This window comes from Hemiscyllium ocellatum, chromosome 4, assembly GCF_020745735.1.
Source record: "Hemiscyllium ocellatum isolate sHemOce1 chromosome 4, sHemOce1.pat.X.cur, whole genome shotgun sequence".
NCBI lineage: Eukaryota > Metazoa > Chordata > Chondrichthyes > Orectolobiformes > Hemiscylliidae > Hemiscyllium > Hemiscyllium ocellatum.
The window spans coordinates 130,565,346-130,637,434 of NC_083404.1; the positions used below are offsets into that span (position 1 = coordinate 130,565,346).

Here is a 72,089-nt window from a genome sequence, read left to right on the forward strand (position 1 = left end):
CACTTACAACTAATGAGGACAAGAGGTGATAGCAGAGCAGCAAATTGAAAAGCACAGAGCAAACCGTATATTCTTAATAGATTTGTACTTTTTGGATTTGCATACAGAAAATAACATTTTATTAAGGATGTGTACTTCATTTAATACTTTTGGGAAACTTTCAAACTATCTGCATGCTACTGCTAGGAACATGTAGAGGTGTAACTCTGCGGGAGGCTTTTGAAAATTGTAGTCTACCTTGGAGCACTGCAGGTAAGTCATTGAACTCAAATGCAAGTATGTGCGCTAATGACTCCCTATCAAGACAGTTTGGAATTTTCTCTTTCTGAGACAATGTGTGGAGGTGGACGTAAAAGTCAGAGGGACATCTGATTGGGTGTGTCAGGTTTTCTTGTGCAATTAATTCCTTCTCAGCTCATTAACTAAGTAGGCAGGAGGTTCTGAAGCCTGCTGTCATTTCTGTCCTTCAATATCCAGGTGCCATATTTAAAAGGCACCTGGGCAGAACCTCACTCTTTCCAACCCAGGAACATCATTCAACCTCTGCTCATCAATTGTCCCATCCTGGAAATGTGGGACACCAGGCAAAAAAAAACTGGCACAGTTGATTGATCCCAGGAGACAGATCTATCCAGGAGAGAAGGGAAGTTCTTTTCCCAGTGGATAGCAACAGGACTTAATTTTGACCAATGTTGGAAGCCTCTGCAATGGGAGCTACAGAGGTCAGCATCCATGATAAACTAAGAGAACCTGGTTCCAGTGCTATGGGGATAAATGATAAGCTGTGCATTGCCATGATGTGTGCCACTGACTACACTGCTTCATTATACTATGCATGTGAGTTAGCATTGTAAGGTTGCCACTACAGAGGATTATCACACTAGAGGTTGGGTGCCAGATATCTCTGATGCCTCATGTTCAATCAATGTCTTTTACTCATAATCTAGCAATATTGGTACTGTGGTGGACAGACATCTAAGACAGCCTTTTGGTTTGAGTCCCCTTTGAGTTGAGCCACACTTACCTACCCCCGTCAGGCTTGCTGGCATCAGCCAGTGTGTGGCTACCTCTCTTCAACAGGTGTGTTGATCCAGCCAGGCTGCACCTGACCATTGAACACCTGCATATTACTGAGACTCTGTGTGCTGAACAGCACAGACTGGCTTCATCTCGAGCAATGTAAGCATTTGCACAAAGAAATGGCTTGGTAATCATCGTAGAAAGTCGCAGTTTGGAAACAGGCCATTCAACCCAACAAGTCCACATCAACTTTCCAAAGACCCTATCCTTGTAACTCTGAATTTCCCATGGTTAATCCACATAATTTACAGGTTCCAGACATAATGGGCAATGTAGCAGGGCTAATGAAGGAACCATTCTCTCACTGGAGGTGAGAGAAAAATGTCTACTCCACAAGGTAGACAACTCGTATATTAGGGTCGAGTTTCTGACATTTGTTTCCTAGTTTTAAACTAACAAGATTGAACCTTTGACTATAATTCCAGCAGATGAAGTGTTATTCAGTATTTGTGACATGCTAATGAATGCAAAAAAGATTCCTGGCCATGAAACCTAACGTTCTGAGAACTCAACTGTAAAGGATCAGCCTACCATTAGGGAAAACTGAATTTTTACTTTGTGTCCAGTTAATGTTTCCCACCCACACTTCTCATAGCCCCCTTTGTGCAAGAAAAATCCCACCTTGAGGTCTAACTGAAAGAGTTTTATTCTTGGTTTTGAGAGGTTAAGCTACGGGTTTTGATTCCAAACAGTTGAGGTTCAGGTCTCTCACAGATTCCTGTATGCTCATGTCACCCTGAACCTGGGACTTGGTGGCAGGGCTTATGGGGCATCGCTAGCTAGGCCATCATTAATTGTCCATCTCTACTTCCCCTTGAGAGGGTGGTAGTTAGCTGTCTTCTTTAACTGCTGCAGGCCCTGTGTTGCAGGTAGACCCACAATGCTGTTAGGGAGGGAATTCCAAGATTTTGACCCAGCAATACTGAAGGAACAGCAGTATATTTTTCAAATCAGGATGGTGAGTGGCTTGGAGGGGAACTTAGAAGGTGCTGTCTGAGGGGTTTTGGTGAATTTCTGCAGAGTAATTTGTACATAGTGCACACTGCTACCAAAAAGCAGGCTACTTTGTGCTGGACCTACTTGCGAATGTCATGCTTGAGAGTGTGAGCCTTATGTCAGTGGTGGACAAGTTGTTGGAGGGAATCCTTAGGGACAGGACATACATGTATTTGGAAAGGCAAGGACTGATTAGGGATAGTCAATATGACTTTGTGTATGCGAAATCGTATCTCACAAACTTGACTGGGTTTTGAAGAGTTAACAGAGGATTGATGAGGGCAGAGGGGCGGACATGATCTATATGGACTTTAGTTTGACAAGGTTCCCCATGTGGACTGGTTAGCAAGGTTAGGTCTCATGGAATACAGGGAGAACTAGCCATTTGGATACAGAACTGGCTCAAAGGTAGCAGACAGAGGGTGGTGCTGGTGGGTTGTTTTTCAAACTGGAGGCCTGTGACCAGTGGAGGGCCACACGAATAGGTGCTGGGTCCACTACTTTTCGTCATTTATATAAATGATTTGGTTGTTAGAGTTAGTAAGTTTGCAGATGACATCAAAATTGGTGGTGTAGTGGACAGCAAAGAAGGTTACCTCAGATTACAACAGGATCTTGATCAGTTGGGCCAATGGGTGGAGAGGTGGCAGATGGAGTTTAAGTTAGATAAATGCAAGGTGCTGCATTTTGGGAAAGGAATCTGAGCAGGACTTATATACTTAATTGTAAGGTCCAAGGGAGTGTTGCTGAACAAAGAGACCTTGGAGTGCAGGTTCATAGCTCCTTGAAAGTGGAGTCACAGGTAGGTAGGAATGTGAAGAAGGCATTTGGTATGCTTTCCTTTACTGGTACTGATTACAGGGGTTGGGAGGTCATGTTGCAGCTGTACAGGACATTGGTTAGGCCACGTTTGGAATATTGCGTGCAGTTATGGTCTATTTCTTATCGGAAAAATGTTGTGAAACTTGAAAGAGTTCAGAAAAGATTTACAAGGATGTTGCCAGGGTTGGAGGACTGAGTTGTAGGGAGAGGTTGAATAGGTTGGGAGTCTTTTCCCTGGAGCGTCGGATGCTGAGGGGTGACCTTATCGAGGTTTATAAAATCATGAGGGGCATGGACAGGATAAATAGTCAAAGTCCCTTCCCTGGGGTTGGGGAGTCCAGAACGAGAGGGCATAAAAGGAATCTGAGGTGGTAAGTATGGAATTAGCTGCCTGCGGAAGCAGTGGAGGCTAGTATAACTGCAACATTTAAAAGGCATCTGAATGGGTATATGAACAGGATGGGTTTGGACGGATATGGGCTGGATGCTGGTAGAAGGGACTAGATTGGGTTAGGATATCTGGTCGGCATAGACGAGTTGGACTAAAGGGTCTATTTCCATGCTGTACATCTCAATGACTCTATGATGGGGCTCTTTGACAATTGACACATTGCGTGAACAATAGCAGGAGTCTGGGGGAGGTGCAGTTGAAGGTAGCAGATCATGAGATAAAATCTCTTGGCATATATTCAGCCTGTGTTGGCAACACTTCTTTCTGTTTTGTTGATGTGGCGGGTGAAAATAAAAACAGAAACACTTGCAAATGTACTGGTCCAAACTGGAAATATCTTAAATTGTACAAGACCAGTTCAGTGCATGACTAGCAATTTCCAAGTTTTACATAGAATGTAGAACATAGAAAAGTACAGCACAGAATAGGCCCTTTGGCCCACGATGTTGTGCTGAGGATTATTTCTAATGTAAAATAAAATAACCTAACCTATGCACCCCTCAATTCACTGCTGTCCATGTGCATGTCCAGCAGTCACTTAAATGTTCCTAATGACTCTGCTTCCACCACTGCTGACAATGTATTTCATGCGTTCACAACTCTCTAAGTAAAAAACTTACCTCTGATGTTTCCTGTGTACCTTCCTCCTAATATCTTAAAACTATGACCCCTGGTGTCAGTCAATCTGCCCTAGGGAAAAGTCTCTGGCTATTGACTCTATCCATGCCTCTCATTATCTTGTATACCTCGATCAGGTCACCTCTCCAGAGAGAAAAATCTGAGATTAGTCAAACTCTCTTTGTAAGACAAGCCCTCCAGTCCAGGCAGCATCCTGGTACTCCTTCTTTGCACCCTCTCTAAAACCTCCGTATCTTTCCTATAATAGGCTGAGCAATATTCCTAGTGTGGTCTCACCAGGAACTTGTAGAGCTGTAGCAAAACCTCATGGCTCTTAAACCCAATCCTCCTGTTAATGAAAGCTAAAACCATGTGTTTTCTTAACAACGCTATCCACTTGGGTGGCAACTTTGAGGGATCCATGCACTTGAACACTAAGATCCCTCTGTTCCTCCACACTGCCAAGAATCCTGTCTTTAATCCTATATTCAGCATTCAAGTTCGACCTTCCAAAATGCATCACATCACTTTTATCCAGGTTGAACTCCATTTGCCCAGCTCTGCATGCTGTGTATGTCGTGCTGCAGCCTGCAATAGCCCTTGATACTATAAACGGCACCTCCAAACTTTGTGTCATCGGCAAATCTACTAACCCACCCCTCAACCTCCTCGTTCAACTCATTTATGAAAACTACAAAGAGCAGAAACCCAAGAACAGAGCCCTGCAGAGCACCACTCACCACTGACCTCCCGGCAGAATACTATCCATCTACAACCACTCTCTGCCTTCTGTCAGCCAACCAATTGTGAATCCAGATAGCCAAATCTCCCTGTATCCCGTACCTCCTGACTTTATGAATGAACCTACCATGGGGGACCTTATCAAATGCCTTGCTGAAGTCCATATACACCACATCCACTGCCTGTCCTTCGTCGACCTGTCTCGTCACCTCCTCAAAGAACTCAATAAGATTTTTGTGAGGCATGACCTGCCCCTCACAAAGCCATGCTGACTGCCTTTAATCACACTATGCTTTTCCAAATAGTCATAAATCCTATCCCTCAGAATTCTTTCCAAAACCTTGCTGACCACAGATGTAAGACTGACTGGTGTGTAATTGCCAGGGATTTCCCTATTCCCCTTCTTGAAAAGAGGAACAATATTTGCCCCCCCCCCCTTCAATCATCTGGTATGACTCCTGTGGAGAGTGAGGAAGCAAAGATCTTCATCAGTGGCTTAGCAACCTCCTCTCTTACTTCCCAGAGCAACTAGAATAAATCTGGTCTGCCCTGGAAACTTACCAATCTTACCAATTTGTATACCTCCAGTTCAGGTGCAGCCTGTCCTTCATGTACAGGTCCCATCTGATTTACAGTTTTTGTTTGTCTTTGCGGCTGCTGCATGCAATGAAACATGATACTTCCAATGAAGCAGGTCAAGATTTCACATAGACATTCTCTCCAGTTTATATTTGATTAGAAGGGGAAAAGAAGAAGTGGGCTTGGGGAGGTGTGGGTCAGAAGACTGTGAAATACATTTAGGAAATTGGCACAGGTACCATGGCATTTACTGGGAGGCTAATGGCCCATGATGGACTTCAATCTTGCTGCTGATGGGATCTTGCTATGCACTGGTTGGCTGCTGGCTTTCTCAACAAAAAAAATGACCGCACAATGGGCTCCAATTTATTGCAAAATATAAGATCCTGGGGACTGTTGCTGAATGAAGAGATCTTGGAGTGCAGGTTCATAGCTCCTTGAAAGTAGAGTTGCAGGTAGATAGGATGGTGAAGATGATGTTTGGTATGATTTCCTTTATTGGTCAGTGCATTGAGTATAGGAGTGGGGAGGCCATATTTGGAATATTGTGTGCAGTTCTGATCTCCTTCCTATCCGAAGGATGTTGTGAAACTTGAAAGGGTTCCAAAACGATTTACAGGGATGTTGCCAGAGTTGGAGGATTTGAGCTAAGGGGAACGGCTGAATAGGCTGGGGTTGTTTTCCCTGGAGCATTGGAGGCTGAGCGGTGACAGGATAAATAGACAAAATCCTTTCTCTGTGGTGGGAGAGTCCAGAACTAGAGGGCATAGGTTTAGGGTGAGATGTGAATGATATAAAAGGGACGTAAGGTGCAACTTTCTGACGTAGAGGGTGGTATGTGTATGCAATGAGCTGCCAGATGAAGTGATGGAGGCTAGTACAATTGCAACATTTAAAAGGCATTTGGATGGTGTGAGAAACAGAGCTCACAATATAATAAATTTCAGTCCGAGTTAAATTCTGAAGCAGCGAATTTTATTTTAACGTGCTTGCAAGAAGGGGTGACTAGTAAGTAGCCACTCCGATCCAGAAATTACTCCACAATTTATACAGTTTAATTGAGTCTCTCTCAGTACTTCCCCGTTTATCTCATTGGCCTTCAATTTTTGGATCAGTGGTGCTGGAAGAGCACAGCAGTTCAGGCAGCATCCGAGGAGCAGCAAAACTTCAAACCTATCAATATTCCTTATTGTGTTCTGCCCCTGCCTAGCTGCACTCCGGCTTTGTTTACTTCTCCTCCCACTCCAAGCTGGGCGACCCTTCTAACTTGGCTCGTTTCAGTGCCTACATGAGGGCAATGTGCCGAGCTGGCAAAACTCACTGTTCTTTTGCACCGTATCCATTTGTCTGTAGCATCTTCCATTGTTTGCATGCACATTTCATTCTTGTATGCACATTTTAGCTAATGCAAAAGCAATTATGCATTTTCTTCACATCGTTTTCACTCTTGTTAACTCAGCTCTTGACTGAAGCAATTCTACACTGGTGTTAGTTCACTTACCTTGTATCAGCAATTATGGTTGCAGAAGTAACACTGCTTTACCTATATCCCACAACTGGTATATGAATAGGAAGGGTTAAATGGGATATGGGCCAAGTGCTGACAAATGGGACTAGATTGGGTTGGGATATCTGGGTGGCATAGACTAGTTGGACCAAAGGATCTCTTTCTGTGCTGTACATCTCTATGACTCTATACGTACGTCCCTGCCTCCTGGGTGATTTGCACAAGTCAACGCACACATGATCAGTCTGGCAGGAGATGCTCTTGATTGAGGAGGCAGTCGCCTTGGTAACCGTTGTCATGGGCATGAACCGGAAGCGGAGCTGGGGGAGGTCAGAGGTTGTTCGCTAATCGGAAGTCGCGTGAAGGCGGTGAAGTTGCCGTTGGAAGCTGTTGTCTCTGATTTAGTTCAGGAAGGAGGAGGAGGAGGAGGAGGCCCCGGAGACCGGGAGCCAGCGAGAGATTGACTTGCCCAGCTCTCCCGAGGAAGGATGAGTCACTCGGCCGAGGAGGATCGCGGGCCCTCGTCGGGCAGCCAGCCCGGAGGCAGCAGCAGCAGCAGCAGCGCCGGGATCGCGAAGAAACGGATACTGCAGCGGGAGGACGACAGCGGCGATGTGGATGAGGATCGGGTGGACGGGCCGAAAGTCCAGGTATGGACCGTGGGGCCGAAGGGGAAAATAGCGCGCGGCATGGCGGCGGCGGCGGCGGCGGCGGCGGCGGGGGGCGGGGGGGGAATATTCAACAGAATATTCAGTGAAGTGCAATCACACCACATCACTGCAGGGTGGGGGGAAGGGATGGACACGGCGTGCCCCACCCCCTCACTGTGGGGTGGGGGGGAGAACGGATTTGGGCAATGGAAGGGCCCTCTCTTGGGGGGGGGGGGTTGGGCAGTGGAAGGGCCCTCTCTTTGGGGCGGGGGGGGTTGGGCAGTGGAAGGGCCCTCTCTTTGGGGCGGGGGGGGTTGGGCAGTGGAAGGGCCCTCTCTTTGGGGCGGGGGGGGTTGGGCAGTGGAAGGGCCCTCTCTTTGGGGCGGGGGGGGTTGGGCAGTGGAAGGGCCCTCTCTTTGGGGCGGGGGGGGTTGGGCAGTGGAAGGGACCCCACTCTGTTGGGGGGGGAGGGGTATGGGAGGTGGAAGGGACCTCTCTGTTGGGGGGTGGGCGAAGAGGGGTATGGGAGGTGGAATAGACCTCTCTGTTGGGGGGTGGGCTTTGGGCGGTGGAAGGGTCCCCCTCACTGTAGGTGTTTCGGGGGCGCAGTGGAAAGGTCCCCTCTGCAGTGTCCCCCTCACAGTTGGGTTTGGGGAGGTGGGACTGGGCACCCTGACTGTGTGGAGAGGAGCGAGGGGGTGCCCTTCCGTTTCAAGAGGCTTCTTCCCACTGCTTTTCAATCAAGTTGGAGTAATGTGTATGTCTGACCTCCTGAGTTGTGTACTCTGTGTGGCATACATGTGTATGTACCCATCTGAGTGACATGGTGGTGCTCGTGGGGCTGTATATACTCTGGTGTTTCAGGGCTGAAGGATATGTTCTGAGTAGCTGTGTCAGGCTGGAAGGTGGCGTTGTGGGAAACATAGAGTCATAGAGATGTACAGCATGGAAACAGACCCTTCGGTCCATGCCGACCAGATATCCCAACCCAATCTAGTCCCACCTGCCAGCACCCAGCCCATATCAGTCCAAACCCTTCCTATTCATATACCCATCCAAATGCCTCTTAAATGTTGCAATTGTACCAGCCTGCACCACTTCCTCCGGCAGCTCATTCCATACACGTACCACCCTCTGTGTGAAAATGTTGCCCCTTAGGTCTCTTGTATATCTTTCCCCTCACCCTAAACCTATGCCCTCTAGTTCTGGACTCCCCAACCCCAGGGAAAAGACTTTGTCTATTTATCCTATCCATGCCCCTCATAATTTTGTAAACCTCTAGAAGGTCACCTCTCAGCCTCCGATGCTCCAGGGAAAACAGCCCCAGTCTGTTCAGCCTCTCCCTGTAGCTGGCTGTAGCTTACAACATCCTTGTAAATCTTTTCTGAACCCTTTCAAGCTTCACAACATCTTTCCGATAGGAAGGAGGCCAGAATTGCACGCAATATTCCAACAGTGGCCTAACCAATGTCCTGTACAGCCCAACATGACCTCCCAACTCCTGTACTCAATACTCTGACCAATAAAGGAAAGCATAGCAAACGCCGCCTTCACTATCCTATCTACCTGCGACTCCACTTTCAAGGAGCTATGGACCTGCACTCCAAGGTCTCTTTGTTCAGCAACACTCTCTAGGACCTTACCATTAAATGTACAAGTCCTGCTAAGATTTGCTTTCCCAAAATGCAGCACCTCGCATTTATCTGAATTAAACTCCATCTGCCACTTCTCAGTCCATCGGCCCATCTGGTCCAGATCCTGTTGTAATCTGAGGTAACCCTTTTCGCTGTCCACTACACCTCCAATTTTGGTGTCATCTGCAAACTTACTAACTGTACCTCTTATGCTCGCATCCAAATCATTTATGTAAATGACAAAAAGTAGAGGGCCCAGCACCGATCCTTGTGGCACTCCACTGGTCACAGGCCTCCAGTTTGAAAAACAACCCTCCACCACCACCAAAGGTCTTCTACCTTTGAGCCAGTTTTGTATCCAAATGGCTAGTTCTCCCTGTACTCCATGAGATCTAACCTTGCTAAACAGTCTCCCATGGGGAACCTTGTCGAATGCCTTACTGAAGTCCATATCGATCACATCTACTGCTCTGCCCTCATCAATCTTCTTTGTTACTTCTTCAAAACACTCAATCAAGTTTGTGAGACATGATTTCCCACGCACAAAGCCATGTTGACTATCCCAAATCAGCCCTTGCCTTTCCAAACACATGTACATCCTTTCCCTCAGGATTCCCTCCAACAACTTGCCCACCACTGAGGTCAGGCTCACTGGTCTATAGTTTCCTGGCTTGTCCTTATCACCCTTCTTAAATGATGGCACCACGTTTGCCAACCTCCAGTCTTCCGGCACCTCACCTGTGACTATCAATGATACAAATATCTCAGCAAGAGGCCCAGCAATCACTTCTCTAGCTTCCCACAGAGTTCTTGGGTACACCTGATCAGGTCTTGGGGATTTATCCACCTTTAACCATTTCAAGACATCCAACACTTCCTCCTCTGTAATCTGGACATTTTGCAAGATATCACCATCTGTTTCCCTACAGTCTATATCTTCCATATCCTTTTCCACAGTAAATACTGATGCAAAATATTAATTTAGTATATCCCCCATTTTCTGTGGCTCCACACAAAGGCCGCCTTGCTGATCTTTGAGGGGCCCTATTCTCTCCCTAGTTACCCTTTTGTCCTTAATATATTTGTAAAAACCCCTTTGGATTCTCCTTAATTCTATTTGCCAAAGCTATCTCATGTCCCCGTTTTGCCCTCCTGATTTCCTACTTAAGTATATTCCTACTTTCTTTATACTGTTCTAAGGATTCACTCGATCTGTCCTGTCTGTACCTGACATATGCTTCGTTCTTTTTCGTAACCAAACCCTCAATATCTTTAGTCATCCAGCATTCCCTTTCGTTACCAGCCTTCTCTTTCACCCTGACAGGAATATACTTTCTCTGGATTCTTGTTATCTCATTTCTGAAGGCGTCCCATTTTCCAGCTCTCCCTTTACCTGCGAACATCTGCCTCCAATCAGCTTTTGAAAGTACATGATTTTGGCTTCTAAAGATTTTAATTTGGGAAGGAATTCTGCTCAGAGCTGTAATATATTTTCTAATCTCTGCTGTTACACACTTCTGGACCAGGTGGGACTTGAACCTTGATCCTGGTTCAGAGGCAGTGAAATCTTGGTAAAACCTCTTTTTAAGGATACACAAGTCCTGGGCTGCCTCCATTACCAAATCCTGGCCACCTGACGCCTGGAAGAAGAACACCTCGTCTTCCACTTTGGGTCCCTCCAATCACACAGGATCAGTGTCAATTTCACCAGTTTCCTTATCTCCCCTCCCCCACCTATCCCAGAACTAACTTTCCAACAGTACCGCCTTCTTGAACTGTCCTACCTGTCTATCTTACATCCCACCTATCCCTCCACCCTCCAATCTGACTGATCACCATCAGCCCCCCACCTTCATCCACCTATTGCATTCTTAGCTACCTTCCCCCACCCCCAGCCTCTCCCATTTATCTCTTGGCAGCCCCCCACCCCCAACATACCTAATGAAGAGCTTATGCTGGAAACGTTGACTCTCCTGCCACTTGGATACTTTGTGACTGCCTGTGCTTTTCTATCTTCACGGTATTTGACTGTGATGCCTGTGGTAACTTACGTGGTTGAGAAAGTTCATGTTTCCTTACATAGTACCAACATTTGAGAGAATTAGAACAGAGAAATGAAACACTATCACTGATAAATGGTCTAACCAATGTCATTGCTGATTCAAGGTCAGAGGGATTCTGAAAGTTATTGAAAAATCTACTGTGTTTGTAGATGAGAGTTTTAGACACTGGCCCAAAAAATGAAATAAATCCCTTCTGGTTAAGAAACATAGGGCTTTTCGTGGAGTCCCAGCTTGTATAAAAGTAAGGAGATGGGAAGAAAATTCTTTCTTTATTTCTTGATCTTCACTTTACTACTTAGCTGCATCTCATGACATACAAAATACAGGGGCTTGATAGAATAGTTCTTGGGGTGATTTTTGTCTTGGGGATTTGAAAATGGGGGTCACAGCCTTGGGTTAAATGGTTAACTGTTTAGACCTGAGATCAGGAGGAACTACTTTACTCAGAGCATGATGAATCTAAGGATCCAATATTCTGGAGAGCTATGAGAGGGATGTGGATAGAATTTTGGCAAAATTGAAATGAGATCTGGTGATAGTGTAGGGAGATAGAGTTGAAGTAGAGGTTCTGTTGTGTTTATATTAAAATGTGCAAAAGCCTTTGTGGATAATGGCTCCCTTTGGCATTTTGGAAGAAGTAATAAAACAGGAATACTCAAATGGGCACAGCACCAGGAAGCTCAGAGAAACAGAAAGGAATTTAGGGTGCTTTCCTACAGTTCACTGAAAGGAGCAGAACAGGTTAGTTAAGAAGGCACTTGGGACATTTGCCTTTATCATTCTGGGTTTGTCGTATAAAGGACAGGGAGGCTATACTTGAGCTCAGCAGAACTTCAGTTAGGCTTCAACTGGAGTATGTGTGTAGTTCTGGGGTCCGCACCACAGGAGGGGTGCAATTACACTGGAGGGAGTACAGAGGAGATTTACCAGGAAAGTGCCTGTGTACGAAAAAAGGCTGGTTGTGGTTGATTTTTCTTGTAGCAGAATAGGCTACGGGGAACCTCAGATTTATAAGATTAAGGGGCATGGACAGGGTTGACAGGAAGCAGCTGTTTTAAGGTGAAGAGTGTGAGGTTTTGAGGGGATTTGAGGAAATGCGTTTTTACCTGGATGGTGGTGGTAATCTAGAATGTACTGCCTGGGAAAGATAGCAGAGGTGGAAAACCTTTTGTTTCCTAAGAAGGACTTGAATGAACACTTGAAATGACATAACATTAAAGCCTATGGTTCAGGTGCTGGAAAGTGAGATGAGTGTAGATAGGTCAGTGTAGATAGGTCAGTGTAGATTCAATCGATGGGAGGTATGGGATTGTGTTAAAATAACGATCAGAATCGGTGAGTGATAGAATTAGTCTCTTTTATTCAGTAGCACAGCACAAGTTTGAGGCTGCAATAGAATCCTGAAATACTGTTCTTGCATCCATTAAAATTCTATTACTATGGTGTTAACATTTTTTTATCTATAGAACACAAAGGTTTGAGGGGCTTCTGTCCCGAGATAGTTAAACCATGTACCTGTACTAAGTGTGAGCTGCTACTTCTGATTGAATTCAGAGTGTCTGCCTGGTCTGCTTACATAATTAAGAGGTGTTAGTCCTTTTGTCCTTTAAGTTAGTAAATGTTAGTGAAAATACTTGGCCGAGATGCTATAAATAAGTTAAATTGTATCTGTACGTAAAAGAATAAAGGATACTGGACTGATTACTGCAGCTGGGTTGTGAGATTTGCTGTTTACTATTTGCTGGTGAGAGTTTCATTCATTTGTGCAATTTCTTGGAAGTGCTGTTTCATCAATTAGTTTCTTAAAAGGATAATGGCCCAGTTAAAAGTTATTTAACAGGTCCATACTAATTGGGGAAACATTTTGGTGTTCTGTAATCAATTTAGGTCCAGGAGATGGTTGGTAAGGGCTGATTAATATTATAATATTTCATGGAAACTTGATGGCACAGTATTGTTTATGGTATTGACACCTATTCTGAGGTAGCTAGGCCTAAACACTGCTTGTAGCAAAGGCTGATAAGAATTGGTATGAAAAAGCAGTAATGATTGAAAGGATTGCTTTAAACAGAAAGGGCTGTTTTAATTTGGTCTACCTTGAGAGTAAAATATACATCAAAATGGCAGTTTTATGAATGAAACCGTATTATAGTAAATAATGGATTAGTAAAGGGTTATGACTGAGTGAACAGGAATCTGGTATTAATGAATGTAGTAAGCTGGTGAGTAAGTTTGTAAAGAAAACCTCAAACACAATATCACACAGAGGGCCTCTTCTGTGATGTATGACCTGATGATTCTGAATGCAACGATTTCATTCAGTGCAGGCATCTTACAGAAGACTTTGGGTTTCATTTTTTCAAATTTATTTCGGTGACGTTAATGACAATAGATTCTTGTGTTGTAAATACAAAACCATAAACAAAATCCCGATTTAGCTTGAATTTATAGTCATAAAGATGAACAACATGGAAACAGACCCTTTGGTCCAACTCGTCCATGCTGACCAGGTATCCTAACCTAATTTTGTTCCATTTGCCAGTACTTGCTCCATATCCCTCTTAAACCCTTCCTATTCATATACCTATCTAGGTACCTTTTGAAATGCTGTAATTGTCTCAGTCTCTACCACTTCCTCTGGCAGCTCACTCCGTACACGCACCATCCTCTGCATGAAAATGTTACCCCTTAGTTCCCTTTTATATCTTTCCTGTCTCACCCTAAACCTATGTCCTCTAGTTCTGGACTCCCCCACCCCAGGAAAAAGACCTTGTCTATTATCCAATCCATGCCCTCAATTTGATAAATCTCCAAAAAGTCCCTCCTCTGCCTCCGATGCTCCAGGAAAAAGAGCCCAGCCTATTCAGCCTCTTCCTCCAGCTCAAATGTTCCAACCTTTTAACTTTCAAGTTTTACAAGATCCTTCTGATAGGAAGGAGACCAGAATTGTACGCAATATTCCAAAAGTGGCCTAACCAATGACCTGTACAGCTGCAACATGACCTCCCAACTCTAATACTCAATGTCCTGACCAATACCAAATGCCGCCTTCACCATTCTGTCGCCATGCAACTCTGCTTTCAAAGAATTATGAGTCTGCACTCCAAGGTCTCATTGTTCAGCAACACTCCCCAGGACCTTACCATTAAGTGTATAAGTCCTGCTATGATTTGCTTTTCCAAAAATGCAGCACCTTGCGTTTATCTAAATTAAACTCTATCTGCCATACCTTACCCCATTGATCCATTTAATCAAGTTGTACTCTGAGCTAACTTTCTTCGCTGTCCACTATCTTGTAAGTTTGGTGTCATTTGCAAAATTATTAACTATACCTCCTATGTTCACATCCAAATAATTTATATTAATGACAAAAAGTAGTGGACCCAGCACCAATCCTTGTGGCACACCACTGGTCACAGGCCTCCAGTCTCAAAAGCAGCCCTTCACCACCACCATCTGTCTTCTACCTTTGAGCAAGTTCTGTATCCACATGGCTAGTTCTCAGTGTTCCATGAGATCTAATATTACTAACCAGTCTCCCATGGGGAACCTTATTGAACACTTTACTGAAGTCCATATAAATCACATCTACTGCTCTGCCCTCATCAGTTCTCTTTGTTGCTTCTTCAAAAAACTCAAGTCAAGTTCATGGTGACATGATTTCCCACGCACAAAACCATGTTGACTATCTCTAATAAGTCCTTGCCTTTCCAAATATATGTAAATCCCGTCCCTCAGAATTCCCTCCAACAACTAGCCCACCATCGATGTCAGACTCACTGGTTTGTAGTTCCTGAATTTTCCTTACCATCTTTCTTAAATAGGGCATCGCATTAGCCACCCTCCAGTCTTCCAGTTGCCTCACCATGACTATTGATGATACAAATGTCTCAGCAAGAGGCCCAGTAATCACTTCCCTAGCTTCCCACAGAGTTCTAGGGTACACCTGATCAGGTCTTGGGGATTTATACATTTGTATGCATTTCAAGACATCCAGCACCACCTCCTCTGTAACATGGACATTTTTCAAGACGTCACCATCTAATTCTCCACATTCTGTATCTTCCATGTCTTTTTCCATGGTAAACAATGATGCAAAGTACTTGTTTAGTATTCTCCCCCCCACCACCTCCTGTTGCTCCACACATAGGCTGCCTTGCTGATCTTTGGGGAGCTCTATTCTCTCCCTAGTTATCCTTTTGTCCTGAATATAGGGGTGGCTCAGTGGTTAGCACTGCTGTCTCGCAGCGCCAGGGACCCGGGTTCAATTCTAGCCTCGGGCGACTGTCTGTGAAGTTTGCACATTCTCCCCATTTTCCTCTGGGTGCTCTGGTTTCCTCCCACAGTCCAAAGATGTGCAAGTTAGGTGAATTGGTCATGCTAAATTGCCTGTAGAGTTAGGTGCATTAGTTAGGGGGAATTGGTCTGGGTGGGTTACTCTTCAGAGAGTCGGTGTGGAATAGATGGGCTGAAGAGCCTGTGTCCACACTGTAGGTAATCCAAAATCTAATATACTTACAAAAATACTTTGGATTCTCCTTACCCCTATTTGCCAAAGCTATCTCATGTCCCCTTTTTGCCCTCCTGATTTTCCTCTGAAGTATACTCCTAATGTCTTTACACTCTTCTGAGGATTCGCTCGATCTCTCCTTTCTATACCTGACATATGCTTCCTTCTTTTTCTTAACCAAAGCTTCAATTTCTCAAGTCATCAGCACTCCCTACACTAATCAGCCTTTCCTTTCACGCTAACAGGAAATATTGTGTCTGGACTCTCAATATCTCATTTTTGAAGGCTTTACATTTTCCAGCTGTCCCTTTATCTGTGATCATCTGCCAATCAGTTTTTGAAAGTTCTTGCCTCATACCGTCAAAATTAGCCTTCCTCCAATTTGGAACTTCAACTTTCAGATCTGGTTTTCCCTTTCCATCACTATTTTAAAACTAATAGAATTATGGTTGCTGGTGCCCAAGTGCTCCCTCACTGACACCTCAGTCACCTGGCCTGCCTTATTTCCCAAGAGTAGGTCAAACTTTGCACCTTCTGTAGTAGGTACATCCGCATATTGAATCAGAAAATTTTCTTGTCCTGGTTTAACCAATTCCCTCCATTTAAACTCTTAGTATTATGGCAGTCCCAGTCTATGTTTGGAAAGTTAAAATCCCCCTCCATAATCACCCTACTATTCTTATAGATAACTGAAATCTCCTTACATATTTGTTTCTCAATTTCCTGCTGACTATTAGAGGGTCTGTAATACAATCCCAATAAGGTGATTATCCTTTTCTTATTTCTCAGTTCCAACCAAATAACTTCCCTGAATGTATTCTCAGGAATATACTCCCTAAGTACAACAGTAATGCTATCCCTTATCAAAAATGCCACTCCCCCTCCTCTCTTGCGCATACCCCCCCTATCCTTCCTATAGCATTGTATCCTGGAACATTAAGCTGCCAGTCCTGTGCATCCTTGAGCCATGTTTCTGTAATTGCTATGATATCCCAGTCCCGTCTTCCTATCCATGCTCTGAGTTCAATTTGCTCTAGATACCCTGCACTCAACATGTTATTAACTAAAATTATTGCTGACTAGGATTCCACAATGTCACTGTGGAAAAACAATGATGGTGGCCTAGGAGATATTTGGGATTAGGACTTTAGCTTCTGCCAATTATTCATTAGCTTTGAAACATGGCACCTAGAACAATAGTGTCCGCGTCATGTGTTTGAGAGAACACCAGTTGTGAAATCTCTGCTTACGTAAGGTCGTAATCAAAATTTAAAATTTCACCCCTTTTTTGAAGAGGTAAGTTTCATTGGTTGGCAATCTTGCATTGGCTGTGGCTAGGTATGCTCAAGCATTCTGTAAATCTTTGCCCATTTTTTTCTTAACTTATTGCCCATTTTTTGTTTAACTTCCATTTGTCCCCATGTCAAGAATCTTCTGAATTAAGATGTGCAATGATGCAAAACATATTTGTATTGTCTTTCAATGCTCAGTTTTATTCCTTTGAATCAGAAAATAGATGAAGGTTACTGCAGTAAAGTGGCCGCACACTACAACGAGCTTCAAGAATGTGGTTTGGCAGCACGTAATCAGAGTCGTATCTTTTATTTGCGCAACTTCAACAATTGGATCAAGAGTGTCCTTATTGGTATGTATGTAATCTCCGATTTATACTTCTAATCCAAAGGGTGAACAACATTTGGCTTTCATTTGTGTAGTGCCATTCATGTCCTCAGAACATCCAAAACCATCTTACAGCTGGTGTAGCATAGCAGTACAGAAAATGTGCATCTATTTTGTTCTTTGCATGCCACCATTGCTATGGGGATGACAACTAGGTAATTGTCTTCGGAGGTCAGTTTATGAATTTTTGGACAAGACAGCAGAATGAATTACTCTACTTTTGTCATGAAATCTTTGTAGCACACGGTAAGGGTTTGAAATCTCAACTTATGTAGAATAAAATAACATGTTGGAATAGATTGCCACATTCAGCAGAAAGTATCAACTCTCAGCCTGTCACATGTATTTTAGAATTTTGAATAAAATTGTTAAGTTTTTGCCTTTTTCTTGCAGGGGAGTATCTTGATAAAGTAAAGCAGAGGAATAGGCACAACATCACTGTCTTGGACCTCGGCTGTGGAAAAGGTGGAGACTTATTGAAATGGAAAAAAGGGCAAATTAGCAAGCTAGTTTGTGTTGGTGAGTAATTTGTAGGGACAGCAAGATAAGACATTTTTCTGTTTTGGGAATTGGTCCAGAATTGAGCAATGTATCAAATATTTGGATTGTGCACTGTTTTTATTTTGTGTATTTTAGTTAAAATATAACTTAATTTTAAGATTAGAATAATATGAAAATCTAATTGAGATCAGGTAAATAGATAAGGTCTTTTCCCTGGTTTTGGGGGAGTCCAGAACTAGAGGGCATAGGTTTAGGGTGAGGGGAAAGATATAAGAGGGACCTAAGGGGCACCTTTCTCACGCAGAGTATGTGTCTGGAATGAGCTGCCAGAGGAAGTGATGGAGGTTATTACCAATACAAATTTAAAAGGCATCTGGATGAGTAAATGAATAGGAAGGGTTTAGAGGGATCTGGGCCAAGTGCTGACAAATGCGACTAGATTAATTTAGGATATCTAGTCGGCATAGATGAGTTGGACTGAAGGATCCGTTTCCATGTTGTACAACTCTGAAACAGACGTCAGATGACGAAGTGCAAAATATGTTTTTAAAAGTTGTAACTTTATGTTCAATTTGTGAGGATGATAGCTGCTTAAATTCCTTTTCACCCTTCTCCTCTATCAGATATGGCTGATATTTCTGTTGAGCAATGCACTAAGCGGTACATTGACATGAAAAACAGATGTTATTCGAACGAACGTCTTTTTGCTGCAGACTTTATAAGAGCCGACTGCACCAAGGTAAAATGTTTAGTTGCATCTAATCTTCAAATCCATAATTCATTTCAAATCTTACCAAATGTAGATGTTTTTGCACCATTTTAGAAGCATAATTTAGCAGGAGTAACTGTAACGTTGATAAATTCAGAAACAAAGGTTTTATTTAGATAACTTTCAGAATCCTGTTGATGGTGCACTAGCTTTTGTTCTTACAATTACATTTAATTTTTCCCGTATTCTTCCACTTTTATATAGTCTGCTTCATATTTATATTCAGTGCTCTATCTAACAAGCTCTATTAGTGGAATTTAGTGCTGCGGAATTGCGTTAGGTAATGTAAATTCTGCAATTTTAAGTTGAATGTAAAGAGCTATAAATGAGTCCTCGGTAATTTGGATCTTTTGCCGGTTCATAAGGACAGTGGAAAAGTTTTTAGTGTAGGATAATGGGACTTGCTCTGGACTGTTCTAATAAAGAGTTAGTATAAAGTCAAAGTGATCATTGTTTTTTTCTGTCTTAAGACCTCTGGTTCCAAAAGATTTGTGCAATAAACAAGTGGGATTCATTCTCCATATTTACTTGCCTTTCAGTCATTGAATTGAAAGCATGTAACTTGTTATTGAACTTTCATCCAAGGAAATAGAATTAGTTGTTACAAAATTGCAATCTTTCTGATCTGGAAATTGAAGAAAATATGCAAGGCAAGTATGTGCAATCTATCTAACTAGCCTGACGCTGTTTATTCATGGGATGCGGGCATTGTTAGCATTTTATTGCCTATCTCTACTTGCTCTTAAAGTGGTGATGAACTATCATGTTGAAGTGCTGCAGTCCATTTACTGAGCATGTGAACAAGAAATGAGAGTAGGCCACTCAGCCCTTTGAGCCTGCTCAGCCATTTAATAAGATCTGATTTTAACCTCAACTCTACATTTAGTAGGTGGCACAGTGGTTAGCACTGCTGCCTCACAGCGCCTGAGACCCGGGTTCAATTCCTGACTCAGGCGACTGACTGTGTGGAGTTTGCACGTTCTCCCCGTGTCTGCGTGGGTTTCCTCCGGGTGCTCCGGTTTCCTCCCACAGTCCAAAGATGTGCGGGTCAGGTGAATTGGCCATGCTAAATTGCCCGTAGGGGTAAATGTAGGGGTTAGGGTGGGTTGCGCTTCGGCGTGGACTTGTTGTGCCGAAGGGCCTGTTTCCACACTGTAAGTCTAATCTAATCCTGCTTAAACCCCAGTGATCTTTCACCTGTCTTAGTAGTCAAGAATCTATCTATTTAATGACTTTCTCAGAAGGTTGACATTCATTTTTCCTCATCTGTCTTAAATTGTCAACCCCTTATTTCCCATTGACTCTAGTTTTGCTAGGGCTGCTTGATGCAACATTCAATTAACTACAGACTACATGTTGTAAGCCGGCACTCACCTTCTTGAATGTAGCCACATTTGAATCAAGGCTGCAAAGAGGTCAGTAGCTGCATGGCTCAGGCAGAACTCAAACTGAATGTCAGTAAACAGATTATTGCGAAGCAACTGCTGCTTGAAAGCACTGTTGATGATTTCCTCCATCACTTCATTGATGATCAAGAGTAGACTGTTGAGGTGGTAATTGTTTATGTCAGATTTGTCATGCTTTTTGTGTACAAGGCATACCTGGGCAAAATTTAGCACAATAGGGTGGATTTTGGTGTTATAGCCATATTGGAACAGCTTGGCTAAGAGTGTAGAATTCGCCACAGTGTCTTTAACACTATTGTTGGAATATTGCCAGGGTCCATGGCCTTTGCTACATCCAGTATCATCAACTGATTTTTGATATCACTTGGAATGAATCAAATTGGCTGAGGACGAGCATCTGTGATGTTTTGAACCTCATTGAGGCAGAGAGGTCATTCACTTGGCATCTTTGGCTGAAGGTTTGTAGTAGATACCTCAGATGTGCTGGGCTCTTCCATTATTGGAGAGATTTGTGGAGCCTCATCTTGTATTGGGTTGTTTTAATTGTCCAGCACCATTCACGAATGGATGTGACAGCACTGCAAAGCTGAGATCTGATCCATTGATTGTGAAAACATGCAGTTCTGTTTATAGGATACTGCCTATATGTTTTCACACAAAGTAGTCCTGTGCTTTGGCTTCACCAGGTTGATACCTTTATTTTTAGGTGTGCTTGGTGCTCTTCTCAATGTGCCCTCCTGCACTTTTCATTGAACCAGGCATATTGGTAGCTGTGGAAGTGGATATGTTGGGCCCTGAGGTTGCAGACTGTTTTTGAGTATATTGCTGCTGCTGATGGCGCACACTGTTTTTTGGGTGTCCAGTCTTGAATTGCTAGATCTGTTCAAAATTGATCCTATTTATCATGTGGGTGGTGCCACATAATAAACTGGAGAGTATCCCCAATTTGAAGATGGGACTTCACGTTTGCAGGGATTGTGCACTTGTCACTCTTGATACTGTCATGAGCAGATGCTTCTGGCAGAGAGATTGGTGAGGATGAGATCAAATATATTTTTCCCCCTTGGTTCCCTCACTACCTGCCATCCATGCTGTCTACCAGCCATATTCTTTAGGACTCAACCAACTCAGTCAGTGGTGGTTCTTCAACGTTGAAGTCGCCCAGTCAGAATTTATTCTGTGCACTTGCCACCCTTGGTGTCAGTTTCAAGTCTCGTTGAACTTGGAAAAGAGCTGATACATCAGCTGAGAGGAGAGGGTTGGTATGTGCAAATCAGCAGGATGGTTCCTTATCCATGTTTTGACAGATGCCATGAAATCTCATGGGGTCTGTAGTCAGTGTTAAGGAATCCCAAGGAAATTCCTTCTGACTGACTGCCTTCACCTCCACTGGATCTGTCCAGCTCATGGGACAGGACATACAGTGGATGACAGTGATGGTATCTGGGTATTTGTGTAAGATAGGAATACACGTGTATTCCTAATGTCTAGCGATTGCTTGACTAGTATGTGTGAGACAGCTCTCCAGTTTTGGCACAAGTCCCAGGATCTTAGTAAAGAGGTCTTTGTAGGATTGATGGGGGAGGGGGAATAAGTTTGCGGTTGTCATTACTGCTGCTTAGGTCAATGCCAGAGAGTCCATCTGGTTTCTTTCCTTTTTGAGACCTTGTGGCATTTAGATACAACTGTCCATTGCTTGTCCATTTCAGAAGGCAGTTGATAGTTGAACACATTGCTGTGGGCCTGGAAGCACATGTATGCCAAACCAGATAAGGGTGGTAGATTTCCTTCCCTAAAATGGCATTAATGAACCAGAAGTATTTTTCTAATTGATCCTGGATTTGTGGTCATGGAAGTTAACAATCTAACCATTTAGTGGAGTTTGTATGTTCTCCCCGTGTCTGCGTGGCTTTTCTCCAGTTTCCTCCCACAGTCCAAAAATGTGCAGATTAGGTGAATTGGCCATGCTAAATTGCCTGTAGTGTTGGGTGAAGGGGTTAATGTAGGGGAATGGGTCTGGGTGGGTTGTGCTTTGGCAGGTCGGTGTTCACTTGTTGGGCTGAAGGGCCTGTTTCCACACTGTAAGTAATCTAATCTAATCTAATCTAGTGGCAGTAAAGGAGACTATTTGGCCAGTTATGTCTGTGGTTCTTTGGAGCAGTCTAATTTGACCTCTCCTCACTTGTAAGTCAAAATTTTTACTTTCTAATATTTATCTAGATCCCTTTTGAAAATTTATTATTGAACCGACTCCCATCACCTTTTCAAACATAAGTGTAGGCATTTTTCCTGGTCACCTGTGATCCTTGTGCAAATTTGCTTAAAACTATAACTTTTGATGACTGAGTCTTCTGATGCTGGAAGCGGTTTCTTCGACTCGCCCTCTCAGACCACTTCGGTATTTTCAAAGCCTTGACCAAATCTCCCCTTCACCTTCTCTGCAGCAAGAAGATCAATCTCACTTTCTCCATTCATGCCTGATACAATGTCTAGCAAATTTCCTGTGCATGATTCCTTGTAGATATTGCCCACTTAGAGAAATCTGGAATGATTTCCCATGACTAGAACCGTGAGGTGGGAAAATAAAAATCCAGTTTGATTCTCTTTAATGATTGCCCACAGATGTGTGGCACAACATAACCTTCAAGGCATTTGGAAATAAGGTGAGCAGGAAAATGCCTATTTTAAAAAGTGTTCATGGGACGTGAGCGTTGCTTGCTAGGGCAACAGTGCCCATTTAATGCCCATCCCTAACTACCCAGCATCAACAACACAGTGGTTCTGGAGTCACTTGTAGGCCAGACAATTTAAGGATGACAGATCTCCTTCCCTATTGGGCATTAACGAACCAGATAGGATTTTATAGCAATCAACAATGTTGCTACTAGGTAAGCCTTTTATTCCAGAGTCTTATTGAATCCAAATGACACCATCTACCATGGTAGGAATTCAGCCGATTTTGTCAGAAAATTAGAATCACAGAATCTCTATAATATAGATGGAGGTCATTTACCCAGTGAGTTTGCACCGACCCATCAAAGAGCATCTCATCCTATCTCCTAAATCCACATTTACCAGAGTTAACTCACCTGGCCTGCATGCTATGGGACAGTTAGCATAGCCAACCCACCTAAACTGTACATCTTTGGATTGTGGGAGGAACTGGAGCACCCGGAGGAAGCTTACATGGACACGAGAAGAACATGCAAACTCCAGCACCAGGGAGCCAGGTTCGATCCACCCTGTGGTGATTGTCTGTGTGTAGGCTGCCGTGCTAACCACTGAGACACCTATTAGCCTGGGGTTCTAGATTAAGAGAACAGTGATGTGACCACAATCCCTGCCCCCACAACCCTATTTCCTCTTTTAAAAAAAAAAGTTTTAAAAATTAGAACATGCTAAGAATGCAGCTTAATATGTTTGCTCACTTGACCTGAAACAATAACTCTATTTCCTTGCATAAATACTGCTTGAGCTGTTGAGTTTTTCCAACATCTTTTGTTTCAACTTGGAATTTCCAGTGTTGACAGTATTTTGCTTTTGATGCAGCTTTTGCTGTTTTTCCTTTTTGAAAGGAGTTACTGACTGAGAAATATCACGATCCTGATATAGTCTTTGACATCTGCAGCTGTCAGTTTGTCTACCATTATTCATTTGAGACATTACAACAGGCAGACACCATGCTGAAGAATGCCTGTGAACGCTTGCGTCCTGGAGGATACTTCATTGGAACTACGCCAAATGCTTTTGAACTTGTGTAAGTCTAAATTTTTGTTTTATTTTTTCAAGAATTTGAGCATGAATATGGGAGGAAAGAAATAATGGAATGATTGAATGAGAAAATACTAAATTAGATCTAAGTTTCCAGGAAGTTAGTTAGGCATATTATTACATTCAGCTTCAAACTGTTTCTGAGGTATCTTGTTCCACAACTGAAGCTTCTGGGTGAAAAAGTTATATTTTGGTTTCCTTCTTGCTAATGTGTAAATTGACACTTGAATATTTTACTGTAGGTAGCCAGTAGTTTTTAAGTAGTTTAATTGTCTAATCCTAACAGTGAAAACTTAACCTCTTCATCCAACTCACTGTTCTTTGAAATTGTCTTTTCTTGGTTGTCTTTGTACCTACTCTTATTGCCCTATCCTTTTTATGGCTAGTAGACTTAAAGATAGATGGAGTATGTTGGCTGCCAAGTTCTACAGTTTTTTTGTTTGAACATGATTCATCTTCCAAAAATAATCCAATATCTTTTTTTTGATCTCTGATGTTGGATCCAAACATAGCTTTTCTTTTTGTAGATTTATCAATACATATGCTCGTAACTTTCCTTGTATTTATGGACTGAATTCCCTGCTTGTTTTCAGTATTCTGTAGTAAATGGCTCACCATTTTTGGGAATGTGATGAATTGACTTCCTCCTAGACTCTAGCTTCAACAGATAGTTGAAGCAGCTAACTTGATAGGTACCTCTAGCGTTTTCCTAAATATCCACTTCCTTCAGCATATAATAAGTGCATTTTATACATTTGTTTTCCAAGAACAGGAGCAATAGCTCCCCATTTTGTACGCAGTTCTGACTTGAACCGCCATGGCTGAGTCAAACATCTGGAGGTCTCTACCAAATAGCGTCTTCTCTACAGATTAGAGCTGTTATAGAGGCATAAAAGTCATACAGCACGGAAACAGACCCTTGAGTTCAACCAGTCTGTATCACCATAATCCCTAACTAAGTTAGTCACATCTGCCCATTAATTGAAAGATATCCCTTCAAACCTTTCCTATTCATGTACTTATTCAAATGTCTTTTAAACGTTGTAACTGTACCCACATCCACCAATTCCTCTGGAAGTTCATTCTACATACGAAACACTGTTTTAAAAACAAAACAAAAGTTGCTTCATGTCTTTTGAAAATTTTTCTTAAGGGGTGGCATGGTGGCTCAGTGATTAGCACTGCTGCCTCATAGTTCCAGGGACCTGGGTTCGATTCCAGCCTTGGGCGATTCTGTGTGGAGTTTATACATTCTCCCTGATGCTCCATATCTCAAGATGTGCAGCTTAGGTGAATTGTCCATGTTAAGTTGCTCGTAGTGTTCAGGGATATGTAGGTTAGGTGCATTAGTTCAGGGGTAAATGTAGAGTAATAGGGAAACTGGTCTGGGTGGGGCACTCTTCCGAGGGTCAGTTTGGATTTGTTGGGCTGAAGGGCCTGTTTTACACACTGTAGGGATTCTATGATTCCTCTCACCTTAATGTGCCCTCTAGTCTTGAATTCTCCACCATAGGGAAGAGGCATGTGCCATTTACCTTATCTATACCCCTCATTATTTTATAAACATCTACAATGTCACCTCTCAACCCTCTGTACTCATGTGGAAAAACTCCCAGGCTGTCCAGCCTTACCTTATAACTCAAACCCTCCATTCCCAGTAACATTCTGCTAAATCTCTTCTGAACCTTCTCCAGCTTAACAACGTCCTTACTATAACAGGGTAACTAGAACTAGACACACTGCTCCAGAAGAGGCTTCACCAACATCTTGCACAACCTCAACATAATGTCCCAACTCCTGTGTTCAAAGATCTGCACAATGAAGGCAAGGAGGCTAAAAGCTTCTTATCCACATGTGGTGCAAACTTTAAAGAATGATGTACCTGAACCTGGTCTCTGTTCTACAACACTACCCAAAGCTCTACTTTTAATTGAATAAGTCACATTTTGGGAAAACAAAAAAAAAGACGTAATACCTCACTAATCCAAATTAAATTCCATTTGCCACACTTCAGCTCATTAACCTAATTGTTCAACAAGCCCAACTGCTATTAGATAATAGGTAAGTTAGTGCCAGTGATGTCCACATCCTCTGGCTGACTGTAAGAAATAGCTATTTAGGCTAAATTAACTGCATTTATGGGCTTAATTGTGTTTAAGATTATAAATAGGAGTAGACATCTGATCTATTGAATAGATTCAATCATTTAATAAGATTATGCTTCACCTTCTACCTCCAAGCCACCTTTCTCAATGATACAGTATTCCTTGGTTTCCTTTCTAGAGAAAATCCTGTCAAAAACAACAAACTAAAGATGCTGGAAAACTGAAATGACAACAGAAATTGCTGGTCTGGCAGCTTCTGTGGAGAGAAAGCAGAACTGAAAAAGTAGCCCCTTAATCCTTGAGCATCTAGTTCCTTTTATAGGGTAGACCATTCCAGATTCACGGTCATCTCAATCAGAAGCTGTCTCCTTGTCCCCAACCAAAATGATGCGTGTCCTCTTCTCGTCCACCTCCCCACTTTGGAAATGTGAGCTACTAGCTGTCGATTCTCTGTCCAGAGAAACATTCTCCCAGTATCCACCCAGTCAAACTTCTTAAGAATATTATATATTTAATGATTCTTGTTTTTCTAGACTCTGGGGATATGAGCCATATGTACTCAAACCTCCCTGATAGGGAATGAGTCATTTGCATTCTTAATTCCTTGCTGGAACTTTTAAGTTATTAAGTTGAATGGTGATAGATTGGGAAAGATGGAGGAGCAATCAGACCTGGGAGTCCTTGTACACCATTCACTGAAAGTAAACAAGCAGATTAAGAAAGCAATTGTTATGTTGACTTTAAAAGCAAGAGAATTTAAGTACAGGAGTAGGGATGTCTTGCTGCAATTGTATGGGGCCTTGGTGAGATCACACCTAGAATATTGTGTGCAATTTTGAGCTTATTATCTGAGAAAGGTGTCCTAGCTATGGAGGAAGTGTGAGGAAGGTTTACCAGACTGATTCCTGGGATGACATAACTGGATATATTAGGACTTGCATTCATTTAGAATTTAGAAGAATATGGGGTGATCTCATAGAAACCTATAAAGTTTCAACAGGACCGAACAGTGTTCCCAATGACCTGGGAGTCCAGAACCAGGGGTCACAGTCTAAGGTAAGAGGTAGGCCATTTAGGACCTAGGTGAGAAATGTTTTCACCCAGAGAGTGGTGAATCTGTGGAATTGTCTCCCAAAGAAGGCAGTTGCATCCAAAACATCGAATGTTTACTTTGAAGTTAGATGAAATTCTTGGGGCTAAAGGGATCAAAGACTATGGGTAGAAAGTGGGAACAGGGTACTGAGTTGATTGGTTTGAATAGTGGAGCAGGCTTTAATGGCCAAATTTCCCAGTCGTCTTCTTTTCTATGTTTTCACCTCTTTGACCACTCTGCATTTGGCTTTGTTTCACCCAACAATAGATGCTTCTAGATTTTATGCGTTACAGTTGAGTTAGTTCGTTTCCAGTCCTGAATTTAGTGAATTATGACAGTGACCATGCAATTGTCAGATTTTATTTATTTATTGGTATTGCTTCAATATGTTTCTTTCCTCTTCAGAAAACGTTTGGAAGCATCAGAAACCAGCTCATTTGGAAATGAATTATACAGTGTAACGTTTCAAAAGAAAGGCGAATACCCACTCTTTGGCTGCCAGTATGACTTTAGCTTGGAAGGAGTAGTTAACGTCCCTGAATTCCTTGTTTATTTTCCACTGTTTGAAGAGTAAGTTATTTGTCGAGAAAGCAGTTCTAATTCTGTATTACAGCCTTAGATTTCTAATGTTGGCTGACCACTTTTGTATTTGGAAATTTGGGTACATTTGGTAGAAACAGAGGCAAAAGCTAAAACATTAGATTTCAACAATTGTGTTGCCTTAATTGTTAGAATATAACCTTTAACTAAGATGAAACCTATAATGTTTCAAGTAGTTTTATTTTATTACACTATTCCAGTAAAGCATAGAGTATAAACGTCAGCAGTCCCAAACAGCAGTCACATTGATTCCTTCAGTTCAATTCCTGAGAAACATTGCTCTTATACTCAATGGTAACCGATATTTCTCTGGCAGTGTGAGAGAAAGGTAGTACATGCATCTATATGGAGCTTGTCATGAGCTCTGAGCATCCTCGTGCCAATGACTAACTGTTATAGTCACTGTAAATGAAAATATAAGCAACTCTCTTTGCTCTCTCAAGCTTCCACAATCGCATGGATAATGACCAGATAATTTGTTTTTGAGATGATATCAATTCAGAGATAAATATTGGCTATGACACCAGAGAAAATTTTCGCACAAATCTGAAATTGTGCACTAGGATCTTTTATAACCCCTCGTTAAACGGGACTTTAGTTTAAGGTCCAAAGGTGACACCACTGACAGGGCACTGCACTGTAAAGACTGCTTTAGAGTGTCACCTGAGGTTTCTGAAGCCAAGTCTCCAAAGGGGGACATAACCTTCTGACTTGTAGGTGATGTGCTACAACTGAGCCACTGATGCAAAGTAACTGACTATCAGGAGTATTAGCCACTGTAGTTGTACGTTGGCAGGAACAGTGAGACACTGCATGGTGAAAAGTAAGCTGCTGAGGTTACTCGTACTGTAAGGACCAGGTTGAGGGCCACACGCTTTTGGAAGAATGTTTGAGCATTTTGGTGACTTTCTGCAAGGCTAAATCGTAAGGTTTCATGGACTATTCCAATTTATTCTATTATTTGGTCTACCGGTTAATACTTTTGAGAAAATGAACTTGTTTATTTGCCTTGAATCTTCTACCGGTTTACCCTTAATCATTTATCGTAAATGAATTGCTTAACCAGTCTTGCGACCTGTTTTTGTTTTCAGTTTTAGGCAAGTGACTGACTTAAGATTTTCAGATTTAATGTACCTATTCTTTTGAAGTAGTGAATATATTTTGGGAAATATAAAAGGGGACTTAGATATTTGAATCTAATTTCAGGCTGGATTGTAGACATTCCAAAGAGCATTTTATTGTCTCATGGTCTGTATTCTCGCAATAAACGTTTAAAGCGAGCATTTTCATGTTAGTAAATGTGCTTGTGTGTTAATTGAACAATAAGAGTCAAACTCAGTGTAAGAATACTGGTCTTCACCAATGCATTATTGTCTGCTGGTTTGGCCAGGAGGTGAGCTCCTTTCAGTATAATTACTCATTGTAAAGGTGTAGCAGCTGTTTAAATTGGTCTTTGTCCTTCTAGGATGGCTAAAAAGCACAAGATGAAGCTTGTTTTAAAAAAAACTTTTGCCGAGTTTTTCAAAGAGAAAGTCCAGAATTCGGAACATAAAATGCTGCTGAAGAAAATGAAGGCGTTAGAGGTAATATAAAACAATAGCTAATAATAGGGTGGGACTGGATAAACCATCTGGCCTTTTGGTGATTTTTCTTTTTGCTAATGGTCAAATACATGAAATGGAAAGTTTGCAGTGTGAGATTTGACATGAGGGCTTCGTAGAATCATAGAACCCTTACAGTGTGGAAACAGGCTGTTTGACCCAGTGGGTACACACTGAACAGCATCTCACCCAGACCCATCCTCTTACTCCTGCATTTCCCTAACCCACCAAGCCTGCACATCTCTGAACACTATGGGAAATTTAGCATGGCACATCTTGCATATCTTTGGACAGTGGGAGGAAACTAGCAAACCAGGCATGTGAAAGTTTAAAATCAGAATTAAAATTTCAGGGTTTTTCCAAAAGGTTCCCTTTGTATTCCTGGTTTCCAGGGCATAATACAGTGAAGATAAAAAGCTTTGGTGTTAATTTGGCAGAAATCAGCGCTGTTTGGAATCCACAAACTTCTCTTCTGAATCTAAAGGTGATGTTATATATGTTGTATTTCAGTATTGATGACTACACTTCCTGTTTGGTTCACTGTTGTCTTCCGGGAAAGGAATTGTGCCATCCTTATGAAAATGGCTGATGGGTAGCTCCAGACCATTAGCAGTGTGGTTGATTCTCCTCTCAGATGTACTAAATATTTTAAATGGAGATGATAAGTGTGAAAGGAAATGGGAATGTGTATTTAAATTCCACCACAGCAGCTGGGCTCTAATAAGTTGAACTTGGACAGCAAACAAATAAAACTAGATTTAAATTCTATAAAGTGAGCCCTATGAAACTGAAATGTGGTTTGTGGGTATGTGAATGCAACTTTAATGAAGGTATGCTGCTGCAGAGAGATTTCCAGAACACCTAGACGGTTTAGTTGATAGATGTCATTGTTGTTGAAAGAGGCTTAGCAAGCACCATGGATTAAACTATACAGTGCACAAACAACCAGAAGCTTTTTAACAACTCAGGTTTTGACTTGTGACTTAAAATCTCAGTATTTTAAAAAGGAGGTAAGAAAACAAATTCTCAATGCAAGGAGTGTTTCAAGATGAAAAGAGGTGCAGCCAATGTGAATTGTACACTAACAGACACGTCAATAGACAATAGGTGCAGGAGTAGGAGCCTGCACCACCATTCAATATGATCACGGCTGATCATCCTTAATCAGTATCCTGTTCCTGCCTTATCTCCATAACCCTTGATTCCACTATCCTTAAGAGCTCTATCCAACTCTTTCTTAAATGAATCCAGAGACTGGGCCTCCACTGCCCTCTGGGGCAGAGCATTCCACACAGCCACCACTTTCTGGGTGAAGAAGTTTCTCCTCATCTCTGTCCTAAATGGTCTACCCCGTATTTTTAAGCTGTGTCCTCTGGTTAGGCACTCACCCATCAGCAAAAACATGTTTCCTGCCTCCAGAGTGTCTAATCCTTTAATAATCTTATATGTCTCAATCAGATCCCATCTCAGTCTTCGAAACTCAAAGGTATACAAGCCCAGTTGCTCCAGTCTTTCAGCGTAAGGTAGTCCTGCCATTCCAGGAATTGACCTTGTGAACCTACGCTGCACTTCCTCAATAACCAGAATGTCTTTCCTCAAATTTGGAGACCAGAACTGCACACAGTACTCCAGGTGTGGTCTCACCAGGACCCTGTACAGCTGCAGAAGAACCTCTTCGCCTCTTCTTTGTGGCATCCACGATTTCTCGAGCCACCTCCTTCAGTACCCTGGGATGTAGACCATCAGGCCCTGGGGACTTATCAACCTTCAGACCTAACAGTCTCTCCAACACCAATTTCTGGCAAATATAAATTCCCTTAAGTGCAGGTCCTTCAGCCACTGTTACCTCAGGGGGATTGCTTGTGTCTTCCCCAGTGAACACAGATCTGAAGTACCAATTCAATTCTTCTGCCATTTCTTTGTTCCCCATAATATATTTCTGTCTTCAAGGGCCCAATTTTAGTCTTAACCATTTTTTTGCCTTTCACATACTTAAAAAAGCTTTTACTATCCTCCTTTATATTTTTGGCCAGTTTACCTTTGTACCTCATTTTTTCTCTGCGTATTTCCTTCTTCGTAATCCTCTGTTGTTCTTTAAAAGCTTCCCAGTCCTTTGTTTTCCCACTTATCTTTGCTATGTTGTACTTTTTCTCTTTTAACTTTATATATTTCTTAACTTCCCTCATCAGCCACGGCATCCAATGCTTCCTCCTAGGATCTATCTTCCTTTTTGGAATGAACTGATCCTGCATCTTCCGCATTATACACAGAAATATCCGCCATTGTTCCTCCACTGTCATCCCTGCTAAGGTATTGCACCATTGAACTTTGGCCAGCTCCTCCCTCATAGCTCCATAGTTCCCTTTATTCAACAGAAATATTGTCACTTCCGATTGTACCCGCTCCCTCTCAAATTGCAGATTGAAGCTTATTGTATTATGGTCACTACTTCCCAATGGCTGCTTCACTTTGAGGTCCCTGATCAATTCTGGTTCGTTGCACAATACCAGATCCAGAATTGCCTTCTCCCTGGTAGGCTCCAGCCCGCTGTTCTAAGAATCCACCTCGGAGGCACTCCACAAAGTCTCTTCCTTGAGGTCCAATATCATCCTGATTCTCCCAGTCTACCTGCATGTCCCCAGCGGTGGAATTCTAACTGTCTCCTTTTTCTATTGGGGAAAGTTCCCTGGTCAGGGAGTAATGTAACCTTGTTCATTAACATATCGAGTAACACTGGACCAACATAGGCATACACTGATTTGTTGTATTCTCATCTGAGATCTTTGTCATTAGATGCACATTTATTTAGGGGTTTTAGTAGAAGGGGTAATGACAAGTAAAAGTAAGTAAAAACTTTCAAGTCCTCCCAATCATAAATATATTTTTTAAATTTGTGCTTCAATTCAGTATAATTATGCTTTATAAATGAGGCACAGTTTATAAAGCACACTGCTGACATCTTCTGGCATAAATTCAAAATTGCAGATTTTGTGCCAATGGATTCTTCAAGTTTTGATATCTCTGTTAACTGCAGCTTGATTCTGACTTTACTAGGTCTCCCTAGAATGAGTTAAAAATCACACAACACCAGGTTATAGTTCAACAGGTTTATTTGAAAGCACTAGCTTTCGGAGTGCTGCTCCTTCATCACGATCACCTAATGAAGGAGCAGTGCTCTGAAAGCTAGAGCTTCCAAATAAAGCTGTTGGACTATGACCTGGTGTCATGTGATTTTTAACTTTGCCCACCCCAGTCCAACACCAGCAACTCCAAATCATCCCTAAAATGACCCCCTGAATTCTTTTGAGATGAAGGTCACAATGTCTTGCTGTTCCTTTCTGTGCTGCTTTGTGATATGGATAACATAAGATACCAGATGGCACGGTGGCTCTGTGGTTTGCACTGCTATCTCACAGCACTAGGGACCAGGGTTTGGTTCCAGCCTCAGGCGACTATGCGTGGAGTTTGCATATTCTCCCTGCGTTGGCATGGATTTCTTCCCAATAGTCCGATTTCCTCTCTGTCCAAAGATTTGCCAGTTTAGGTTGACTGTCAGTGCTAAATTGCACAGTGTCCAGTGATATACAGAGGAACCTCGATTATCCGAATATCTGATTATTCGGCAAGATCACAACGTGTCACGCTTGACAAAATATTATCCAGAATTCGATTAACCGAACAAAATATTTCCTGCCCATGCCCTTCAGATAATCAAGGTTCCTCTGTATAAGTTAGGTGGATTAGCCATGGGAAATGCGGAAATATAATGGGTGAGTATGGGTGGGATGCTCTTTGGAGAGTCTGTGTGGACTTGTTGGGCCAAATGGCCTGTTTCCACACTGTAGAGATTCATGAAATAACCATTTGTGCCAGCATTTCACTTGCTTGTTGACTCAGCTGTCATGAAATCTGATTGTATTTTGAATAACACCAATATTTTTATTACTGGCTTTCTTTTGGCAAATGATTACTGAAATGTAATTGTGCTTTTGTGCCAGTTCAAAAGCAAGATGGGGCGCAGGGGACGGTATCCTAACTCCTGGAGACCTGTGTCAATATCCTTTAGATTTCTAAAAGATTGTTGTGAACAAGGAGGTGTAGGGGTTCTGCTCTAGACCATCCCAAGATAGTGTGGGCCTCTAAATGTGGACAGTGCAGATGGGAGCAGGAAATCGCAAAGGATCACAGACTGATTAAGTTAGTGGTTTACTTTACTGTGGAATCATGCACATTGGATCTAAGAAACTTTACAGCACTCTCTGAAGTTGTAAGAAACTGTATCAAAGATGTGTAATCTTGTCATTTTGTCGTCAGCCATGGATATTTAAATAACTACCTGGTGGACCATGAGTAGCCAATTGGATCTTTTTGACCCTGTTCATTCAATCGGTATGATTATGTCTGTGGCTCTGGCATCAATTCCATCTTCCTGTGCTCAGATATTCCTTCACACTCTCATTTTCAATAATCTACCTAACCTGGCCTTGAAAAGTGACATTCGGGAAGAGGAAGCATCATTAATGGTCCCAACTTCAATGAGGGCAAAATCTATTAAAAGACAAGGACTGAGATACTTGCAAGGACTTTGAGCCAGGGGTGAAAATTTATCACTACTCAGGATTTTGCAATGATCATTCTGCTACACACCTCAGTATGGCTTTGGTCCATCCATGTACAAAGGAGCTAAATTCCAGAGGTCTAATGACAATGACTGCTCATGACAGTATTACAGCTTTCAGCTTTCTACGGCTTTCAGAGAACTGGGGTTAGAGTTAGAAGTAGTTTGATGGAAACTCTCCACTAGTTTTAGCACTGCTGCCTCACTGCACCAGAGACCCGGGTTCAATTCCCGCCTCGGGCAACTGTCTGTATGGAGTTTGCACATTCTCCCCGTGTCTGCGTGGGTTTTCTCTGGTTTCCTCCCACAGTCCAAAAATGTGCTGGTTAGGTGAATTGGCCTTACGAAATTGCCCTTGGTGCTTGGTGAAGGGTTAAATGTAGGGGAATGGGTCTGGGTGGGTTGCTCTTCGGAGGGTTGGTGTGGACTTGTTGGGCTGAAGAGCCTGTTTCCACACTAAGTAATCTAATCTAATCTAAAGGAAGATGGTTCGAGACATCACTGCAGAAGTTCCTCAGGATCGTGTCAGAGGCCTAACCATCTTTAGCCATTCCAGCAATGGCTGTCTTCCATTGTGAGGTCAGGTTGTTCACACAGCCTGTTTGACTTTCACCCCATGTATTAGCTTAACTGTTCACTCCATCTTCCACTGGCATTCAGTGGCAGCAGTATGTTCAAGATATACTGCAGCAGCTTATGAACGCTTCTTCCAAAGCCATGATCTTTACTGTATCGAAGATTGGTGCAGTAGACGCGTAGGACTAGCACTAGCAGGCTCTCTCTCCCCTCCCAACCTGTCAAGAAAATTTTCACACTATCCTGACTTGGAGTTATATTGCCTTCCACTCAGTATTATTGGGTCAAATCCTGGAGCCTCTCTCCCTAACAACATTTTTGAGTGTAACTACCTCAAATAGACTGCAGTGATTTTAAAAAATGGATCACGATACAACTTCTTCAAGGACAATTAAGGAACAGATGGTAAATTGTAGCATAGTTAGTGATGCCTACATCTTGCTTTTACGATCCACACTGATGCTAATCACAAATCGGATTTCAAGTGAAACCTGGTTCCATAAATCATAAGTTTGTTTATTGCATTTGATCACCTTGATGGTTAATTCCAGAACATAATCACACTAGGCTGTGCTTTTTTTTAAATTAAAAAAAACGCAAATCTATAATGCAAAAAGTTACATATGTTATAGTTTTGTAAGATCTTAAGGAAAACAAAGTTTGTCTTTTTCCCAGTAATATTCTTGATATATGGTCAATCCCAGTGAAGTGCAACTCTTTCTTAACTCTCTCCTTTCTCTTAATTGATTCTTGCTGGTTTTGATGACCTAGAAACTTCCTTCCACTTCTCACACCTTAGAAACTTCACATACTAACCTGCCCTTTGTTGATATGAAGCTGTCTTTCTGAACTGAATTAAAACTTCTAGTGGCACCTGGTCTGTTTTCTTTTTACATTGGAAAAGTTCAACTTTTGGAAACACTTTATTAACTTGTTGGAATTCTGAGGCATTTAACTAAAATTGCATGTTTTCTTGAAATTTACATAATTGTTGCATGGTTCCAAATGTTAAAAAGTTGTTGTTGCAGAACTAAAACCATAAGTCTATTTTTGTCTCCAAAATACAAATTTTAAATGATAATATACACCTCTTACTACACTGGATGCAACAGAAGAAGATTTGTTTGGGTTCTGTTATGATAGGTTTTCTTCCAACGTCAGTGCTGAGGAGTGAAAAGTCATTTTATTAATTAATCTGTTTTCTGAGCCTGGTTTTCTAATTGTCTTTTTTTAAAAAATGTAGGTTTTCAACATGGATAATGTGTTTTAAAACACTTTTTTTTGTCATATTACTTATACAATATTTGGTTGTATTTTTCAGCAATATCCTAGTGCAGAGAATAAAGGTAATCCAACATTTAACCAGCAGGATTATGTGCATGCAGAAGATTACCTGAAGAACCCACAAGCAATACTGCCACTTGTAGGTTTGAATAGTTCCTTTGTTTAATGTAATTAATTATCTAATTAATCTATCTTGAAGCTAAATGAACATTGTCTCATCTGCAAACTTATGTCAATTGTTAAAGATAGATGGAGGGAGAGGTGATGTTGAGGCATGGAGACTGCAGAAGGACTTTGTACAGGACTAGGAGAGTGGGTAAAGTAGTATCAAATGGAATGCATTGTGAGAAAGTGTGGGATTATGCAGAAGACTAGAGGTATAAACTATTTTCTAAATGAGGAAATACTTTGGCAATTTGAAACACTAAAGGAATCTTGCAGAGAATTCCACAGGCTCACCACTCTGGGTGTAGAAATTTTTCCTCATCTCAGTCTTAAAACTTATCTTAAAACTATGACCTCAGGTCGGGACTCCCCAACCATCAGGAACATCCACATCTAACTTGTCCAATTCTGTTAGAATTTTACAAGTTTCTGTAAGATTCTTTTCATTCTTCTAAACTCCAGTGAATATAACTGAAACTGATTCAGTCCTTCCTCCTCATATGCTAGTACTGCCCAGAATGAATTTGGTAACCCTTTGCTGTACTCAGCCATTGCAAGAATATGCTTCCTCAATTAAAGAGACCAAAACTGCACAGAGTATTCCAGATGTGGCTTTCCAGTGCACTTAATAATTGCAGCAAGGCATTTGTGCTCCTGTAGACGAATCCTCTTCCTATGAAGGCCAATATATATTTTGCCTTCCTTGCTTTCTGCACCGACGCTTTTAGCGACTAGTACATGAAGGCACCCAGCTCTTGAACATTCCCCTCCCTCAAGTCATTCAAAAAATAATCTGCCTCTCTTTGTTTGATACCAATGTGGATAATCTTACATTTTTCCACATTACACTGCATCTGTCATGCATTTGCCCAGTCTTTCAGCCTACCCAAAACACACTGCAATATCTCTGCATCCACCTCACAGCTCACCCTTCCACCCAGCTTTGTGTCATCTGCAAATTGAGATATTACAGTTCCCTCATTTAGTCATTACATATATAATAGCTGGGTCAGAGTACCAAACAGTGTGTTACCCCACTAGTCACTGCCTGGCATTCAGGAAAATACCCATATATGCCTACTGTTTGTTTCCTGTGTTGCGTAATGGGGTAAACCCCCCTCCCCCGCTAATTTAAACCTGCAACACAAGATTTACCCTGTCCTATAATTTGTGAAAATTCGAGAGTCAAAGAGCTACTATTCAAAGTAAAAATTAACAACTTTTTGCTCAAGTCTAAGAGACAGAAATTGACTAATAACTATTTATAACTCATTTGTTTAAATCCATCTTGTTCATTCCCCTCTACAATACTGGTCTGATAAAACCCTATTTAAGATTTACCAAAATTTTCAAATTTTAAAACCAGCCAGCTGTCGAATCTTCTCCTTGTATCTTCCTCTGTAAGTTTGCTCTCCAGGTTGGTGTCAATGTTTTTTTCTCTGCGCAAACTCCTTCCCCAGACAGGTACCTCTCAGAGTTCTTACTAGCTTCCTACATCGGTTGGTCTGTTGGCAGTTCTCTCTCAACTGTTCAATTTTTTCCGGTTTTATGCCCCAAAGCATTGGATCGTTTAATTGGTATCTTGGGGCGTTTTTTAAACTGATCGGCCGAATTTGAATTTGTTTGTGTCTCATGGCAACCCAGCCAGTGTGAGCTGTTCTGACTAAGCATTACAATGTTACCTTGTTCCAGACACACTTACTCTCCAAGTCCTTGCTAGCTTTCAACTCTCTTAAAGGTACAGTAGCCCTTACACCTTCATAACACCTTTCCCCTTAAGAAAATAAAGAACCAACATAATGAAAAGATTTTTTTTTTCTATTCTTTAAATACATTGGCATAACATACAGATAACGTTTAATCTAAGTTCGCCTCAACTATTTCCCATATATGTGTAAAAAAAGTTGGATAAAGACAAATCTCACATAAACTTTCAGTTAAGTCTGCGATAATGCGTCTGTGATTACATTCTTCCAACCTACAGCACATATGATTCTTAAATTAAAAGTTTGTAATATACGACTCCAATGAAATATCTCACATTCTTGTCTTTAAAGTGTTAAGAATATAAGGGGATTGTGATCAGTGTGCACAATATTCTTTGACAAATTATTCGTCACATGCACATTAAAATGTTGTAAGGCCCGGACCAAATTCAATACTACTATTTCGATCGTGGAGTATTTCCTCTGCTGGATGTGGAGTATCTTCAAAAAGTAACCAACTGGCAGTTAAATCCCATCATCATTGTCCTGTAGCAGTACAGCTCCAACTCCTATGTCAGTAGCGTCGATGGCAACTTTAAAAGGATTTGAAAAGCTTTGAGTAGCTAGAACTGGTGCAGTGGTTAATATTGCTTTGAAATGGTTGAATGTCTCCTGGCATTGTTCTGTCCACTGAAATGATGCCATTACACCGCTGAAGTTTGGAACAAATTTTGGATAGAATCCGCTGAGTCCTAAGAATCAAAGCACCTCTTTCTTAGAGGTTGGTCATCGAAAATCCTTGATAGCCTGCATCTTTGCATTCCGTGGGGTCAACCTTCCATGACTGATGTTTTGTCCCAAGAATATCACCTGTGCTTTTACGAATTCAGTTTTGTTTAAGTTTCTCTCCAGTTTTGCTTCTCGTAGTCATTCAAAGAGCTCTGCCAACTCTACCATGTCATCTTTCCAGGACTTAGTGAAGATCTACTACATCATCCAAGTAGACTGCACTGTTTGTTAACCCAGCCACAACTCTGTTCGTGAGTCTTTGGAATGTGGCAAGTGCATTCTTCATTCCAGAGGGCATCACTTTAAATTGATGCAGCCCATTTGGGGTTACAAATGTAGAAATTTCTTTTACTGTCTTTGATAAAGCTACCTGCCAGCAACCACGCAGTAAGTCTAACTTGGTGATGTAACTGGCTTATCCGACTTTCTCGATTCAGTCCTCCAATCTCCAAATTGGATGTAAGTCTGATTTTTGTAACGGCTTTGACCTTTCGATAATCCATGTAAAATTGTTGAGTCCGTCTAGTTTGAAGTAAGATGATTGGTGAACTCCACTCGCTCTGACTTGGTTTGATGGCATCCTTCTCAAGCATAACCTCCATCTCCTTCTGGGACCTGTCTGGCTTTGAAAGGATTAAGCCGATAGGGGTGTTGTTTTATCGGAACTGTATTCCCCATGTCTACTTCATGCATTAATCTTCCCCATCTGATTCTTATGTATGTCCTTATTCTGCAGTAACAAATCTTTCAATTGCGTTGAGAGAATATCTTTCAATTGAGACAGATAGTTTAACCTATCCCACTCATCAAGGACTTTTTATTTTTTAAATCGATTTTGAGGCACATCAAAATCCACATCGTCTGGATTTGATTCTTCACTCTGTAGAGTTGCAACTAACACCTGTTTCTCCAGTTCTTACTCTATCGTATGATACAGTTTCAGCATGTTCACATGACATACCCGATACCTTTTTTCTAACTGGCATCTTCACTAGATAGTTCACCTGACTCAACTTTTTCTCAATTTGATAGGGGCCACTAAACCTGACTTTGAAGTGATCTCCTATTACTGGTAACAGTGCTAACACGCCATCCCCTCAGGAAAACGTCCGAGTCTCAGAGCTTTTATCTGCCACCTGCATCATTCTATACTGTGTCCTCTTTATGTGCTGTTTAGCTAACTCACCTACTTCATTTAATCCCTCCCTCACCTCCAATATACAATCTAAGTGTGAGATCCCCGACTTTAGTCCTGTCAATTTTTCTTTAATTAATTTCAAGGGGCTTCTCACTTCATGTCTGAATATTAACTTAAAGGGAGTGAACGGAGTAGATTTGTTTGGGGCATCTGTAATGGCAAACAATACGAATGGGATACCTTTATACAATCACTTGGGTAATCTGATAGTATGCTGTCAACATGGTTTTCAAGGTCTGATGCCATCTTTCTAAAGCTCCCTGGGATTCAGGATGAGTGCTGTATACCGAAGCTGTCCATAACCACCCCAAACAGCCTTGCAGTAAAATTTGACCATTGGTCTCACTGGATCTCTCTGGGTATCCCATACTGTGTGAAGAAAGCTACCAACCCCTCGACCACCCATTCCGGAATTGCCTCCGGAAATCTGGTAGACACATCCATTATGGTTAACAAATACTGGTTCCCACTTTTAGACTTGGGAGGGGACCTACACAATCAATTATAATTCATGTGAAAGGTTTGTCAAGTGTGGGAATTGGCAACAAAGGCGCTGGTTTTATTACTGCATGTGGCTTACCTACCATTTGACATGTATAACACGTATGGTAAGCTAACCATATCTTTGTGCGTTCCAGGCCAGTAAAAATGCTTTTGTACCTTAGCCCGAGTCTTTTGTGCCCCCAGGTGACTTCCTACAGGTAGTTCATGTGCTACCCATAACACTTCTTGTCTGTATGCTACCGGCAACACAATCTGGTGCACTTTGGTCCATTTCTCCTCTGCACTGGACTCCATTTCCATCTTGGAATTTTATCTTTCAGATAATAATTGTCAGGAATATTCTCTGCCTCCTTTTTGGAATATGCATCCATATGTATACTTTTGATTGTTTTGCCTTACTGTTGCAAGTTCCTTGGCTTTTCAGGACTACTGCAACATTATAGCATACAGGTGTGCCCTCACTGAACCTCAACTCCTTCATCTCTCTTAGTTTTTGCTTTGTGCTGGCTGCACGTGTAATAGTGGGATCTGGTTACTGGACAGTCTGGGGAAATACCAAGATATTTCAGTTTTAACTCAGTTTCTTGATCTTCCTTGGGCTTCTCCACAAGGGGTGTCACTTTCACCTTTGTTCCTGCCAAATTGTTACCAAGAACAAACTGAAATCCTGGAACTGACACTCTGTCAAATCACTCCCACTAACCTGCCCATCTATCCGACAAATTGCAACACACTCGGGTAACAGATCAGAAAGAGTGCATATTTGCTCATCTCTTACTATCAGCGACTGGTTAGATCGTGCATCTCTCAAAATTATAACTTGTTGTCCTTCTCCCCCTGTTCTTTGAGTAAACGTTACCCACTGAGGTGAATTCTTTGTAGAGATCAGGTACTAACTCCATACCCAGCCCCTGCCTAGGTTCTCTGCTCACCTGCAGCTCCTTGGCTCTTCATGGGTTTTCCTTAACTACCTTCATTAATGCCACTGGCTTAGCTTCTTTTACCACGCCTTTTCCCACAGTGCCTTTCTTTAACGACCAGGACTATGACTTTACGTGTCCCACTTTCTAGCAGTGAAAACACCTTTTTCCCACTGTCCTTCTGAAACCACTGGTACTGTAATTTTCTGTGTCCCACTTGATTACAGTGAAAATATCAGAGGCTTTTCACCTCCTTTCCACCCTCTTGGACTTCTTTTTTAATCTGTGGTAAGTTTTTACTGGTGTTCTCTACCCTTGGTTTTGTAGTGTAGGATCTTCCCTTTTCCCAACTTCTATCCCTCACAGAACAAAATTCTGGCTGGAAGCTTGTCTTGTGCACCAACATGTATTCATCTGCTAATTCTGCTGCCCTTCTCACATTCTGAACTTTCTGTTCCTCCATGTGAATCCTTAACATCTCTGGAAGTGCGTTTTTAAACTCCTCCAGCAGGATAATCTCTTTTCGAGCCTTAAAGGCCCTATTTATTCTTAAAGCACGCATCCATTGATCAAAATGACTATTTAATTCTTTCGAACTCAACATAAATCTGACCTTGTTCCTTTGTGTTTCTGAACTACTGTCTATATGCTTCTGGTACCAATTTACAAGCACTTAAAGTAGCCTGTTTGACCTCTTCATAATCTCTTAATCCCTCATCTGACAGCGTGGCAAATACCTCACTAGCTCTACCTACCAGTTTAGTCTGTACTAACATTACCCATAAATCCTAAGACCACCCCATCTGCCGAGCCAATTTTCAAATGACATAACAAGGTTTCAGCATTTTTCTCATCAAAATGTGACAGAGTTTTGACATATTTGTATATATCACTACCTTCTCTTTTAAAATCTCTATCCTGTTAACTTGACTTTGCTGACTAAGTCGCAGCTTCAAGTTCAAATTCTCTCTTTTTGCTCAATTAAGAACCATCCCCCTTTCTCTTTGCATCCTCTCCTTTATCTCCTAACTCCGTTTTCCTCAATTGTAATTTTATTTTGTAGTGGTTCTGTTCGCCGAGCTGGAAGTTTTTGTTGCAAACGTTTCGTCCCCTGGCTAGGAGACATCATCAGTGCTGTGGAGCCTCCTGCGAAGCGCTTCTTTGATGTTTCTTCCGGCATTTATAGTGGTCTGTCCTTGCCGCACTATAAATGCCGGAAGAAACATCAAAGAAGCGCTTCGCAGGAGGCTCCACAGCACTGATGATGTCTCCTAGCCAGGGGACGAAACGTTTGCAACAAAAACTTCCAGCTCGGCGAACAGAACCACTACAACAAGCACCCGAGCTACAAATCTTCGCACAAACTTTGTAATTTTATTTTTTTTAACCCCTACTACACTTGTCAGTTTCTCTGACACACCTCTATGTTTGAGTAATTTTCTTGGTTAAACACAAATTCAACTTCTTTGCTAATTCTAAAAGTATGGCCTTTTACTTTCCTTCCAAACTTGGCAAGTTTGAGAAATATCTTCAAATCCCAGAACATCTGTAGCGATTTTAAGAGCCATTTCTATCATTTTTAATTTCATTAACCAGAAATCGCTGAAATTAACCAAATTGCCTCACTTACGTTGTATTTAAAGATCTTGGACACTAACCTGCAATTGTTTCATTCTGCTGGGCTTTTTCGTACCCCAAATCTATTCAAATCTTTCCAAATCTCAGACTGGATCTGTCTAAACTTGTTCAAGTCACAAATCCGAGACCTGAGCTGTTCAAATCCTGATGACTAGCCCCCAAATTGTTACGACATGGGATTAAATCCCTCTTTTCCCCCCCCCCATTAATTTAAACCAACAACACAAGATTTATCCTGTGTTGTACCACCTGTCTGCTAACTATATTCTATTCATCTCAATACACTACTCCTAATCCCACTTTAATTTTGCACATTAATCTTTTATGTGGGACTTTGTTGAAGTTTTCTGACAGTCTAAATAAATCATATCCATTGGTTCCCACGATCAACTCCGCTAGTTACATCGTTGAAGGACCCAAGTAGATTTGTCAAGCATCATCTCCCTTTTGTAAATCCTTACTGACTATGTCAGATTTTCCCAGTTTTCTAAGTGCTCTGCTATAAAATCCTTGATAATAGATTTCAGCATCTTCCCTATTATGGCTGTCAGCCTGATTGGTCTATAATCCTCTGTTTTCTTTCTAACTCACTTTTTAAATAAATGGATCACATTAGCTACCCTCTAAACTTTAGGAACTGTTGCAGATCTAAAGAATCTTGGAAGATAATCAATTTTCAGGGCCATGTACGTACAGAGGAATCTCGATTATCTGAAGGACACAGGCGGGGTGTATTTTGTTTGGTTAATCGATGCTGGATAACATAGTTAGCCACACATTGGGACTTTGTGATCTTGTTCAGATCATCCGAAATTCGGTTAATCAAGGTTCCTGTGTACTCTTGGATGTAGATTATCAGACACTGGGGATTTATCAGCCTTCTGTCTCATCAATTTCTCCAACACCACTTCTCAACTCGTACAGAGTTTGCTTCAGTTTCTCCTGCTCTCACTTAAACTCTGTGTACCCCATCATTTCTGGTTATTCATGTACTCCTTTGTGAAGTCGCAAGCAAAGTATGAATTTATTTTGCTGGCCTCCTCTGTTCCCAATTATAAATTCCCCTGTTTCTGACTGTAAGGATCTACATCAATTTTTGCTGATCTCTTTCTTTTCACATACTTACAGTCAGTTCTTATGTTTCCTCCATGCTCTATTTTTCCCTTTCTTCATCAATCACTGGTGATCCTTTGCTGATTTCTAAACTGTTCCCAATCCTCAAGTCTTCTGTTTGTCTTGATATTTAAATGCCTTCTTTTCTTGCATCTAATACTATCTCTGACTTCATTTGTAAGCCATTGATTTGACCGCTGCTCTCTTTGCACTGTTGCATCAGACAGAAATAAATTTTTTTTTATACTTCACCCATTTGCAGTTTGACTGTTTTGCCATTGCCTATCCACTGTCATTCCTTTCAATACCATTTTCTAGTCCATCACAGCTGGCTTGCGACTCCTACCATTGTTGTTTTCCTTATTAAGATTCAGGGCCCTAGTCTCAGAATAAACTACCTCACTCTCTATCTTAATAAAGAATTCTCTCATTTTATTCTACCATCCCCAAGGAATCTCCCACACTACATTACCAATGACTCCTTTAATGTTGCATAATACCCAGTCCATGATGGCCTGTTCTCTAGTTGGCGCCACAATGTATTGCTCCAGAAAACCAGCCTGTATGTACACTAGGAGTTCCTGTATTGTGAATAATTTGATTCACCCAACCTATGTGCAAATTAAAGTCATCCATAATTACTATTGTTCCTGTACTGAATCATGCCATTCCCAACATGTCTACAGTTTATATGCTACATCCACTAATGATTTTTACTCTTTCATGTTTCTGAATTCTACCCACAGCTTCTACATTTTCTGAGCTAATACCTGTCTTCCATATTGTGTTTATATCCCATTACAGTAATTTTCTTGTCTGTCCTTCCTAAATATTGAATCCGCCTGAATGTTCAGCTCCCATCACTGGTGACCCTGCAGCCATGTCTTTGTAATCCCAACTGTATCATACCAGTTTCTATCTATTTGTGTGATTAATTCGTCCACCTTATTTTAAATGCTTAGTTTATTCAGACACAAAGGTTTGAGATTTGCCTCTTTAACATTCTTTGCCCCATTCCCACTTTTTTACGGTGGACTTGGTTGATTCTTGCCTTTGATTCCTCTGCCTGTCACTTTTCTCTTAATCCTCTGTTTTTTGTTATTGATCTGATTCCCCTTTGTCTGACTCCTTACTTAGGTTTCCATTTCCCTGCCAATTTATTTTTAAACCATTCTTGCAAATAGTCCCCCTGGGCATCCAGGTGTAATCTGTTCAGTTTATATTAGTATCATCTCCTCCAGAGACCCCAGGAATCTGAAAGCCTTCCCCCTCACCATCTCTTTAGCCATGTCTTCATTCTGAGAGATCCTACTATTTCTACTCTGCATAGCACATTTGCTAGTAGTAATCCTGAGATCAATATTTTTTTAAGTCCTACTTTTCAGCTTGCTTCCTACCTCCCTATATTCTGGCTTTAGGATCTCATCCTTTTTATTTAAACATATGTTGTTGGTACCAATCTGTTCCACAACCATTGGGTGTTCATCCTCCCTTTCCAGGATGTCCTGTAGCTGCTCTGAGACATTCTTGACCTTCGCTCCAGGGAGACATCATACCATCCTCAAGTTTCGTTTGTGGCCACGTGAATGACTATCAATTTGCCTTACAATTGAGACCCCTATGATGAATTTCTACACTTGCTCCTTCCCTGTTCAGCAGAGCCAAGTATAACACCCTGAATTTGCCTGTTGCTGTTTGGCCCTGAGAGGCCATTCACCTCAACAGTTTCTAAGGCAGTGCAGGGGTCTGGCCACAGGATTCCTGCATTGCCTGCTCAGTCCTCTTACTCTGCCTGTCCATGGTAGTCACTCATTCCCTTTCTGCCTGTGGAGTCTAAGCCTGTCATGTGACCATTTCTGCCAGTGCTATGCATGATTCTGTCAGCTTCACGGGTGCTCCACAGTGTTCCCAGCTGCCACTGCAGCCCTGAAACCTCAGCTTCCAGGAACTGCAGCCGGAGACACCACGTGCTGGTCCTGGGTCCTGGAAATATTCCTTGCTTCCCACATAGAGCACGAGGAGCACACCATGACTTTGAGCTCTCTTGCCATGACTTAGCCCTTTTAAATTAATCCGAATGAATGACACTTAATTTGGGAAAAAAAAAGTCAATTCTCCAGGGTTGCTTTTCTTGTTCCTTGTCATTGCAGAATACAGCCGTTAGAAGCTATAAAACACAAAATTTCCTTACAAGGTATAAGCAGAAAAAAGTTGTGAATATTTACCTGGCTGTACCTACTCCTTACCAATCAGTTCTTTCTTGGACCATCTATGACTGCACTAGGGCAAGACCATTCCAGTATTTATGTGAAATCACTCAACATCTTTCCAATCGTTCTTCTCCAGTCCTGAGGACATAAGACCATAAGAAATAGGAACAGGTGTAGGCCGTTTGCCCCTTAATTGGATCACCTTGATTCCCCTACTGATCAATCATCTGTTCAGCTTTAAGCATACATAAGGAGTCTGCCCTCCTAGCTGTCTGTGGCAAGGAGTTCCAAAGACATTTCAACATCCTGAGAGAAGAAAAAACTTAAATTGGCGGTCCTTCATTCTGCGACTATGCCTTCTGGTCCCAGACTCTCTGATTTGAGGAAACATGCTCTTAACATTTACCCTGACATGCCCCTTAAAATCCTATATATTTCATTCTTTTAAACTTGAATGAGTGGAGCCCTAACCTGTTTATCTTTGCTCACAAGACAATCCCTGCATACTGGGATCATCCTTGTGAACCTTCTTACACCAGGCCTCCTAGTCCCATCTTGAGTGACTTCCAGTGCCATGGTCAATTTTCTCACCCCCACTGCTATCCCTACTCCAGTCTGTGCAATATCCAAGTACCCCTGAGCTCTTGAGTAACTATTGAAGCTTTTCAGATAAAATCCCTTGAGTCCCTATATCTGCCTCATCTGTCATCACACCCTCCTGTCCCTGATAGATCAAATTTAAATTACCTAGTTTGAGCGGTGGGGCAAAATGTCCAGGTAACTTGCCAGTTCAATGATATGGCACAATGTTTCAGCTCGGACAACAGCTCCTGAACTTGGATCTGTAAGTGCCTCAAGCTGAAAACATTTAGTAAGATGTGTTTGCTCTGGATCACATTGGTGTTCAGTAGCTTCCAATTCTGCAGCACATCACATGGCCTGCTGTCTCTATTAAAGAGAGATGGTAGCACTTTGAAGTTTATTCACCTTGTGTGGTTCATAATAGTCAAAATGAATCCAGTTAGTTATGAAGCAAAGATGGTGGAAATCTGAAGCAAAAATGAAATTTGTTGGAGAAACCATGTTGGTCTGGCTGCATCTGTGGTTTTTGTATGTGTTGCTCTAGAATTGGTGAATCTTATGGTATAGAACAGACCTTTCAGCCAACTGCTGAGAAACACACAGCTGCCGAATACTACTCCCACGTTCCTGCATTAGACCCATGGCCTTGAATGTTATGACACTACAAGTGCTTGTCCTTTCTAAAGGTTGTGAGGTTGCCAGCTTCGACTACCTTCTGGATAAAACATGTTTTACCTCAAAACCCCTCAAAAATGCCAGCTTTTCATTAAAAAGTTTATTCCCTTGTTCTTGACTGTTTGTTTGACTAAGGGGAACACCTGTTTTCTGTTCACCGTGTCCATGGCCCTCATAAATCTTGTGCCTCACTATCGGGTTCCTGTCTCAATCTTCTCTGCTCCAAAGAAATCGGAATTTATTTTGAAAATTGTTTTTGAAATTGTCTGCAAAGAAAGACACTTTGAAATTTAATCATGGGGACACAGGTAGTGTTCTTTGAAAATGTGCAAATGAATATTGTAATGTTGAACAATGGTTTAAGATTTATTAAGCTGTTTTGTGAATCTTTTCACACAGGCCATGACAAAACTATCTCCATTTTATTTTACAGGGAACGTTAAGCAAATCTGAATGGGAGGCTACAAGTAAGTACTATTTGAAATAGGAGCAGAAGTAGACTGTGCTGCCATTCAGTAAGATCGTGGCTGCATTTGTTTTGAATTCTACATTCCCCTCTACCCGCAGAAACACTCTATTCCATTGTTTAACAAAAATCTATATAGCTTTGCCAAAACAATATTTAATAATCCTGCTTTCACAGCCTTCAGATGCAGGGTTCCAAGTATCTCAACCCTCACAAAAAGAACTCTCAATTTCTGTTCTAAAAAATAGGTATCCAATAGCTCTAAACTGACCTGCAGGAGGCATCATCCTTTCCATGTCAACTTTGTCAAGACCATTCCAGATCTCGTACACTTCAATCATGTCACCTGTCACTCTTCTAAACACCAATGGAAACATGTCCAACCAACCCTCACAAGCCGACCCACTCGTTCAAAGTATTGATCTAGTACATTATCTCTGTGCTTTAACATCCTCCCTTAAATAAGACAAAGCTGTACAGTGTTCTAGATATGGTCTTTCCAATGCCCTGTATAACTGAAGAATGAAATCCTTAATGTCCAATTCCCTTCAAAAAAGGATAACATCCCACTAGCCTTTGAATTTTAATTCATTATTATTCACTCGTATTGGCTTTGAAATATTTTATTAACTTTAACACTATTTTGTATCTTCTATTAAAATTAGAAATGACTTTAATCACTTCGAAGTGACTAACCAAGCACTTGCTCCTTTCTCTGGAGCAGTGCAAGAACCAATTCCAATCTGCTGTAATGAATCTAGTTCTGTCTCTTCTTGCCTGCTACAGGGCCCACATGTTGAATGCTCCTCTTCTGTTATCAACATAAGGTGGCAACTTGTATTTAAATAGCACCTTTTAAACATTTTGAAACATCCCACTTTGTTTCAGAGGACTAAAAACCAAGTTATGACACTAACCGCAAAAGGAGATATTCGATTAGCAGGAACAGGCTATACAGTCCTTTGATGACCAAGTGACGAGAAATTTTAAGGCGTATCTTAAAGTAGGAATCTGAACTGGAAGGACTTTCTAGAGCTTTAGAGTCTTTGTCCCTGAAGGTATGGCCAACAGTGATAGCAGCATTCAAATTAAGGATGATGAAAAGGCCAGATTACATAAGCATAGCTTGGAGAGTCATTGGGCTGAAGGAGATTCCAGAGATGGGGATGAATAAAATCATGGAACGATTTAAGACCAGGATGAGAGTTTTAAGATCAAATGCCACCTGTTTAATAGGTCAGTGAGCACAAGTGTGAAGGGGTAATGAGTCTTTGTGTGAGTTGGGATGTATGTGCCAGAGCTTTGGATGATCTCAAGTATAAGGAGCGAAAATGTGAAAGACTAACTTAAAAAGTGTGTTGGAACAGTCAAATCTAGAGATGGCAAAGTGAAGGTTTTAGCATGAATGGTCTTGAGGCAGGAGAAGTTACCGACAGTGAAAATAGACAGTGTTAGTGATTATGTGAATATGTAGCCAGAGGTGTATCTTGGGGCCAGTGTGACACTAAGGTTGCAAGCAGTTTGGTTTAGTCTCAGACATTTGCTAGGGAAAGGGATGGAATTGGTAAAGAGGGAATGGAATTTGGATTGGGGCCTGCAAACCATGGCTTTCATCTTATTGTAGAAAATTTCTGCTATGAATTTTGGTACTTGAATTCCCAACTTGTAAGTGTACCTTTGAATGATGGAGTTAAATGAGCAGTGATTAATATTGATATCAATTCCTCCAACAAATAATCACCAAGGAGAAGGATCTAGTAATATTGTTGCTACTCTGTGTTGAAAACTTTTCATAGAATCCCTTCAGCGTGGAAGCAGACCATTCGGCCCATCAAGTCCACGCCGACCATCCGAAGAGTATCCCTCCCAGACCTGCAACACAAAATAAGTGAACACTAGCTGGACCAATTTGTTAACTTTAGGAAGCCCCGTGCGCTGTTGTAGTTCCATGCATTTGATCTGCAACTGTGAATGAATATGAAATAAAGCACTTGTAGTATTGTATTGATGCCAATAGGTGGTGTGCATATAATACATTTAAACAATTAGAAAACATCTGTGCCTTGTACAAGAAACACATTTGCATTTCCCTATATTCTATGATATGGTCTCATGACTTTTCAGTATATTCTGAAAGCTTTGTTTATAAAATGTACTCAATTAGTCTTTCCTCCATTTTTCTTCCCACGTACAGTTGGTTCTGCTATAATGCATGTTTCTTCAATATGCATTGGCTATAATATGATTGAAGAATTTAGACCGTCATTTGTAGAAAGAGAACCTTCCTTACTTGTATTGGCTATAACGTGATTCCAGACCCATTGGTTTAAATGGTGCTGCTATTATGCGGTTTTCTTATAATGCAGGATCGCACAGGAATTGAACAATTGTATTATATCTGTTATGATTTGGAGATGTTGGTTTTGAATTGGGATGTACAAAGTTAGAAGTCTCACAGCACCAGGTTATAGTCCAACAGGTTTATTTGGAAAGCTCCAAAAGCTAGTGCTTCCAAATAAACCTGTTGGACTATAACCTGGTGTTGCGATTTTTAGCATTATGTCAGAACAGGCTGTGTATTTCGGTTACAGAAGTGAAATCGTCCTCTCAGACAGCGAGTTCCAGATACCCACTACCCTTTGGGTGTAAACAATCTTTCATAAATCCCTTGTACACTTCCTGCTCTTTTCCTTAAATCTTAACCCTCTGGTTATTGATCCCTCCACTGGAAAAGTTCCTCAATGTCTGTTCTATTTATGAATTTATTATTTTTGAGCACCTCAATTAGTTTCCCCCCCCCTTCTCATTTCTAAGGAAAACAACCTCTTTGTCAGCTGAAACTGGCAGTATCCTGGTGAATTTCCTTTACACTATTGAGTATAATCACATCCTCCTGACAGTGTGGCGACCAAAAGCTGTACGCAGTACTCCAGCTGTGACCTCACTGATATTTTGTGCTGATCTGTCATAACCTCCTTGTTGTAGCATTCAATGCCTTCATTAATAAAGGCAAATATCTCATCTGCTACCTTATCCACCTGTCTTATGGCCTCAAAGATTTGTAGACATGTACACTAAGATGCGTCTGACCCTGTACTTCCTAAGGTCCTAATGTTCAATGTGTATTCCCTTGCTTTGTTTATCCTTCTAATATACATCACTTATCACTTTTTCAGGATTATGTTCCACTTGTCTGTCTTCTGCCTGTCTGACCAGCTCTTCTACATTGTCCTGTAATCTAAGGTTTTCCTCCTCACTATGTATTATGCTAGTTTTTGTCACTTGTGAACTTGCTGATCAATCCACCTAGATTCATGTCTAGATTATAATGTACAGTACTAACAGCAAGGGACTTAGCACAAGACCCTATGGCATACCACTGAAAACCGACTTCAGTCACAACAACAACAATCTCTGTCACTGCCAGTCAGCTAATTTTGTATCCAGTTTGCCAAACTGCCCTGGGTCCTGTGGGTTCTCATCTACTTGACCAGTCTTTCATACAAGACCTAACAAAAAGCCTTGCTGAAGTCCAGCTGGCCTATCTCAACTGTGCTTTTATCAACACCTGTAGTCATCTTCTCAAAAGCCATTCAAACCTATCCGACATGAACACCCTGACAGAGCAATTCTGAATATCCTTGATTAATCCTTGCCTTTCTATACAGGTTGATTAATTCTCTCAATCAATTTTGTTTTCATTAGTTTCCCTACCACTGGTACATTAGATCGTCCCATCCTACTAATCTTCTCCTTTGCCTCCGTAAGCACCTGTGATCCACCTCATCTCGGCCTGGGACTTATCCAGTTTATAAGTCTACTATTACCACTATCCTGTCAATTGTAATTTGTTTAGAAATATCACAGTACACTTTACTGACTTCCATCATTCTTCTTTATTTTGAATACAGAGTTGAAATATTTACTTAAAATCAGCTACATCTTCTGTCACTGCCCACAATTTACTACTTCGGTCCTTCCTTTGCCCCAATCTTTCCTTCCTTCACTCCAAAACCCAGTGATCATGCCGATCAAACCGGTGCCCCTCCCTGCAGATGTCGTCATCCAGTCTGCCCGGAATATCTTAAGATTTTCCACGTACTGCAGGGTGTGTAATAAGTGGGACTGAACTCCCCTTCAGTTTAAAACAAACTCCTTTCCTAAATTTAAGCCAAGTAGAAAATTGTTTTGGAAAGAAGCTTGAACTCTTTTCCTTAAAGTGGATAAAAACAACTTCCTCACTAATGGCCAATCGGTTCGCTGCTTTGTGTTGATGTCACTGTTGTCAGTCTTTCCAAATCCTGGCAGGGTCACTTTAGGGATGTAGCTGCAGACCTGACTGAACTCGATCTGGGCCTTGTCCCTCAGGCTTTTATCGGGAAACTTTGCAGTCGCTATTCATTCCCATGTTTGCTGTACTGCTACTCCACCTGGTTTCTTGTCAAGTTAGGAGTCCGTAGACAAGATAAGAAATCTTTATCCTTTGTTTATGTCCTGGGCCCCTCACCAGGTCTGCTCCCGAAGACTGCTTCACTGGGATACTGACCTGCTGCACACTCCTCTCAGTCTGTTACACAGGGATACTGGCCTGCAACACTCTCCTCCCAGTCTGTTACACAGTGACACTGACCTGCTGCACACTCCTCCCAGTCTGTTACAGTGACACTGACCTGCTGCGCACTCCTCCCAGTCTGTTACACAGGGATACTGACCTGCTGCACACTCCTCCCAGTCTGTTACACAGTGACACTGACCTGCTGCACTCTCCTCCCAGTTTTGTTGAAGGATGTTTTGCTGTTAACATTGTGAAAACACAACATAAAGTAAAGGATACAATTCTTGCGAGAATGCAGGAGCTGTTTGATTTGTAGGAAGTGTGCATAAATGTTAAAAGTGGCAGGGCAGATTAAGAATGTGGTTAATAAGGTTTAGGGAATCCTGGGTTTAATAGGTGGAGGCAGAGAGTGCCAAAGCAAAAAAGCTATGCTGAACCTTTATAAAAGGTTAGCCTTAACTGGAAATCTATTAAGATGATCCAAGGCCTGAGAGACTTTAGGTAGATGGTTAGATTGTCTGGGGTATTCTTGTTGGGGAACAGACAATTGAAAGGAGATAAAATAGATGTGCTTAAAATTGTGGTGTCTAGCCATTGGTTTCTATTGGGTAAAGGACAGAAAACCAGCGGGATAATTAGCAAGCGAAGCAACGGTAACATGAAAGAAACTTTCACTCAGGATGTTAGAATTTGGAAAGCACTGCCTGAGTGTATTGGAAGCAGATAATATCTTAGCTTTTGAAATGGAGTTTCTTATTTATCTGAAGAGTAGAGAAATTTGCAGGGCTTTTGGAAAGAAGTGTGATTAGGTCAAAGATACCCTGAATGAACGTGATGGGCTGAATGCCCTCCTTGACTGCCATAATCATTTGGTGATTCTATGAAGACATTTGACCAGTTTGACATCTGACTGACCTTCAGCTCATTCCAATTGTGTTTCCTTCACTTTTTGTTTTCATTTTTACATTGACGTATTTTAAGGAAAGTGACAAGTTGTTCATCAGCTGGCTGTGGCTGTGTGTGTTTAAAACCCACTTCAGAGACATGAGCACCAATATCAATTTGGCATTCTGATGCAGTACTGTTATGAGGGAGTTTTCTGTGTAGGAAGTGTCATCTTTTGAGTGAGATATTACACCAAGGTGGATGTAACAGATCTCATGGCACATTTTGTTTTCAAGAAGAGCATGGGACTTCTCTGATGTCCTGGCCATAATTATTCCTTTACCAACATCACAAAGAAAAACATCTGGTCATTACCATGTTGTTTTCGTGGCTTGTTGATTTGTACAAATTAGCTCAAATATTTCTCACAACAGTGACTATTCTTAACAGGGTACCTCATTGGCTTTAAAAAAGTTTGGATAGTGAGAGGCTGTGAAAGGCAGGAGATTTTGCTATGTTGAATATCAATAGGTAGTTGAATAAAATGTTTTGGGTAGCGATAACCATCGATGTCAGATTAAGGAATAAGACATCTTAATTTTTTAAATAGTCTTTGGTAGGATGTGGGCATCTCTGACATTTGTTGAGCGGAGTGGCTTGCTTGGCCATTTTAGAAGATATTAAAGTGTTAACTATATTGCCCTACTTCTGGGGTCATGTGTTGATAGGTTTCCTTCCTGGAAGGTTATTAGGGAATGAGATGGAGTTTTTTTTTTATTGACAACACTGAGACTGCTTTATTATTCCAGATTTGTTTATTAATTTGAATTTAAATTTCACCAGCTAGTATCTGTCTGGGGTATTGGCGTTCTGAGAAAGGGTCACTAAATTCAGAGGTTAACTCTGATTTCTGTCCACAGTTGCTGCGAGACCTGCTGAGCTTTTCCTACAACTTCTGTTTTTGTGATGTTACCACTATGCCATCTTTTTAACTACTGTAACAATGACTCTTCTTCATAAGCACTTACTTGGCTGTAAAGTTTGAGAAGTCCGCACGTGAAAAGTACAATGTAAATGCAAAGACTTTCCTTTTTATGCTCAATCCCAACCTGCCTCCAATGTTTGGATTCGTGTTTCATAGTCCTATTGTGGTGTAACAGTAATAGAGTAACCTATTTTTCAAAATATTGACATCCATTTTCCTTCTGTTAGTTTCATTTGAATCTGAAAATGTGTTGACATTAGAGTCACAATAATCTATTTTTGTTGCTTTCTTCTCAGGTATTTACTTGGTGTTTGCATTTGAAAAGCTGCTATAAGAAGACAAACAAACCTCCATTTCTCACTGCAATCTTCTTTGGTACCTAAAGAAAAGAAGCTGGAGTGCTGGAGAGGACTTAATTATAGCAGTTGTTTGAAACTGCTTTGAAGTACTGTATTTTAAGATTGATGTTTATACCAGTGAAATCAGGAAGATATCTTGGAGATAGTGGATTCAAATTGCAGTCCTTGGTGGGCCAGTGTTGGATTTACAAGAAGCGGTCTTGCTGGAATGTTCTCTTTTGTTAACATTCTTTGTTCAATACTTGTTTTTGTTTTACTTATAAGTATATATTTTTGTTTAAAACAATTTTGGATATTGTACTTTTTACTTTTAGGATGACCAAGTTCAAAAAATGATGTTAGAAAGTTGACACTTGTCAATCATATTACAAAATAAAATATACATAAAATAATATTTTTGATCTTACTGCTTGTAATTTGAGTTTCTGAACACAATTGGGGTTGAACAGTCACCAAAGCATTTTCTGGAATAACACAATCTGGCCATCTTTGAACCCATCTTTGAACCCATTTCAAAGATGTGCAACTTAGATGAATTGGCCATGCTAAATTGCCCATAGTGTTTCAGGGATGTGTAGTTTTGTGCATTAGTCTGGGGAAATGTAGAGCAGTAGGATAGGGGAATGAGTCTGGGTGGGTTACTCTTTAGTGGGTCAGTATGGACTTGTTGGGCCAAATGGCCAGTTTCCACACTGTAGGGATTCTACGATTCTATCTCAGAATAAAGGGCCACACATTTAAGACGCTTGAGAAAGAATTTCTTCTCTCAGAAATTGGTGAATCTGTGGAATTCTTTACTGTAGATGGCTGTTGAGACTGGGTTGTTAAGTATATTCAAGACAAATTTGTTCTAATCTGTAAGGGAATCAAGTTATAGGGAATGGGCAGGAAAGTGGGATTGAGGATTATCAAATCAGCTGTGGTCTCATTGAATGAGCAGACTCGATGGGCTGACTGGCCTATTTCTTATGGAGAAAGCGAGAACTGCAGATCAGAGTTGAGAGTGTGGTGCTGGGAAAGCTCAGCAGGTCAGACAGCATCCGCGGAGGTGTCTGAGATAGTCCCGGTGAGGTTCTGCTCACTCTGAGAACTGGCACTGAGGAAGCTAGAGCAACGTCAAGGACTCTCCACATGTAAGTAAATGGAGACTCAGTGACGGGATTCCAGACTCTATGGAGTTTCTTTCAGTGGTGATGAGAGTAAAGCATGCTCCTGGAAGAAATGTGCTGATAACATTCTCCTCCATAAAAGAAGAAAACTAGGGAGTTACAGACCAGTTATCCTAATAATGGGAAATTATTGGAGCCTATAATCAAGGATGGGGTAACTGAACACCTTGAAAGTTTTCAGTTAATCAGAGAAAGCCAACATGGATACATGAAGATTTGGGCATGCCTGATAAACCTTATTTAAGGTGGCTAAGTAAGCCTATTGATGTCATTTACATTGACTTCCAGAAAGTGTTTGATAAAGTCCCACACAAGAGACTGTTAACCAAGGTGGAAGCCTATGGAATTGAGGGCAAATTACTGATGTTGCACGGAAATGGGTTCAGTGCTATTTCTGAATTCTTCAATTGTCACAATTTTCCTACACACTCAAAGGTTTCCTCTAATTTATGTGATCTAAACCATTTATCCCATCCATTTTTTCCCTTGCAACATTAGTTAAATTTCTTTTTCGTCATTGTAAATTTTAATTGATAAGCTTCAGGCACTAGCTCACAGGCAATGATGTTTGCTGTTTTGACAGTTTCATAACAATCATAGATTGTGTATCCCAGTTTGATAGAATAACAATCATTGTTGTACCTATTAAAACATTCTTACATAAAGGTTCAACAATCTCTAGGCCTCTTCATCTATCCAATTAGATTCTCAAAGGAGATAAAATATCATTTGACTCCATCCTCATTAAATTTAGTCATGAAGCATAGATTTTTGATTAAATCAAATCCCTTATCAGAAAAAGAAATATCCTCCTGAGCAACTGATTCTTTCTTCCTCCTTTGCTGTAAACTGGTCCACAGCCAATTCATGTTCCCTCATTTCCTTATGCCTTTTGAAGCCAAGTTTTTTTAAAAAAATCCATCTCCCTCTATTTTTCCTCCCTTTCCATTTCAAGTTTTCTTCATTCCCTGTCCCTCATTTTCTGTTTCTATTCCAACTCAAGATCTTTAATTTCTATCTGTATTTAAATGAGTCTAAATGTGATACCCCAATTTCAGGTTCTAAATTTTGTGGATCGTCACTTGAGCTACCTTGTCTCCCTGTGCAATCCTACTTTTCAACTTATCTGCTAATCCTCTCAGTTTAGGTATGTAAGTTGGCTTACTGAACTTGAAGGTTTGTTTTCAGACGTTTTGTCACCATACTAGGTAACATCATCAGTGAGAGTCTCTGGTGACGTGCTGGTGGTATGTCCCGCCTCTCTATGTCTTGATGCAGCTGCAATGAGTTACATCACACTGCAGCACCCAAGAACTACAAAAAAGCAGACGAAAAATATCTATACAACTTTTTCAAGAAAAACTGGTACCTAATAAACAATCTGCCAATTCTGCAGAAACGAACCTGAACAAGCAGACACAACACAATCAAAAGCTATAGCCGCATGACCTTACAACAAAGGCAGATCAGAAATGACTTCCAGACTACTCAGACTTCCTGGTATCATGGTAGCCCAGAAACCTACCAACACACTTAAACAGCGACTAATGAACCTAAAGGATCCAATAGATACCACCAGCAAAACTAACGTCATTTACAAGATACCATGCAAGAACTGTAAAAACACCTACATCAGACAAACTAACAGGAAATGTGCCACTAGGATACATGAACACTAACTGGCCACCAAAAGACATGACCTACTATTACTAGTTTCCATCCATATAGACAAAGACTTTGATTTGGACAACACATACATCCTAGGACAGGCAAAACAAAGGTGCACAGAAGAATTCTTAGAGACATGGCATTCTAACCAGAACTCCATCAATAAACACACTGAGGGGGATCTAAGATGGCGGTGATCTGAGAAGATCACACTGCAGAGCTTCGCATCGCAGCAGGAGCAGGACAGTCCTTTAACCCACCCAACCCAGGTCATCAGGATTTCTTGGGGTGTTGGAAAGATTGTGGAGCCCCAAGAAACATTAAAAAATTGACTTATCTGTATTTTTCAGCTGTCCAGAAATGCCTAAAAAGGGAGGAGGAGCATCTGAGGCCGGACCTGCAGCTCAGCCTGCAGCAGCCTCAGAGCCGGTTACTCTCCAGGACCTGGTGAACCAGCTCTCGAAATCTCGCGAGATGTTGGGGAAACAGATTGAAGAGAAGCTGGCTCCAGTCTCTCTCATGCTGCAGAAGCATGAGCAGTAGCTGGGAGACCTGGAGAAGAGGACGGATGAGGTGGAGCACAGGGTCACAGTGGTGGAAGCTGATGCCAGTTCATTCAAGGAAGCGATCCAAGCCCTGAAGATGCAAGTTCGTAATTTGCGTGACCAAGTGGATGATCTTGAAAACAGGGGCTGGAGAAAAAACATTCGGATCATCGGTCTGCCTGAGGGTAAGGAAGGTGAGTGGCCTGCGGAATTTGTTGAAGATTGGCTTCCGAAATTCCTTGACTTGGAAATTGGCATGAAGGGATTGAAGATAGAGGGGGCTCACTAGGTCGCAGCACGGAAGTTGGGTCTGGGTCAACGCCCTCGTTCTTTCCTGGTGCGGTTCCATCATTACCGGGATAAGGAGAGAGTCATGGAGGCTTCCAGACTCCAGGGAAAGGATCCAAAGGCCCTAATTTACGAGGGGTCTAAGATCATGTTTTTTCAGGACTTTTCAGCGGCGGCGATCCAGAAACTAAAATCGTATGATGGTCTCAAGAGAAGATTGAAGGAGCTTGGGATTCAGTACTCCCTGAGATAGCCGGCAGTGCTTCGGATCACCTTAGATGGATCCATGCATCTCTCTGACACATTGGAGAAGGCAAGAGACTTTGTGGACAAACTAACCTAAGTTAAACAATTGTAGTATGTATAAATATCGTTGCTTGGGTATGCGTTTATCATTCTGTAAAAGAAATGGAGGAAATCCGGTTGGAGCTTTGTTTTTCCCCTCTATTGATAATAATTTGGTTCAAACTATGTCTGGCGGTGGTTAAGATGTACATTTTAAATTTCTAAGTTAGGACATACCAAAGGATGGGTGGGGTATTTATTCCCCCCTTTCTTAATAAAATAATGTCTTTTTTATTCATATTGATATTCTATGGGGTGTTTATTCTTTTTAGTTTGTGCTTGGCTCTGGCTGGGAGAAGTGAAGGTGGTTGAGATGGTTAGATGCCTATTTATGGGCAGTTCGGGACGGGTAGTTGCCCCCTCTGGGCAGGGGGTGAGTTCCCCTACTCAGCGCTATTGGTTTGTTTTCTGGTTTTTGTTGTTTTTTATTTTTAATAATTTTGTATGCTTGTTAAATGTAGTGGTTTTAGTTTATGTAGTTTTTATATTTGGTGGATCATGCGACACTAAGGCTCAGTAATTTGTATTTCGGGTTCCTCGTCTCTGTAATTTAAATGTAATAGCAGAAGATTATGGCTAATGATTTGATTAAATGGTGTACCTGGAATATCAAGGGAAGTCACTCACCAATTAAGGGGAAGAAGGTACTCTTGAGTCTTAGAAAGGAGAAGGTGGATATTGCTTTGTTACAGGAGACTCATTTGGATGACAAGGAACATTTGAAATTACAGCAGAATGACTTTGACCGAGTTTATTTTTCATCATTTCATACCAGAAGTAGGGGAGTGGCTATATTGGTTAGGAAAAATCTCTCATTTAAATTGTTGGAATGTGTTAAAGACACATACGGGAGGTTTGTAATTCTTAAAGCCTCGACAAATGGGGAAGAATATGGCATTTTAAATGTTTATTGTCCCCAAGCTCATCCTCTTAAATTCTTGGTAGTTGCTTTTTCTAAACTGATAAGTCTCAAGTCATATCATTATAGGGGGAGATTTTAACTGCCTCATGGACCCCACAGTAGACAGGTTGCCTAAAGGTCCCTTGATACCCTCTGCACAAACTAAACAGTAATTGGGTTTGTGTGGGGAATTAGGATTGGTGGACGTCTGGAGGTGTCTCCACCCTAGAGGTAGGGATTTCACATTTTTCTCCAATCCGCACAGATGTAACACGAGGATTGATTTTTTTTTCTGACCCCTGTGGTAACCCTGCATCTAGTGGCATCCTGTACGATTGGTAATATTGTCATCTCTGATCATGCTCCAGTGTACCTCATGGTTAAAATTAAGGATGTTACAATGGATTCAAGGTACTGGCGAATGGGTCCCTTTATTCTCATGGACAGTAAGTTTGTGGAGCATTTCTCTAGGGAATTTCGGGCATTCCTAGACATCAACATAGGCTCGGTTGATAGCTCATCTGTTTTCTGGGAAACGGCCAAAGCTTATGCCAGGGGGTTAATTATTTCATATTCCACAAGTAGGAAGCGGCAGAAGGGTGAGCAGCCGAGAAGCACGGTTGAAGGCAGCCGAGAAGGCCTATGTTGACAGACCTTCATTGGTCAAATTACAGAGGATTACGGCACTGCGGTCTGCACTAAATTCCGTGCTCAAGCAGACGGCTAAGAAGGAGCTGGCTTTGCAAAGCAAAGGTGATACGAGCATGGTGACAAGCCAGGCAAATACTTAGCATACCTTGCCAGAAAGAGAAGTGCCCCACAAACCATTACAGCGATTAGGGAAGGATCTGGGAACCTAACATGTGATTCTAAAAAGATTCATGTGGCGTTCCAGAGATTCTACTCTAAGTTATATCAGTCTGAGAATTGTGAGGAGGGGCAGGCCAAAATGGAATCCTTTTTTTAGAAATCTGAAGCTCCCAGGTGTGACTCCCGAACAATAGTCCTTTCTCAATTCCCCATTATCAGAGCAAGAAGTGCAGGAAGCTGTGAGGCAGCTTCAGAGTGGAAAGGCACCCGGTCCTGATGGACTTCCCAGTGAATTCTATAAGGAATTTATAAGTATATTGTCAGGCCCGATGCTGAATATGTTTAATGATTCATACAGTCATGTTTGTCTCCCACCATCTCAGAGAGGCCAATATTTCACTTATCCTTAAAAAAGGGAAGGATCCGGAAGACTGTGCTTCATATTGGCCCATCTCACTCTTAAATGTGGACTTTAAGATCCTTTCTAAGGCCCTTGCGTTAAGGCTGGAGACTGTGTTACCTTCTATTATTAAAGAGGATCAGATGGGCTTCATAAAGGGTTGCAGATCCTCAAATAATGTTAGGAGGCTGCTTAACGTAATTCAAGCATGCCAACAGCAGTCAATACAGGGATTGGTGATTTCTTTAGATGCAGAGAAAGCATTTGACAGAGTTGAGTGGCCGTACCTTTTCTATACTCTAGCCCAGTTTGGTCTGGGCGAAGTTTTCATAAGATGGGTAAAGGTCCTCTACAGTGTACCTCTCACTGCAGTCATTACCAAAGGGGTACGATCAAGCAAGTTTAATATTTCTAGGGGCAGCCGGCAGGGCTGTCCTCTTTCACCATTACTTTTTACGTTGGTAATTGAACCGTTGGCAGAGGCCATTCGTGGGGATCTCAAGATATCATCTCCAGAAGTGGGGTCAAAATTAATAAGATCTCACTGTATGCAGATGATGTTCTAATTTTCTTGACAAATCCAGCAGTTTCAGTGCCTTGCCTGATACATTGCATTCACGCGTTTGGCGCCTTTTCAGGGCATAAGATTAATTTTGCTAAATCAGAGGCTATGCCTATGGGTGGTCTTACAAAAGAGTTGGCTCTTGAGAGTGACTATAGATTCCTATTTAGATGGTCACAGAGGGGGTTTGTGTATTTGGGCATATTCATTACTCCAGTTCTCAGTTGGCTGTTCAAAGCCAATTTTACTCAATTATTTGAAAAAATTAAACAAGATCTCCAAAGATGGGAGACACTTCCAGTCTCATGGTTGGGTTGGATAGTGCTTATTAAGATGAATATTCTCCCTCGTTTGCTATACCCTATATGGATGGTCCCCCTGATTTTCAATAAGCAAACACTCAGGAGACTGAACGGTTGGTTCAGCTCCTTTATCTGGCACCATAAACGGCCCCTCATTAAATTAGCCAAACTGCAGTTGCCTCACAGACTGGGGGCAGTAGACCTTCCGGACATTAAAAATGACCAATTAAGCTCGCTTTTGACCTACGTAAGTGATTGGGTTTGTGGGGACCCTCTTTCAATATGGCTAGATATCGAAGTCTCCCAGGCAAGGTGCCCCCTTACCAGTTTGCCGTTTTTGGACAAGGTGAGGACAGTTAGGGAATATTGCCATAACCCAATAGTCATCAATAGTGTTAAAGCATGGAGGGCAATTCAGCAGAGGGAAGGTAATATTGGCAAAACATCTTTGTTTACACCTTTAGTGGGTATGCCGAGTTTTCAACCGGGTATGATAGATTCAGGATTTAAACCTTGGGCAGCTAGGGGTATATCTTGCATGGGTGATTTATTTGAGGGGAATGTAATGATGTCCTTCGATCAGTTAGTACGGAAGTACGAGTTACCTAATAGAGGCCTCTTTCATTTTTTTCAAGTTAGGGATTTTATTCAAAAAAGGACCACCCTTTTGACTGATCCCTACAAATCTGACATAGAAAGAGGGGTACTAAGGGCTAAGAGTACTCTCTCTGTCAGTACTCTATATCACCAATTGGGGGGTGCCACCTAAGATGAGTCTGATTGTGGGAAAGAGAGCTGGGTGTTAAAGTTTCTTCAGAGGCATGGGAGGATATTTGGGAGAATGCAATGAAGATATCAATTTGCAATAGGACCCATGCTTTACAGTTGAAGTGGGCGGCACGGTGGCACAGTGGTTAGCACTGCTGCCTCACAGCGCCAGAGACCCGGGTTCAATTCCTGCCTCAGGTGACTAACTGTGTGGAGTTTGCACGTTCTCCCCGTGTCTGCGTGGGTTTCCTCCGGGTGCTCCGGTTTCCTCCCACAGTCCAAAGATGTGCAGGTCAGTGTTTGATAAGGGATAAATGTAGGAGTATGGGTGGGTTGCGCTTCGGCGGGTCGGTGTGGACTTGTTGGGCCGAAGGGCCTGTTTCCACACTGTAAGTAATCTAATCTAATCTAATCTAATCTAATTCTCCACAGTGTCCATTTAGCCCAGACCGTTTCTCAAAATTTAAACCAGGGGTATTTTCAGTGTGCCCCAAGTACAAGGTCTGTACGGGTACTCTTACCCATTGTCTTTGGTCTTGTGACAGGCTTCAAACATATTGGAGCGCTGTGGTGGGTGCAATGGAGATGATTTTAGGTGTAGGGGGGGAGAAGGACCCTATTTCGCTCCTTTTGGGTCTACCCATTGTATTTCCTGCAGACTTGCATAAGGCAAAACTTTATTCTTACATTCTGTGCAAGGAAGAACACCTTGCTAGGTTGGATATCCGAAAACCCCCCGGGCCTGTCGGGTTGGCGGAAGATTGTTATGGAGCATATTCCTCTGGATTTTCTCACAAATATGGTACACCACAAAACTGAGAATTTTTACAAGACATGGCAACCCTTTTTGAAATACCTGGACTTAGATTTATCTGCCACACTAACAAGGGCTTTTATATAGCCGTAACGATTGTGTTTCATGAGTCCAATATCCAGGGAGGAGGAACTGTGAATGTATGAGTGTTTTGTTTGGCTGGGCAGAGTTATTACTATTTATTTGTTTGTTGTTAGATATTTATTTAGTTAGTTAAATAGCTAGCTTAGTTTTTAAAAAATTTTATACCCCTTTATATATGTTTATACATTCGTATAGGAGAGTGGGCTGGGGAATTTTGTTTTTATTATTTGGGTTTAGTTTTGTACTGTTTTGAATTGCATTGCTTTGTATTTGTTGTAACATTTAAAAATCTATTTTTTCTTAATAAAAATACATTATATAAAAAACACACACTGATTTAGAAAGAATCTGAAATGACATCACCTACTTTAAAAAACCAAGATGTATAAGTAGAGAGGTAGGACATACCACCAGCACTTCACCGGAGACCCTCACTGATGATGTTACCTAGTATGGCGACGAAAGATTTGAAAATGAACCCGCAAGCTCAGTGACCTAACTTACACACTTATCATCAACCTGAGCTACAAATCTTCTCAAAAATCACTCTCTCAGTTTAGCTTTAGTTAAAGTTTCAAATAATCTGCTTTGGTATTTTTCACTTTCAGAAAACTCTGAGTAACATTCAAATTCCTGTGCAATAACCTTTACCGCGATACAACTGTTTTATGCCCAGAACCATAACGTACGCTTTATTATGAAAAGATAGATTACATTTTGATTTCATTTGGTTTTAAAATGATGGTCTCTAACTGAGGCAAAACAATATATTGTTGCAGATTTTTTTTTAACAATAAAATAAGTTTATTATGTAAAAAAAGATAAAACAGAATAAACCATATGACATGTATTGAAAGATTTTGAAACACAGAGTGAAAATACAATCCATTAAACTTAAAATCTTTTTATTGTACTCAAATATGACAGAGAATGTCCTTCTCTGTCTCACATAAGAATAGACTTAGCTGCAGCCTCGATTCCTGCTTATGAAAATCTGGGTCGTCTCTTCATTGATTCATCATATAACTGAGTATAAACTTTCTCAGCTTCAAATAACCCATTCCCAATTTTGACCACTCTGGTTTAGAAATATACCAAACTCCTTACATTGACCTAACCTCTTTTTGACAACACTAAGCTGTCTTCTTTCTTGCTCAGGCGTACCTACTTTACAAATTCAGCTTCAGTCAAAAAGCCCAGATTGAAATGAAAAAGCTGTTTTCAACTTGTTTGCCCAGGATCCCCTAGGCCCCACAAAAGAAAAGGGTTTTTGATGCAGGGATTAAGAATGCTTTCTTATTTTGTGGATTCAAACACTAAGAAGTAATGTTCAATTTTCAATATCCACCATCTGATTTCCATACCTTGTAAATGGGTTGAAATTGTTTTAGAAAAGGGGAAGACACAAACTTAAAATTGGCTGCAGTCATCACCTGGTCAATTGTTGAGTCAAGCTCTAGGAAATCAGTGTGAATTGGGGGAAATCTCTCCATTGGTTGCAGTCTTATCTAACACCAAGGAAGACGGTTGTGTTTGTTGAAGGTCTGCCATCTCAGTTCCAGGGCAACTCTGAAGGAGTACCTCAGGGTAAGCTTTTCTTTATTCAGTCTGTTCACACAAGTCATGACACAAATCTGAGGCAGATGGGACTTGAGCCTGGGTCTCCTGTCTCAGTGGTAGGTACATTACCACTGTACCACATGAGCACCCCATCACAGTACCTCAGGGTAGATATTTTCTAATCAAACTATTAATATCACATCGATTCGTACAGCACAGGAACAGGCCCTTTGGCCCACCACGTCTGTACTAACCATGATGCAATTCTAGATGAATCCCATCTGCCTGCAGGTTATCAGTATCCCTCAATTCCTTGCCTGTTCATGTGTCTATGTAAGTGCCTCTAAGCTTTGTTAATGTATCTGCTTCTCTCAACTCCCCTGGCCATGTGTTCCAGGCACCTACCAACCTATGGGTAAAAAATCTTGCCTCACACAGCTCCTTTAAACTTTCCCCTCTCACCATTTGTCACTTCCACTGTGGGAAAAAGACACTGGCTATCCACCCCCGAGAATCTAAATTAGAATCGTTGGGACTCCTTGACACAGAGGGATGTGGGGGCAGGGTCCTTGTATATATTTAAAGCTGAAATAGATGCAATTCTTGATTGGTAGAGGAATCAAGGGTTATAGGGAAAGGGCAGGGAAGTGGACATGAGTACTTTTGAATCAACCATGATCCTATTGAACAGCAGAGTAGGCTTGGGAACCTACTCCTCTTCCTCTTTCTCATGGTCTTAAAAATATAATAGTTACGAATGAATCCATTAGAAAAAAAAGTATTGAGAGTTTATTTTACTCAGAGAGCTTTTAGAATGTGGAACTTAGAATCCCTACAGTGTGGGAAACAGGCCCTTCGGCCTAACAAGTCCACACTGACTTTCTAAAGAGTAACCCACTCAAACCCATTCTCCTACCCTATTACTCCACGTTTACCCCTGACTAATGTACACAACCTACACATTCTGAAACACTATGAGCAATTCACCTAACCTGCAAATCTTTGCATTGTGGGAAGAAACTGGAGCACCCAGAGGAAATCCACACAGACGTAGGGAGAATGTGCAAACCCCACACAGGCAGTTGCCCGAGGCTGAGATCGAACCTGGGTTCCTGGCGCTGTGAGGCAGCAATGCTAGCCACTGAGCCACTGTAACTTACTGAACACCAATATAGACGAGTTGTTTTCAAAAAATGAGGGCAAGACAGAAAAGGGAATAGAAAAAGGCTTGAAAGGTTAAGATGAGGTGGAGAGAATGAGGAAAAATTTGTACAGCGCATTGACTAATGGGCTGAATGGCCCAATTTAACCTGCGTAATTCTAAATAATTTGAAGCGCTGAATACACCTACACAAACTATCACCACAAATAAAGCACTTGTTCACTTGTTTAATAACAGATCAATTCAAACAAAAAGATGTGTTGATGAGGAAAGATTCCCTCAGTGCAGAGTTTTATTCAGAAAACAGATTTTTAAAATTTTATTGTATGTTGTGAAAATAAAAACTTTTGACAATTGTTTCACAGTCATCATTAGACTCTTAATTCTATATTTTAAATCCAGAACCCCAGAACATTACTTGGATCTCTGGATTAATAGTCCAGTGATAATGCCATTAGCTCAACACCTCTCCTGCAAGTTGCCCTTGAGAAGATGGTAGTAAGCTGCCTTCTTGAACCGCTGCAGTGCATATGATGTAGGTAGAGCTGCAATGCTTTTAGGGAGGGAGTTCAATGATTTTAACTCAGCAACACTGAAGGCATTGTGATATATTTCCAAGTCAGGATGGTGAGTGCATGTGACGGGAACTTGCAGGTGGTGGTGTTCCCCTGTATCTCCTGCCATTGTCCTTCTAAACAGTAATGGTTGTAGGTTTGGAAGGTGCTGTCTAAGGAGCTTCAGTGAATTTCTGCAGTGCACCTTGTAGATGGTGCACACTGCTGCTGCTGAGTGTTGGTGGTGGAGACCATTGTGGATGTGGTGCCAATCAAGTGGGCTGCTTTGACCTGGGTAGTGTCAAATTCCTTGAGCTTTGTTAGAGCTGCACTCATCCAAGATTACCTGAGTAGTTCAGGTTGCTTTTGATTTCATCTTTTATGGATAGACCAGTTACTAGCTTGCTCTTCCAGCTGTCTTAGGCAGATCATCATTATGTTTCTGAGGTGTTAACAAAAGAACACAGATTGAATCTCAACTAAATGTCAGATATGCATTGACTGGCAGATACACACCATCATCCTGTTGCTAGGCAACTTGCAATGACTCACTGGCTTGAAGTAAGATGAATTAAAAAGCACAATCACCATATTTTTCCATGCTGAAATATGTAAATTAAAATTAAATCATAAGTGTTCCCATAACTTGCAGAGCAAAAAGCAAAATTCTAGAAAGCTTATTTTTACATTGTACAATTTCTGTAAAATTGTAAAATAAATTTGCGTTTGTTATAAATCTCGAATGTAAGTCTAATTGACTAAAAAAAATTCAGAAATTATTCCTCAGACTTACTAAATGTTCTGATTTTGTCCTGTTTCATTTGCTGGTAGAGGCTGTTTTCATAATAGACATTCAGTGAGGCAATTTAACTGATTAAATGTCTGAGATTAATCATCACCTTCAGAAATATTAAGTGGTTTTCTGAATCCTCTCCACTAATGGACTGAAAACAAAAACTAAGAGAGGTTGCAGTGCTCTAAGTGTAAATTCAGGATCTTTGCTGAACGTCATGCTACTTTTTCCTTTGACTATTCCCACTAATGCCTGTTAATCACCAGGCTCAGGATGTAAGCATGAGTAAAGATTTATCAACTTAAAGAAGCAAGTAGTTCATAGTGATGAACTGCTAAATAGTACAAGAATATTATGAACAAGAACAGTTTCATTGGATAGTGCCAATAAAGCCGGCTGCTTTGTCCTGGATGGTGTCCAACTTCTTGAGTGTTTGTGGAGCTGCACTCTTCTAGACAAGTGAACCGTATTCCATCACAGTCCTGCTTGTACCTTATACATAGAGGAAAGGGGTTGGGAGATCAACTACTCATTGCAAATTTCCCACCCTCTTGGAGTGATTGGAATGAGGTCAACCAGCTGGAACTCATAGGATTTGAGTTCTCTGATTGGGGCTGTTAATCTGGTCCAATCAGGGAGCCCTGGCTGACAGATATAAATGGGAGTTTTGCTGCACACACACACCATGGGTGCTGGGGATAAAAATAATAAGCACTACTGCAGTTAGGCGGTAGTATGGGGGTTAATAAGAAAAAAGAAAAAAATGAAAAAAAAAGAAAAAAAAATATAAACAGGAGAATTGCCCTTTGATGTGAAGAGCACTGCTTGTCACTGGCCACCTGGGTGTTTTCCCTGTTAGCAGTTGGACCAGTGGCAGTGTGTGCCTGTAGAAGGAGAAGAATAAGAAAAAAAAAGGGAGTTTTTTTGATGTGAAGGGCACTGCTTGTCACTGGCCATTCGGATGTTTTCCTATTTTTCTGGTGGTGGAAATTAAATAAAGATTTGTGCACTTTGTGTCTCTCTCTGCATCTCACACCTGCGCACACACACACTATGGGTGCTGGGGAAAAAATAAGCACTACCGCAGTTAGGCAGTAGTGTGGGGTTAGAAAAAAAAGAAAAACAAAAAAAAAAGGAAAAAATATAACCAAGAGATTAGAAAAAAAGAAAAAATAAGAAAAAAAAGAATAAAGAATGAAAAAAAAAGAAAAAATAAATGGGAGTTTATATCAGAGGTTCTGCTCACTCTGAGAGCTGGCTCTGAGGGAGCTGGGTCAGTGTCATATAAATAAAGGGGGAATTGGTGGTGGGGTACTGGCCTCTGTGGAGTTATTTTACTCCTGACCAGCTTTTGTATCCCCAACATTTATATAGAACATAGAACATTGACCAGTACAGCACAGAACAGGCCTTTCAGCCCACGATGTTGTGCCGACCATTGATCCTCATGTAAGCACCCTCAAATGTCTGTGACCATATGCACGTCCAGGAGTCTCTTAAATGTCCCCAATGACCCTGCCTCCACAACTGCTGCTGGCAACGCATTCCATGCTCTTACAACTCTCTGTGTAAAGAACCCGCCTCTGACATCCCCTCTATACTTTCCTCCAACCAGCTTAAAACTAAGACCCCTTGTGTTAGTCATTTCTGCCCTGGGAAATAGTCTCTGGCTATCGACTCTATCTATGCCTCTCATTATCTTGTATACCTCAATTAGGGTATTCTCCAATGAAAAAAGTCCTCTCCTCCTTTTTCTCTCCTCTCCTCCTCCTTTTCTCCAATGAAAAAAGTCCGAACTCAGTCAACCTCTCCTCATAAGATAAGCCCTCCAGTCCAGGCAGCATCCTGGTAAACCTCCTCTGAACCCGCTCCAAAGCATCCACATCTTTCTTATAATAGGGCAACCAGAACTGAACGCAGTATTCCAAGTCCGGTCTAACCAAAGTTTTATAGAGCTGCAACAAGATCTCCCGACTCTTAAACTCAATCCCCCTGTTAATGAAAGCCAAAACACCATATGTTTTCTTAACAACTCTATCCACTTGGGTGGCCATTTTAAGGAATCTATATACCTGCACACCAAGATCCCTCTGTTCCTCCACACTGCCAAGAATCCTATCCTTAATCCTGTACTCAGCTTTCAAATTTGACCTTCCAAAACGCATCACCTCGCATTTATCCAGGTTGAACTCCATCTGCCACCTCTCAGCCCATCTCTGCATCCTGTCAATGTCCCACTGCAGCCTACAACAGCCCTCTATACTGTCAACAATACCTCCAACCTTTGTGTCATCTGCAAACTTGCTGACCCATCCTTCAATCCACTCATCCAAGTCATTAATAAAAATTACAAACAGTACAGGCCCAAGGAACACCACTTACCACAGACTTCCAGGCAGAATATTTTCCTTCTACTACCACTCACTGTCTTCTGTTGGCCAGCCAATTCTGTCTCCAGACAGCTATGTTCCCCTGTATCCCATTCCTCCTAACCTTCTGAATGAGCCTACTATGGGGAACCTTATCAAATGCCTTGCTGAAGTCCATATACACCACATCCACAGCTCGACCCTCATCAACGTTACTAGTCACATCCTCAAAGAACTGGATAAGGTTTGTGAGGCATGACCTGTCCCTCACAAAGCCGTGTTGACTGCATTTAATCAAGCCATGCTCTTCCAGATGGTTATAAATCCTATTCCTCAGAATCCTTTCTAACACCTTGCAGACGACAGACGTGAGACTGACTGGTCTGTAATTGCCGGGGATTTCCCTATTTCCTTTCTTGAAGAGAGGAATTATATTTGCCTCTCTCCAGTCCTCAGGTACGACTCCAGTGGAGAGCGAGGATGCAAAGATCTTTGCAAGTGGCGAAGCAATTGCATTTCTCATTTCCCAAAGCAGCTGAGGACAAATCTGGTCCGGGCCTGACGACTTGTAAATCTTAATGTTTGACAAACTTTTCAGCACATCAGCTTCCTCTATCTCTGTCCATTCCAGCATGTACATCTGCTCTTCAAAGGTTTCGTTCACTACAAAGTTCATTTCTTTCGTAAAGACAGAAGCAAAAAACTCATTTAGGGCTTCCCCTACCTCCTCAGACTCCACACACAAATTTCCTATGCTATCCCTGATCGGCCCTACTCTTTCTTTGTTTAACTCAAGAAAATTCCTGGTTAACGGTAACTACCCCTCGCCTGCCATCCAAAACCCTACTGTCTGGATCTTAATTTACACTCAGTCCATTCACCCCATTAGCCCTACATTGGCTCCCTGTCAAGCAATGCTTCAATTTAAAAATTCTCACTCTTGTTTTCAGATCTTTCCATGGCCCTGCCCTCTTCTTCCAGCACCACAACCCATTAAAGTCTCTGTGCCCTCTAATTCTGACACTTGCACATATCTGATATTCAATGCTGTCACTGCTTTGTGGCTAAGCTCTGAAATTCCCTCCTTAATACACTTTGCCTCCTCCTTCCAAATGGGAAGGACATGAATGCTTTAGAGAAGGTACAGATGAGATTTTCAAGATTAGTTCCAGGGATGAGAAATTTCAGGATTGAGGGCAGATTGTAGAGATTAGGACTGTTCTCTTTGGAGAGAAGTCTGAGAGGGAATGAGATGATCCTGAGAGCTCATAAAAGCAGCAATTCTGAGAAGTCCAGGTTTGAAGTGTTTTAGCACCAATTTGATTATAGCTGATAGATATTGCCTCAGACAAAAGGCTTTCAAGTTGTAAAGAAAGCACTTTTACAATGGAAGGGGGGTGGCCAGTTCTCCTAGCTCAGATTTTCATTGGTTTGATTTTCTTTGGCAGTCTCGCTATTCACTGAAAGCAGTCAGTCAGCTTGAGGCTGCTGGTTCAAGAAATAGCCACATGGAAGAAGTTGTTCCATGCTGAATCTCTCTGTGCCATCTCTCTCTCTACTGTAAGACCCTGTGTTTGATTTTACCTTTTTATGCCAAGGGGTGCTTATGGGGATTGTTGCAGGAATCTGGAACAGCATCATTAAGTTGGGATAGTCTGTTAGGTTTTCAGATAGGTTACCTCCCACCACCAAACCATCATCTCCCAGACCATCCAGGACCTCATCACCTCAGGGGATCTCCCATCCACCGCCTCCAACCTCATAGTCCCACAACCCCGCACCGCCCGTTTCTACCTCCTGCCCAAAATCCACAAACCTGCCTGCCCCGGCCGACCCATTGTCTCAGCCTGCTCCTGCCCCACCGAACTCATCTCCCAATACCTCGACACGGTCCTGTCCCCTTTAGTCCAAGAACTCCCCACCTACGTTCGGGACACCACCCACGCCCTCCACCTCCTCCAGGATTTTCGCTTCCCCGGTCCCCAACGCCTTATTTTCACTATGGACATCCAGTCCCTGTACACCTCCATCCCCCATCACGAAGGACTCAAAGCCCTCCGCTTCTTCCTTTCCCGCCGCACTAACCAGTACCCTTCCACTGACACCCTCCTTCGACTGACTGAACTGGTCCTCACCCTGAATAACTTCTCTTTTCAATCCTCCCACTTCCTCCAAACTAAAGGAGTTGCCATGGGCACCCGCATGGGCCCCAGCTATGCCTGCCTCTTCGTAGGATATGTGGAACAGTCCATCTTCCGCAACTACACTGGCACCACCCCCCACCTTTTCCTCCGCTACATCGATGACTGTATCGGCGCTGCCTCGTGCTCCCACGAGGAGGTTGAACAGTTCATCAACTTTACTAACACCTTCCATCCCGACCTGAAATTCACCTGGACTGTCTCAGACTCCTCCCTCCCCTTCCTAGACCTTTCCATTTCTATCTCGGGCGACCGACTCAACACAGACATCTATTATAAACCGACTGACTCCCACAGCTACCTGGACTACACCTCCTCCCACCCTGCCCCCTGTAAAAACGCCATCCCATATTCCCAATTCCTTCGTCTCCGCCGCATCTGCTCCCAGG

General features: G+C 41.7%; 1 protein-coding gene across 1 annotated transcript; it reads left to right on the forward strand.

Annotated features, from left to right (window-relative positions):
* Window positions 1-7,119: 7,119 nt before the first annotated feature.
* Window positions 7,120-54,797, forward strand: rnmt (RNA (guanine-7-) methyltransferase). The gene is made up of 10 exons (XM_060824513.1): window positions 7,120-7,444; window positions 17,161-17,296; window positions 17,725-17,850; window positions 18,456-18,571; window positions 23,583-23,764; window positions 27,382-27,546; window positions 29,042-29,159; window positions 35,693-35,794; window positions 47,589-47,622; window positions 54,343-54,797. Exons 1-10 carry the CDS (start codon window positions 7,283-7,285, stop codon window positions 54,378-54,380), a joined length of 1,179 nt encoding a protein of 392 aa, XP_060680496.1. The 5' UTR covers window positions 7,120-7,282; the 3' UTR covers window positions 54,381-54,797.
* The last annotated feature ends 17,292 nt before the right edge of the window (window positions 54,798-72,089 follow it).

Coding starts and splice junctions, on each gene's coding strand:
- rnmt (XM_060824513.1), top strand. CDS start 7,283: ATGAGTCACTCGGCCGAGGAGGATCGCGGGCCCTCGTCGGGCAGCCAG. Junction 17,851..18,455: donor TAGCAAGCTAGTTTGTGTTG/GTGAGTAATTTG, acceptor CTCCTCTATCAG/ATATGGCTGATATTTCTGTT. Junction 27,547..29,041: donor TATTTTCCACTGTTTGAAGA/GTAAGTTATTTG, acceptor TTGTCCTTCTAG/GATGGCTAAAAAGCACAAGA.